The sequence below is a fragment of the Diadema antillarum genome, unplaced genomic scaffold (assembly GCF_040938485.1).
Source record: "Diadema antillarum isolate AM-2024a unplaced genomic scaffold, OU_Dant_1.0 seq00001432_RagTag, whole genome shotgun sequence".
In the NCBI taxonomy this organism is placed as follows: domain Eukaryota; kingdom Metazoa; phylum Echinodermata; class Echinoidea; order Diadematoida; family Diadematidae; genus Diadema; species Diadema antillarum.
The window spans coordinates 51,238-123,326 of NW_027272183.1; the positions used below are offsets into that span (position 1 = coordinate 51,238).

The 72,089-nt window shown below is 38.5% G+C and overlaps 2 protein-coding genes across 2 annotated transcripts; one reads left to right on the plus strand and one right to left on the minus strand.

The window, feature by feature from the left end:
- Positions 1 to 8,519: 8,519 nt before the first annotated feature.
- LOC139709411 (ATP-dependent RNA helicase DDX1-like) lies at positions 8,520 to 55,870 on the minus strand. The gene is made up of 31 exons (XM_071621379.1): positions 55,778 to 55,870; positions 50,110 to 50,161; positions 48,984 to 49,047; positions 48,390 to 48,419; positions 47,324 to 47,417; positions 45,893 to 45,940; positions 44,185 to 44,271; positions 43,197 to 43,280; positions 42,443 to 42,519; positions 41,892 to 41,964; positions 41,135 to 41,211; positions 39,904 to 39,957; positions 39,375 to 39,435; positions 38,948 to 39,009; positions 38,254 to 38,277; positions 37,536 to 37,588; positions 35,410 to 35,470; positions 34,405 to 34,476; positions 30,957 to 30,983; positions 30,592 to 30,681; positions 29,264 to 29,314; positions 28,666 to 28,740; positions 23,652 to 23,711; positions 22,466 to 22,517; positions 21,082 to 21,228; positions 19,136 to 19,230; positions 16,592 to 16,664; positions 15,800 to 15,872; positions 13,433 to 13,475; positions 12,216 to 12,432; positions 8,520 to 10,035 (listed from the first exon to the last, which is right to left on the minus strand). The coding sequence occupies exons 1-31, from the start codon at positions 55,791 to 55,793 to the stop codon at positions 9,908 to 9,910; spliced, it is 2,220 nt and encodes a 739-aa protein (XP_071477480.1). The 5' UTR covers positions 55,794 to 55,870; the 3' UTR covers positions 8,520 to 9,907.
- Positions 55,871 to 62,972: 7,102 nt separating this feature from the next.
- Positions 62,973 to 71,698, plus strand: LOC139709412 (cytochrome b-245 light chain-like). The gene is made up of 5 exons (XM_071621380.1): positions 62,973 to 63,298; positions 65,677 to 65,743; positions 68,814 to 68,888; positions 69,623 to 69,706; positions 70,571 to 71,698. The coding sequence occupies exons 1-5, from the start codon at positions 63,202 to 63,204 to the stop codon at positions 70,815 to 70,817; spliced, it is 570 nt and encodes a 189-aa protein (XP_071477481.1). The 5' UTR covers positions 62,973 to 63,201; the 3' UTR covers positions 70,818 to 71,698.
- The last annotated feature ends 391 nt before the right edge of the window (positions 71,699 to 72,089 follow it).

The window sequence follows — 72,089 nt, forward strand, 5'->3', positions numbered from 1 at the left end:
CTTTGGATCTGAAAATAAACAAGTGTATTTATTCTGAGGCTGTTGTGATATATTTTTGAATCCAAAGTCTGTCAGTCGTGCGACTGAAAAGTCGTATAGTGTGCAGTGGCCCCTATCTAGATCTCTTCTCTCTCAGGCGTGGACAAGGGGACTGTGGTTTAAGTCTTGTTTTGATGGTTAATCTTTGAGGACAGGAGGGGACTGCTCTACACCCATCCCTCGCTTTTTCTCTCTCATGCCCACCCCCCCCCCCCAAAAAAAAAAAAAAACAAACAACAACAACAAGAAACCCACCAAAACAAAACAAACAAACCAGACCAATGAAAACACAAAAACAAAACTAAACAGGAAAACTTAATCACGCTGTTTTTTGTATGATGTATGTCCCATCTTGTCTCTCTTGTACACACCTCCACTTCACGATGTTTTCAAACATCACAAGTCGCGCGTGAGAATGCTGTGGTAAATTATCTCTCCATTTTTCTTCTGCTCACGTTACAAATCTCACAGTCCACTGCAATCACACAATCAAAAGATTAGCAGTTGGTGTAAGCACTGCACAAGTGTTTATTGTCTCTGTTTTTTATCGTTCTGAGCTCTTTGTGAGCATATTGGTGGTTTTATTTCTAGAAACAGAAAACAATGTGACTGTAAGTCTTCCCTTGTAGAATGAAAAATGATGTGTGTGGAACTCAGTTTGTATCTAAAGCTCAGAAAAAAAAACAACAAACAGTATGAAAATGTAAAAAATGCTGTTTTTTTTGTCGATGTATACAGGTCCAATATATATATACATCTATATATATTTTCAACCCCTCAACATGGTCAACCAAAAGAGATATTTTATATTTTTGGAGAAAAACTTGGATGGATCATAATGTGTTACAGTGTGTCGGTAGTTGGCTTGTACATGTTGACATATCTCAGTGTTTATTAATGTTACTGGTTTTTCTGAATCTTCATCTCTTTAGTATATCTTTTGTTCACAAGGTTTTCATTGATATGTTGTTTGTTTTTTCTCTTTCTGAATTTCAGCTTAACTTACTTTTTTTTTTTGGGGGGGGGTGAGGTTTGGGGTTGTTCAGGTTTTTGCTAAAAAAAAAAATATCCATCTAGCAAGATACAGAATGAGTAGATTGGATGGCAGTGCTTAATTTTGTCTTTAGCTCAAATGCAATTACTTAATTATTGTGATTCAAGTTGAATATTTTTATTATATTTTAGGAAGAAAATTTGTCTGCAAGGACACCTAGCAATGTCCTGAAAAAAGGAAACTCCATTAACAGCTTGTGAAATTGTTTTGCTGTGATCGAAGCAATGTCGATGTCATAGGATCAAGGAAAAAGTTTTGTAAGCAAATTGTTTTTGTGTTTTTGTTTTTTACGTATTAGCAATGATCAGCTGTGTTTTTCTGTTGTTTTTTTTTTAGGGGGGGTGAGATTAAGGGAGGGTGGGAAAAGTTTTATCATACTTGCATAGCAGTGTGCTCCATCAACTTTTGACAGTGGTTGTCCGTATGGATTCTGCAGCACAAAACTTTGTACATGGAAGTAGAATCAGGAGATTGTATTGGAGGGTGAAGCAATTCAGGGGTATTGTCTCTGAGTGCACTGGGTCATGACTATTCTCCGATGAAGTGATTTAGCTGCATGGACTATCATTCATATGGCACAAAATGTAACAGGGCACTTCCCTAGCCTCTGACAAGTTGTTTACAACAGTTTTTAAACTCTTGTGGACTTGCCTTAGTCGGTGAAACCTAATATTAATTGAGATAACTAGAAGACGGAAGTGTGTTATCATCTTGCAATATGTCAATAGGAATTGAAGGGGATTTTTTTTTTTCTTTTTCTTTTGTTTCATTTTTTCTTTTTCTTTTTTTCTTTTTTTTTTTCAGATTAATTAGTGATGTTTGCTGAAAATATGGCATTCGGTTTATCACTTCTTTTTTTTTGTTAGTTATTTTCTTTTTGCCTCGACTTTTCTCAGGGCAAAAACTACATTTTCAGAGCTTTGTGCTGATGGCTAGGTATTGCCGATGTATTTCAGTCGATTCCATCCAACTCGTGAAGTATGTAATGTTTGTTTCTCGGCAGAGGGTGTGCATGGGACAATGTGTGAAGACATGTTCCATCAGCTAAAAAAGCGGCATTGCTGTGTGAGCTGTTCAACTTTTGAATGCATTATCTATGCTGGCATGTGTCATTCAGGCTGCTAGAAATGATACATGCACAATCCCTCCACTCTAGCTGAGATGGGTCTCTGCGTAGGATATGGGGGGGGGGGGGGGGGGGGTGAGATGAAAATTCATGAGGGATTGTGCCATCCACTGTATTGGTTTTCACCATTTGTTTATTTTGATATCCATTTTTTTTTTTAATGTACCATTATGTACAGGATATACATGTATGTACTTTTTTTCTCCATAGCCACCAAAAATTTTTAGTGTTTTCTACCTACTCATATTATAGCATTAAAACAATTCTTATAATCCCCCCACCTAAATTTCCATTGTGAAGAAATGCATGGTATAAACTGATTGCCACATTCCAAAATTTTGATGCAAAAGTTCCTGCTATGTATGTTTGTGTTTTCCAAGTTACAAAAGTTCTTTTTTCTTTGCTGACAGGTGTACATTTTTCTGTCATTTAAAAAAAAAAAAAAAATTATGCTGGTGTTACATGATGCTACAGGCAAAATAATCTCATGATTTTATTTTGTTTGACGGTGAGCAGCAAGGAAAGTTATTTATGTATATTCATCAGCTCATGATTGGAAATATACGAGAATTGCAATGGAGCTTCACTAACCATATCTTCAGATATTTTTACATAGTGTTATGGTGTTTATTAGAGGGCCTGGAATGAATGCTGGGAAGACCTCACAAAATGCAGGGTTTTAGATATTACATGGTTATGAAATATATTGTCAGTGCTATGTAATCATTTTAAGTAATGAATTTTTATGTCTGTGCCATCTATGGCCTGAGAGACTAATACTGGATATCATTACAATAAATTCTTCTGTATTGAGAAATACATAGTTTTTTTATTTGAGTCAGAACTTTTTTCTCTCTCTAATCACATCAACTGTAAAAGCTACAAAAAGCTTTTGCATGTCTTGATAGGTGCGAACGCGTTTTGTAGCAGGTCAGTCTAATACTAGTACGTAATAAGGTCGTAGTGCATTGCGTTTAGGTGATGTTGAAGTTTTGTGGCTCTACCTTTACCTTATAGAGCGACGAGTGGGTGAGAAGAAACAAAGTGTCCAATGCTTTGCAGCTGGTGTGAGGTTTGAAATGGCCATTTTTTAGATGTGCAGTGAAATACGGGTCATTATTTACAAGCGTTGTGGTCCTTTTCTAGCAGCGTCATATCTACCTGTAATGGAGTCTCACCATGCCAAGCTGTAATGAGCTACTGCGCTACTTTTTGGAGTAGGGCAATGGTATGGGGCTCACTGATTAATTACAGAAGAAAAAAACAAGTGAAGCCAATGAAGATGTTGCAAGGTTTTGGTACATGTGAATATTATATATTCTTTTTATCGATAATATTTACCTCCCTCCAAGTCTTTAAAGAAGGAAAAAAAAAAGAGAAAGAATTTCCACTTTTGTATGCATATTCGGTGTAAATTCATGAACCTAATTAACTTATTATTCGCAGTCTGTCCTGTAGCTGGATAGACTTGGTCGTTGATGTGAATTGAATGTCTATTTATGTTCTGTGTAGGACAAAAAAAAATTACTAATTAAACAGGACAATTTGTACTATATTATGTGTGCTGTGTATATGTGATCAACCCGATGTGAAAAATTGTACAAAAGATGACCAGATGTTAATGATGAAGATGAGCAATTTATCGTTTGAAAACTTGTACCATTCATGTCACTAGCAAGTCATATTGTATTGAGATGCCATATGGAGTAAACGTGACGGCCCAAAAAAGAGAAATAATAATGAATTGAATCATTGAAAAAAAAACAATTCCTCTATTGTTCAAGGTGTTTTTGTATGTTGTGAAAAGAACGGTCATTGTGCTGCTTTATTTTCGGGTAGTTGCTTACATACTCGTTACGCCAAATGTCATAGGATGTGTTTCTAAAGTTGATGTGTGTGTGCGTGTGTGTGTGTGTGTGTGTGTGTGTGTGTGTGTGTGTTTCCATAAACGGCTTCAATTGGGAATATTGTAGTGTTTCACTCCAGACAACCAGAGATACATTTCCCACCAGGCATATGCCCATTTGTACATAGTAAATTAAAAAGTGCCCTCCTAAGGCCCAGGAGATACCCTAGGAGTATGTTATGCCCGTTCTGCATATTTAGCACCTGCATGTAGGGGAATACTGTATAAGCTGTTATTTTCGCGTACAGATATTTTCGCGAATGCGGAGGTCACAGCCATTTTTGCGCGATGTTGTTTTCGCGTATTGATACCGATGCTATCATTAATGCATTATTAACCTAGCGCATGGCAACATTTTCGCGTGTTGCTAAATTTGCGATCAAACCGTGATTCGCGAAATTCGCGCAAATTAAACCCTCGCAAAAATACTGTAAAACAAGGAATTTTCGCGTGCACTTTAATTTCGCGAATTTCGCGAGCGCCAAGATTCGCGAAATTAAAATGCGCGCGAAAGTTCTTGTTTACACTGTATGCATTGAATGCCAGTGGCAGTTCACGAAAATTTCATGCCGCAAAAAAGGCCGTCGGCTCCAATTCGCGAAAAATTCATGCCGCGAATATATCATGTTTTACAGTAGCAGCTTATACAGTAGTTTTCACACTATTCAAATGGGGAAATTTGAACATGTTTTACATATGTCGATTGTTATGTTTGCACCTACACACTACATGAGGCCTGATCATTTTTAATACTCTTTTTTTTTTTCAATTTCAATAATTCAATTTTTCGGAAAGAAGAAAAATCAATTTTTCAGAAACAAAACATGCCCAGTTACCTTCAGCAAATTATCATATCCCCAGTTGAAGCATCTTATGAGAATGTGTGTGTGTGTATATACATACACAGGAGGGTCACTTCGGAGTGATTAAGTGTTCTCAGAATTAAATGCTACTCAAAATGACAATAGTTAATGAAAGTCATAATACTGGAAATTCTGTGGAAAGAATGAAAGTGGAAATAAGAGAAGAGGAGAGATTTTACATTGTACGTTGTGAGTTTTGGATTTTCTTAAAGTGAAAAAGTGCTCCGGGAAAATTTCTAGTGCATGACCAAAGGAATGGAAAAATACAACACACTGTGTGGGAAGTGAAATACAAAACTTATATAAGAAGAATTAGGAGAGAACTGTCTTCCAATAGTTCTCAACTTGATGATATGATAGCCAATAAGTTGAAGATAGAAATAGATATGTAAAATATTCCCTTGGAAAGTTTGAAAGCAACATCTTATGCTGCATGGTATGAAGAGAGGGAGCAAAATAGAGAATATTTTGAGCAGTGGCTACCGATTGATTAGAAGAGGATAATAATCAGGAAATGAAGTGATGGAATAGGTTAAATACAGATTAGTATGAAGGAAATACACGTGTATTGCAAATAATTTCATCATGAAAAACTATGTAGGTGTTTCGAGGAGTGGGATAAGTGCACATATTTTCGATTAATGTTGCTATATGATCTATATTGAAATTGTAGGAATTTTGATAATGGGAAAATATTTGTTTCTTTCAACAACAAACCTTACTTGATTTTCAATAAAGAGTTATATAAGCACTATACATATCATGCAAGCAGACCTTCAGATTGAGTTCATTTCCCACTTTTGAGAGATAAATTTTTGTTGTAATGATAGAGAAGATATTTGGGAGATAAGTGAGATGATATCAAAAAGTAGGAAATATAAGAGAATTGGGATATATTGGTCCCCACAAACATATGTCTTTATATACACTCTTAGTCATGACAAGAAGTTGACGATTAAATCAAATATTCACACAACACATGTATCTCACGCTCAATGCCACACCCTGTAAGCTGCTCCTAGAAAGTAATACAGTACAAGTACACTGTACTCACCAAATCAAGCCACTCTACCTGGGTTATCCATAAACAATACTAAGACTCATAACATGAATTTCTCAGTAAATCAAATAAAAAGGCAAATCTGCCACAAAATGTAGGCCCTACTGCCTAAACTGAATTATAGATTTCTCTGACAGGGAAGAATAAAGGCATTTTATGCTAGGTGTATAGAAGTTAAATGAAGTGGAATTAATATTCTTTGAATGTTTGTTATGCTATTCTGAGAATTTCAAGAAAATATTGTGTCCTGTTGTTTTCAGGAATCCGTTGCAAGTGCTCCCAAGAGTGATCTATATATAACAAGAGATCACTTTCAAAAATGGTAACCCAAGAACATTCAATGTAGGTGTCCCAGTTGTGTTGCTTTTCCACTAAATCATTCTCATTTCTTGTGGGAAAGACAAGATAGAATAAGATTTTTTTTTAAAATCAGGTAAGTTGTACGACTTCACAACTCCCTTGGAACGTAATGGATTTCTATTTCCAAGATGAGAAGAATATGGTTTCATTAATCTTACTGTTTTTGTGCTTAAGGATTTTCAAATATAGAGCTATTATGAAACTGTATAATGCCTATGCTACATTAAAGTTATGTTGTGTACTGTAGTGCATAGTGGTTTGCACCGAAATTGGAATTTATATATGACTTCTAGATCAGAAAGAATGTCTTCTTCTTTTTCTTTCCATTTATTTTGAAGGAATGAAAGATGTTGATCCATTCTGCACAATGCGCTGGTTGGATGTGGAAAGTATTTCATTTGAAAGACTTGCAAGATTTGTAAAATTCTATTTAACTCTATCGACCCCCGATCGGGAGTATGAGTCTCGATAAGAACATATCCTACAATTATGAACAAGTGCATAAATATGAACATATTTCCAAAAATAAATATGTGAATAAAATGAATATATTTACAATAATGAATACAAATGTTTGCATTGTGAATTCATTCTTTTAAAACCATTATAAAATAATATGATGTTGTGTTACATAGTATAATGCACTGGTAGTTCATGCCTTTCATCATTTGAAAGTTAGTGTCAATCTCTAGAATACCAACTGCAGTACTAAAATCAAAGTAGAGACAAGAATGTTATATGGGCATGCTTGTCACCTCTTGCAAGTAAGACGAATGGAAAACCTCCCCCCTCCCCTCACACTCACTATGACACACACACACACACAAACACACACACTGTTTGCACTCAGTTTACAAATGGCAACCATCCATACACTCCTTCTCCATCCTACAGAGAAATGCATCACTCCAACATGATACGAATGACCCAATAAAGGATTGCCCTCCAAGAAAAGCAGAAACAAAAACACACACAAAACTCAACGCAAAACGGAAATGGACGTTCTCTCAGAGCTTCTTGGAAGAATTAATTCCATTTTATTTTACTTCATTTTTTTTTTTTTTTTTTTTTTCAAGCAAAGAGGGCACTAACCCCATGGTAGTCCCACTGGCTTTTTCTTTACACGATATCACTGATTTTGTTTTTGCTTTTCCCCACCAACATATGCAAGAAGGCTACTGGCCAAAGTAAGGTGAAAAAAAAAGAGGCTTTTATGCCTTGTTCAGTACATCAAGCCCAATGGATTCCTGGCAGAGTTGATGACCATTCACCTTCTAGAGCCAGAAAAAAAAAAAGGTCAACAGATGAATGTAAGATTCCGTCTTAAAGACAAAAGAATGATCGTATCACCATGTCATTTTCATTGGGAACGTCAAGACCATATGATCCTCTCTTTTATCATATATATGATCTCATTTAACAATACTGTCTCAAGCATCCTTTGGGACAGAGGCATAAAATAAACAAAAAACAAAACAAAACAAAACAAAGCTGGCAATTTAAATTCATACTGTATAATCACTTCTAAGAATACTAGTTGCAAAGTAGCAAAGTGTTCATTGAGTGTAAAGCCTTCAGATTTGAGACCCATTCTCTTCTCAAATTATGAAAAGATAAGAAAGGGAGGAGGCAACATTTTGTCCTCCTTTAATCAGGACATGACACAAGCATTCACAATGCTCATATCATAATCTATTCCTGTAAAAGTGGACATTTTCATGCATTTCACACAACCAGAAGCTAGTGTGAAAATAAAAGCACACAAATACTTTTGCATGCCATATGTTCCAGTAGGTACTTGTAATGTCTTGATTCCTCGGAATTAAAAACACGCTAACTTCATCTTACCTGGCTGAGCACAAAAAATTACTCGCATGAAATTATCTACTTCTACAGTATGTAGGCAAACACTCTGTGGGCACTGCCATTCAAAAACAGGAAAATGGCTTCCCCTGTGGCTATACATTGTATGTCGGTACTGACCAAAAACTTGGAGGGATAGGTGAAGCAAATGGAGAGAAAAAGAGCAGGAACAATACTTCCCTGCCAATGAATACAGATTATATCTGAGGTTCCATTTGCATGCATGAAACTCCACTCACTCTCTAGTGTTTTGCCTTTACATTGCTTGATCTTTCCTGACCAGTCAGCGTAATCCTCACTGTAAAACTCGACATCTGACATAAAATGAGAGTACCACCTACATCTCACATGTCTTCTAATTATCAACAGAGACTCCAACCCCAAGCACCTCCTGATCGGGAGATTTTCCCGCCTGAAACCTCTAGCAAATGGGAGACTCCATCTTGATGTGCGTGAAGCGCAAAGTTCCTAGTGGCCGGGGTCCAGCTCTAGGGTTCTAGATGTTATATTGTGCTATCTAAGGCTTACTTTTCAACATACGATGATACTAAGTAAGAAATCATTTTAAGCGGGAGAAATTAAATCTCAAGCGGGAGAACAGGAGATTTTGCAAAAACGGGCTTTTGGCGGGAGATCTGCCGTTGAAAGCGGGAGAGTTGTAGTCTCTGTATCAATACAAAAAATACAATGCACAGAGAAGCCATTGGTATCTCAAGTGTGAATCAGACTGGATGGTTGATCAGCTGACTCAAAATTGTACATGGCGGTAATGAAACAACAAATGGGGACAAATATCAATTCAATATAGGATACGCTACTACACTGTAAATTACTTGTTTAGCACAAGCGTTATGATAATAATAAATATACTATCTGCATTTCAAAAGAAAACATCGGTGACATTATGGCCAATGGCACTACACCATGTGAACAATCGTCTCGCATGATGCAATTTTCACCATACAGATTGTTCATTTGTGGATCAACCTCAATGGGTACCACCTAGTACATGAACTTCTGTGACACAAGGCAGTAAATAACTATTTGACAAGTGAGTGGGAGAATGGAACATGGAAAATAAACAAAGAATTCATGATTCAACAGGCTAAGACAGCTACATCATGTCTTACGGGTATTTACTTTTTGTTTATTACAAAAGGTGGTGTGGCAAGTTGGTTTTGTTTTATCATTGATATGCTGTCATATTGCTGTCAGTCTTTTAGAACTGGGGTAGAGGTCAAAACAACACTCCAAGAAATTCTGAAGGGAGCGCTGAAAAATTTGTCATGCTTGACAATCTGACGCAGGATAGAATAAGTACTGAAAAGTCATTGTCTAAGTGTGATACACAGTTTAGGTCCCTTTCAGTTATAATTGCAACTGGCTGATAAATGTGTGAAATAAATCATCAAACACTCATGAGTATCCTTCCACCTTGTGAAAAGGTATTGAGTTGGCCTTCCATGAAATGCTCGAACAACTCTCAACAATCCAGTGCTATCTACAACAGTTTTTTCATCACACGCAAAGAACGAAAGTGGAGAGTCATTCGGTAGAACTCTGTCAGCCGACGGTGTTTGTCTGCGGGGAAAGCAAAGGGCGGGTGGACCCCTGTCAAGATTCCATCAATCTATCCTCAGGAGGCGGTGAAGAAGTCTTGTTTGAGGGACAGCTCCAGGAAGGAAAGCTGGGCTCTGCGCTCCAGATTGGTGAGCTCAGAGACAGCTGGGGCTAGGTCATCGGCGTGTCCCTTGTAGCCGGATCCTGCAGAAGAGGGATATGGGAGCCAGGAAGTATACATTTCATGAGTTTTCATTTTCACAAATTTCATGATTTCAGGACTATTCACAAGCTTGACAACATGATAGAATACAAACTATCATCCCGATAAGGACTTTTTTGGTGGCTGCGTACGGCTGGTGTCTGTGTACGGCTGGTGGCTGCTTTAGACAGGTGGCCGCTATTCAAAGGCAGGTTTGACTGTATACAAGTATAGCATGTAAACATGATCATGCATGTGTCTAAATCCTGTTTGAGTGTGTACCTTGTAACTGATACCTTTCATCAAGATTGGTATAATTATGATAACCAACTGGATCTGAGACTCAACTATCCATTGCATAAAAAAAAAGATCCCCAATATGCCAATACTAAGTACTATAGGATGCCATTCACATTCCCCCTTTTTTTTCTGGTATTTTGATGGCATTGGTTGATTTATATATTCTGTGGAGTATTGCCTTTACAGACAGAGAAGCTTTAGAGCAAGATTCAATAATGACACCATAAAAAAGTGAAACAAGGAAAAGTAGAAATTACGCGGTGCGTAATATATGTCCCCGCCGGAAGTAGCATTTTGTAGCAAAATGTACAATACAGGTCAAAAATCAAGGTCAAAGGTCAAAGAAGTCAAAGGTCAAAATTCTGTGTACAAGTTTTGAAGCCCTCACCTAGTGCCATCACATAAAGCAAACGGAATCGAAATCGGGTTAGAAATGGCGAAGGAGTAGCATTTTGTAGCCAATGTATAATATAAGTCAAAAATCAAGGTCAAAGGTCAAAGAAGTCAAAGGTCAAAATCCTGTGTAGAAGTTTTGAAGCCCTCACCTAGTGCCATCACATAAAGCAAACGGAATCGAAATCGGGTTAGAAATGGCGAAGGAGTAGCATTTTGTAGCAAAATGTACAATACAGGTCAAATATCAAGGTCAAAGGTCAAAGAAGTCAAAGGTCAAAATCCTGTGTAAAAGTTTTGAAGCCCTCACCTAGTGCCATCACAGAAAGCAAACGGAATCGAAATCGGGTTAGAAATGGCGAAGGAGTAGCATTTTGTCGCCATGCAATGTACAATATAGGTCAAAAATCAAGGTCAAAGGTCAAAGAAGTCAAAGGTCAAAATTCTGTGAAGAAGTTTTGAAGCCCTCACCTAGTGCCATCACATAAAGCAAACAGAATGGAAATCGGGTAAGAAATGGCGAAGGAGTAGCATTTTGTAGCTAATGTACAATATCTATAGGTCAAAAATCAAGGTCAAAGGTCAAAGAAGTCAACGGTCAAAATTCTGTGTACAAGTTTTGAAGCCCTCACCTAGTGCCATCACATAAAGCAAACGGAATCGAAATCGGGTTAGAAATGGCGAAGGAGTAGCATTTTGTAGCTAATGTACAATATAGGTCAAAAATCAAGGTCAAAGGTCAAAAAATCAACGGTCAAAATTCTGTGCAGAAGTTTTGAAGCCCTCACCTAGTGCCATCACATAAAGCAAACGGAATCAAAATCGGGCTAGAAATGACGAAGGAGTAGCATTTTGTAGCAAAATGTACAATACAGGTCAAAAAATCAAGGTCAAAGGTCAAAGAAGTCAAAGGTCAAAATTCTGTGAAGAAGTTTTGAAGCCCTCAAATAGTGCCATCACATGAAGCAAACGGAATCGAAATCGGGTTAGAAATGGCGAAGGAGTAGCATTTGGTAGCAAAATGTACAATATAGGTCAAAGGTCAAGGTCAAAGGTCACAACTGAAATTCTGTGTAGAAGTTTCAAAGCTCCCATGTAGTGCTCTCATATAAAGCAAACAGAATCAAAATCGGCTCATAAATGACAGAGAAGTAGCAAATTGAACATTTTGATCACACACGGACGCACACACGGATGGACACACGGACACACACACGTACGGAGCCCGTTTCATAGTCCCCTGCTCGAACTCGTTCGGCGGGGACAACAAAAAATCAACCTCTGTAATCTTAGTAGTTACAGTCTCCTTGTTGTCATTCTGACAGCATCTTTGTGAATTTGCAATACAAGAAATATCTGTTACACCAAAGGGCGCTGTTGGCCGGTTAGGAAGCAATTTTCATATCAAAGCAATTTTCTTATCAAAGTCCCGACAACCTCAAGGCACATACATCGGCTAGAGTACAAAGGCACTCATCTTAATACTGACCCATGTTTTTGCGCTTCTGCCCATAAGTGACCTTCCCGTCGAATTCGTCGGCCTTGACCTTCATGGACTTGTCGACCTGGTCGATGGTGACCCCGAGGTGGTCCTCGATGTCGCCCAGGTATTGCATCTCGTTGTACCAGATGCAGCAGCCGCCGTGCTCCTTCAGGGTAGTGTTGTAGCAGCCCCGGCCGCGGTTGGGGCATGTGTGGTACCACACCTACAGGCACGGCGCGGATGACAGAAGAGATTCTTTTTTTTTTTTTGCACAAGTTGGCATGGAGGAGAGAGGTGTGCAACATACTAGCAAATGGTGGGCAAGATCAAGTACAACTACAAATATCAGCATCCACAGCAGTGCATAAATTAAAGTAACACTGTAGCAGCCTCAAGTGAAGGATATGCCCTGTAGACATAAATAGAGTAAAACCTGTCTATAGCAGCCACCCTAGGGAGACAGAAAAAATGGCCATTACAGACATGTGGCCACTAGAGACAGGGTCTCTAACACGGCTTTTCTCTTGGGAAGATTTCTTTTAAGTGGTCATATATGGCAGATGGCTGCTATAGACAGGTGGTCAGTAAGGCAGGGCTGACTGTACCTTACTTGCACTGGCAATGGCACTTGGATACCACAACAGCAGCAAACCTCACACTACTGTAAAGTTGAAATTTTCGCAGTGTTGAAATTTTAGCGTATTTCGCACAACCAGAAACTAGCACGAAAATAAAAGAAGTAAATATTTTTGCATGCTTTATGTACCACCATGTAATGTCTTGATTCCGCAGAATTAAAAGCATGCAAAATTCAACTTACTCGCGCAAGCACAAAAAATCACTGACACGAAAACATCCACTTTTACAGTGACTCTTCCAGTCCTGTTTGGCACATTTCTGTGTACAATGTCTGTGGCATTTTAAGATACAGGTTCTGATAGAGGCCCTAAGGGGGAAGTTTCCCCCACCACACAAATATTTGGATCCAGCCAATGCAGAATGACAGACCCAGTACTCACTGGATGTTTGAGGAAAGTGAGACCATAAATTCAAAATTTAATTTTCTGTAGCATGGAAGGAGCCACTTGACCTAATTCCTCCACAAAGTCTGGAGAATGATATCTGCCCTTGAAATATCTCCCAAGCAGGTTAAGGGGGTTCAGCAAAAGATAGACTTTGATCAATTTCCCTCTAGACCTGGAAGTAGAAAGTGTAGAACAAACCTTTTCAGGAATCACTGACACCAGTGAGATGGCTAGACCCATCCTGCGGGGGTGAGGTGGAGCAGAGTGGAGGCGTAGGATGCAGGGGAGTGGGTCGGGTGGAGAGGTGTGTTAGGGTATGGTGGGGGTGGTGCGGTGTGGATTGGAATGGAGTGGTGGAAGGGTGTGTTAGGGTGCAGTGGAGTGGAGTGGAGGGGTAGAGTGGAAGGGAGGTGCAATGAAGTGAAGGGAGGTGCAATGAAGTGGAGGGAGTAAGGTGTCAGGTTAGAATGAATACATAGAATATGGTAGGATGGAGTGGTAGGGTAGGATGGAGTGGTAGGGTGAAACAGAGGGAGGGTAGAGGGTGGAGTGCAAAGGGTGGGTGTAATGAAGGGGTGGAAAATGTAGATAGAGGCATGTGGTGGATAGAGGTGGAGATGATGAGTGGAATGGGAGGGGTGGGTGGAAGGGATGTGCAATGAAGTAGGGGGAGTAAGGGATCAGGTTAGAATGGGCACATAGGGTAAAGTGGAGGGAATAAGGTAGATGAGTAGTAGGGTGAAATGGAGGGTATAGGGTGGTGTGTAAAGAGTGGGTGCAATGAAGGGGTGGGAAATGTAGACAGAGGCACGTGGTAGAAAGGGGTGGAGATGATGAGTGGAATGGGATGGGTGGAAGGGATGTGCAATGAAGTAGGGGGAGTAAGGGATCAGGTTAGAATGGGCACATGGGGTAAAGTGGAGGGAATAAGGTAGATGAGTAGTAGGGTGAAATGGAGGGCATAGGGTGGTGTGTAAAGAGTGGGTGCAATGAAGGGGTGGGAAATGTAGACAGAGGCATGTGGAAGTAGGGGGAGTAAGGGATCAGGTTAGAATGGGCACATGGGGTAAAGTGGAGGGGTAGATGAGTAGTAGGGTGAAATGGAGGGTATAGGGTGGTGTGTAAAGAGTGGGTGCAATGAAGGGGTGGGAAATGTAGACAGAGGCATGTGGTAGAAAGGGGTGGAGATGATGAGTGGAATGGGAAGGGTGGGTGGTTGCAGTGGAGAAATGGCATGTGGAATTTTGGGATTGGTAGTACAGAGGGGATATTTACAGATGGGATTGGTTGGGGTGGAGGGTAGGGGTACAGGAGTTGCAGTGGAAGGTGTAATGGAGAATAAATGTGGGTTATAGTGAAGGGGGAGGTAAGAATGGAGGTTTTGGGTACAGACGAGATTAAACGTGGGAGGAAAAAAAGACATTATAATAAATGCATGAAGCTGCAGCACAAGACAGTAGTTTTCTCAGTAGACAGCAGTTTGACATTCTGCCTAAAAATTGTACTGATTTCTTAATATGATTTCTTATAATTGATCTATTTACATCATAATCCATTCAGTCATACATTTTCAGTCCATCGTGCCAGCAACTACAACTAGATGCAAAGTAAAACATGAAGAAGCTCCTGCTTACATTTCTTTGGCTATATTTTATTGATTCCCAAAATACAATGATTTGACAAGGAAGTTACACTATACCACAATGACGCCTTGAGCTTCAATGACCAGTTTAAGAAAATTGAAATACATGCTGTATTGTTGTGGCCTTTCACCTACTAAGTTCCATTGAATTCTACTTTTATTATAAATCTCTATTTCTCAACTTTCTTTTCTTTTCAAAGCTGAGATAGCTTTGAAAAGAAGATCCCATTGGTTGAGAAGCTTAAAGCAAGGTTTTAAACTATACGTCAAAATAGATTTCACACTTGCAGAAGAATTCATTTCCAGACATTGTCTGCCTCTTCATACGGTACATGTATTGCGCACCAGTGATGGAACAACACTCTCAAATATCAAATATCAAGAATGCATGCTGTATATCGTCGCTGGGGTGACAAGACCTTGTATCTGCAATTTTGGTGAAAATTACTTTTTTTTTATTAATGGTCAAATAATCGGTTAAGTGATGTCCTGTCCAAATCCTAAGTGTCTTAACCCAAAAATGAAGCCACCCCGGCGTTTCTAAGGAAAGGCTATCCCATTTGCTGTAGTGCTTTGGCCGCCATGTTTTTTGGCTCTCCTGAACATTTGACATTTTGTAGATACGAGGTCTTGTCGCCCCAGCGACGATATACTTTGTACAAGATATGAATGACAGCAGGGTGTCGAAGGCAGAGAAATACTGAAAATATAAAAGAATTAGATATCTAATGAAAATTCACACTGTTCAGGTAACAAAGATATAGAAAAAGAGAAATAAGAGTGAGATGAAGAAAAAGAGAGAGAGAAAGAAAGAGTGACAGAGAAGCTGAATTGAATCTGTCGCACAAATAATGCCCTGAGGACATTCGTAGACTGGGGATGACGTACAAATCAAGAGTAGAAACAAGTTGAGAGCGGCATACCTCTCAGCTCGGCCAACACGTCCGATGCGGTGAACATAATTCTGCTTCTCGTCCGGCATTGTCACATTGATAACTGCATTATGACATCATAACAGATGAGAGAATAGTCATAGACTTTGGAGACATTACGAGACAACAACAGCTGATGGACGTATTAACCTTCATGGACGTAAATAAGCACTGCCTCCCTACAGCTAGTCCTGGTAATTATCCCTCATTGCGGTGGGTACTGCATTCAATAATTTGAATAAGAGACAAGAACAGTTGGAGATATGAATTTCCAGTTTCTCTTACCATCAAAATAACCTTTCTTTACCTTAAAATCTACTGAAACATAATTAGACAATTAAAAATAAAACAAGTGTAGCAAAAAAAAGCTGCTGAAAAATAAAACAACGATACTACTAATTGATTGCTAATATGTCTATCCCATCGAGGATTTCTTTTTTTCAAGTGTGATGTCATCTTTCAAACACTGAAGAAAAAGCCTGGTATATGTATGCCTGGGACTTGAGCTGACATGCAAGAGCATTACACTTGGGGGCAAAGAAAACACTGAACAAACAAAGATCAAAGAAATTCATAGGGCAAACTTTGGTGCCTCACTGCAGGATATGGTGACAATTCGATCTGAACAACGATACAGGCTAGTGCTTTGATAACTAGTCCTTGTTAAAATCTATTTCAACGGCGTCATGTAAGCCGACAGCATAAGTATGCCTCACACACACATGACAGTTAGATTTGTCTGTGGGGTAAGATGGGTGCATGGGGCTACCTTTAGAGACTTACCAAAGGGAATTCCCTTAACGTCGATACCACGAGCCGCAACGTCTGTACAAATCAAGAAACGCACCCGTTTGTCCTAAAGGGAGATAACGTAACAAAATACACAATTTTCTCATTAGGTACTTAACCCTAACTAGGCCGGGCTATTTAGGTAGTTGATAGAGCCGGGGGGGGGGGGGGGGGGGGGGGGGGGGGGCTCCCAGGCCCCCCCCCTCTAGATTTATGCTAAATTATGCTAACTTATGCATGATGATGCATAAAATCAGACTATTTGGTATAAATCACAAAATAAAGCTCAAAACAGGCACATTTTTTTTGTAAATATTCTTTTTAGTGTCCTTAGCAAATGTAATGAAAAAAAATTGTGATATCAGAAAAAATTCGTAAGTATTTTATTGTTTTTTTGAATTTCTTATGTATTTCTCTGTTTTTTCGACTTTATGTTTTTCATTGTTTTTTCGATGAACTTTGTCCGCGACATCGCTCCGAACAAGAAAATATGTTATTCATTGATTTTAATCAATAAAACACCAAAATAATCATGCTTTTATGAAATTTGCCAGTAAGCACAGTTTGCATTGAAATTGTACACGAATTAACGTTTTTGAGCAATTTTTGGTCTGACATGCATGTACATATTTATGCGTAACTTTGGAACCGCGCGCCCGGGCGTCGCAAATTTGGTGTCAAAAGATGCGGGAGACTCAAAAGAAAAAAGTCATGAAACGTCGCGGCGATAGCTTTTTGCGATTGCGATACATCGCGCGGAACGTCGAGGGGGGGTTGGGGGGCCTCGGAGGCCCCCCCCCCCCCCCGGCCTAGTTAGGGTTAAGACATTATGAGATTCATTAGCAGAGTACTAATGCATCTACCTAATCAACAGTGGCATAAAATACACACAGGCAAATGTTGGATTGTGATGTCACTTGTGGATTGTGATGTCACTTGCTGTTCGAGCTGAATTCAATGAAGAGAGGAAGATTCAACAATCACAATGGAAGACGTTTCATCAGCATCTGACATGCAGTACATAAAAGTTGTGGAGTCTTGAATAATTTCACATACTTTCAAAGATATGTGATATCATTCAAATCCACTTGTACCAGCCGATAAGTAATAAGTCTATCAACTAAAAACTCTCCCAATGGTTTGTACAAAAACAAACTTTCATACCTTGCTTTTACTTGATAAATTTAGTGCTATTATTCTTTCCCATCATTCCTCTTTTCTTTTTATCAGTAAAAAAAGTTGTAACAGCTGTCAAATCATTTTGTGACAAGGATACAATCAATTTGATTTCATTTCAAGAGGGAAAATTCAATGATTGAAGAAACATGGGCAGACTCATAGGAGACTACTATGGGATAGGTTGTTCAGAGGTTCTGAGAATAACAGGCTTAACAAATGCGTACTGACAAAAGAAAGGGTCTACAAAAGAGCTGGGAATGAAAGGATTATAGAAACTGTTCTCCAAAATGAAAGGGTGTACAGAGGTATTGAGAATAAAAGATTTAACAAATGGGTACTACCAACTGAAAGGGTCTACAAAAGAGCTGGGAATAAAAGGGATATAGAAATTGATATACAAACTGAAAGGGTGTACAGAGGTCCTGAGAATTAAAGGTTTAACAAATGGGTACTGCCAAACGAAAGGGTCTACAAAAGAGCTGGGAATGAAAGGGTTATAGAAATTGATATACAAAATGAAAAGGTGTACAGAGGTCCTGAGAATGAAAAGTTAATGTTTCTTAGGAACATTTGCCAAATTTGTCTGTAGCAAATGAGTGTCTTTCAGTGACAGTTCAGGGTAGAGAAGGGTTATTGTTGCACACAAACACCTACTTTTCTGATTTCAAGCCAATCATTTTAAATTAGGTTTGGCCAGCTTCAAGATTCTTTAAAAAAAGGGAAATTCTCAAAACACTCCTATCCTCACTGTTGAGCCACATTAAGGGGCCTTATTTGGAACAAATACGGCTAATCTACAATGGTTGACATCACCCAAACATAGGAACGAAAACCAAATAGACTACAGAATATGAACAGCTTTCCTCTTGTTACTGTGAAGAAACACGTCTTCTCTATGACAATCGCACATTAATTTTTTTTTCTCATTTTTAAGTTTTTGATCAGTGGTTGTGCGAATACTTTAAGGCTTTAAATGCCATGCCATGCACAGCATTTTCTAAAACTCCATCCCTTCATTTGGCGGCCCACGGGGGAGTTCTTGATTACGGCTCATCATGACGACAAAAAAATACAGTGCAACTGATTGACAAATTGCTCGACATCAACGTAATGAGTATGTACGCCCATGATTTTTTTTACCATGATTACTACTAAACACTGATCAATTCAGTGCTTATTTACGTCGATGTAGGGTTATTTGTCAAACAGTTACAATGAAAACATCTCGACGGAAGAATTTCATGAATTGAAAAAAATACAGATAAGCAACAGAGACACATTTTCACTGATCCATCGAGAGAAACTTGGTATCTAACAGTTCATGAAGCTCCTACCATGGACATCCACAGCTTCCCTCACCTTAAATTTTTGCAGGTTTTCCCTGCGCTCCTGTGGCTTCCTGTCACCATGGAGACAGACGCAAGAGAGCTGGTGGTCCGGCTTAGCTCGTGGACCTATCAGACACAGATTGAAATCAGTGTCAACAGGGTCACTTAATGACATTTTCATTCTGGCTGCAATGTGCATACAATAATCACTGTAGAACATGCCGTAATATGGAATCTAGTCTAAACTCACTCGGCTGTGCTGTGTGTGTTTAGCAATGCCACAGCTACCTTATGCATACTATTCTTACTAACGCACACAGACCCGTGTATCATTTGTATACTGTGACACATGTGGCCATTTCAAGTAATCTTTCGAGATTACTTTGTAATCTATAACAACCTTAAAAGTTGCAAATTGCATGTTCTTCAAAATACTGAACATTTTTTATGGAAAGTCTGCAAGACCAATCAAATTACTTTCATGATTATGTTCATACCAGTCTGCTACATTGCAAAACAGGCCTGGGGCATGCACATGACACTGTTGCATTCTTGGACTGCGAGTGGTTTCATCCACATCTCACATATTCTTTGAAGCCAGAGTAGATGCTTTCGGTGTACTGTATAAGCTGTTGTTTTTGCGTACAGATATTTTTGCAGATGAGGAGCTCACAGACAATTTTGTTAGACGTTTTCGCGAATTGACATTGAGGCTATCGTAAATACACTTTTATCATGCCGCATGGGGATATTTTTACATGCTGCTAAATTCGAAGTCAAACTATGATTCGCGAAATTCGTGAAAATTAAACCCTGCAGAAAATAACAGCTTATACAGTACTACTTAAGCCCGCCGCACACTATACGATCTGACTGGTCGTACGACCTTAAGACCGGAAGTGTGACGTCACCAGTCTTGCCAGTTTCCAGTCGTATGACTGGGTCTTAGCACCAGTCGTAGATATTTGACATGTTAAAGTACCACATCCAGTCGTGGGCTTTCAGCCAATCAAGATACAATAAAATGCAGGCCCACGCAGTGCGCACTGCGTGCACTTTAATACTCATTGGTAAAATGTACTGACGACAGGACAGTCATAGGCCTACTCGTAAGGTGAGGTCGTATAGTGTGCGTTGGCAGGTCGTACGACTGGGTCTTTAGTCTTAAGGTCATATAGTTGTGAGTCATATCGTGTGCGACGGGCTTAAAACTATCATCCCTTCCTGATACAGGTGATCCCCATTGTAATGAAGTCCTCAGGGACTGGCAGTTTTCTTTCGTTACATCAGAATTTCAGTCCAACCTCTCTTATCTGGACATGTTGGGACCAGTGTTTGTCCAGATAAGGGATTTGGCTGAATATGGGAGATTCAATGTTTATTACACGCAGCTGCCTACCCAATGGTAGCCACATGTAACCTATTACAGGAAGCGTACACTGAAGTTCTTTCTTTGCTATCAGCGCAAAATTATAGGCGGGTTTACTGAAAAGTTTCTGTCTACGTTCTTGCAATGATTTGGTGGTAGTGAATGTCTAATTTAGATGAAAATTTGATGTGAATGTATGTAAATTATGTTGGGAAAAATATGTAATTCATGTGAGTTTGTATAGGAATTGTGTTTGAATTTGAAATCCCCCTTTCCCCTGTAATTAAACTGTTGAGGACAAGCTGATTTTGCTACAACACACATTTCCCGTAGACCTTGCCCGAGTACACTCGGTACTAGGCCTCAACGGGTTAATAGATTTTTCTTTAAAAAATCTCGGCAAGATCACGTCCGAATAATAGAGAGATCCAGATAAAGGGAGGCCGCATAAGAGAGGTCGGACTGTAGTAAGACAGATAAAGTGTAATAAGATAAATAGATGATAATTTGGGGACCTGACTTCTTACTTCATGGCATCTTGCGTTTTTCTAAAAACCGTGTTTGTTATAACTAGAGTACACTGTACACAAGGTGGAAAAGGTACTCACCACCTCCCATAGTCTGCAGGTACCGCTCGCAGTTGTCGCAGTCGATCTTGGTTCGGCAGAAGATGATGGCTTGGTCCATGCAATGCTCCTTGATGGCTTGGACCATGTAGTCTATCTTCAGGATCTTCACTCCCTCAGACAGTGTCTCTGCATGGACGGGAAGGCAGGGAGAGACGTTCTACAGTTAGTCAGTTGCAGCAGCTTCAGGATAGGGAGTGAGCTAGCTCAGTCAGTGGTGTGTGTATGCAGAGACTCCAACTCTCCCGCCGAAAGCCCATTTTTGCAAAATCTCCCGTTTTCCCGCATGAGATTTCATTTCTCCCGCCCTGGCTTGACGTCTCCTGCTTGAAATGATTTCTTACTCATGGCCATTGTATGTTGAAAAATAAGCCTTAGATAGCACGAGAGAGCATCTAGAACCTTAGAACTTAGGACCCCGGCCGCAAGGAACTTCGCGTTTCGCGTACATCAAGTTGGAGCCTCCTGCTTGCTGGTGTTTTCAGGTGAGAGAATCTCCAGATCAGAAGGTGCTTGGGGTTGGAGTCTCTGTGTATGTGTGTGTGTCTCTCTATCTACACACACAAACACATGTACACATACTCTCTGATTTAAGTTCTAGTAAGATGAGTTGGTACAAATGTCATGTTATACTGGAAGCAGGACACATTTTGCAGTGTTTTTATTAATGTGCAGTGTGAACAATATTGTGTGTAAGCATTCCGTCCCCTACACTCTGTCCCTTGGATAGGACATTAAACGGAGGTCCCGTGTGTGTGTGAGCCATGACACATGCACATTAAAAGATCCCACTTAATTCATTCATCGCAAAGAGCAGCGTGCCAACCCGGTGAAGTGGTCCCCCTACCCACCCACACAAGGAAACAGGCGAATGATGTGGATCCCTCGTGGTTTGCCCCCAGGTGACTAGCAATAGTCAGCAAACGATATCAACCAGGCACACTGTGCCATACGCTTGAATGAATGAATGTCAGCCCCTTAGGCAGACATTCTGACATTCAGACATCACACACAAATACAGATCTCAACATGTGGAAGTGTTATCCTCCCAGTGAAAACCCAGTGAGGAGAGGTCTCTAACAAACACACAAATACTCTTGATATTGATTGCTTTACCCCATGTGACAAGAAACTGTGAATGGTATTAAATCAGGCAAACTAGGCCACTTGATCAACTAGAACAAGGACAGCAAATTTATTGTAACTTCACCATCAGTATGCTGTGCAATGCTAGACTGAGCCTCCACAAACTTTTCAACATTACTACATTCATACAAGTTTTGAGCAGACACATGTATCTAGTGGGCAGTTTGGGTAAACAAAGAAGAATTACGGCAACTGAAGTAAGGGAGGATGAATGACTCACCTCTGTCATGGCTTCCCCAGCGGACTGAATCTTGTTCATGAACACGATCAGTCTGCATAGAGAAAACACAAACCATTGTGTCATTTCACAACCTTAAAAAGGCTTGATCTACATAAAGACATTAATATTTGAGCCAAATCTTACTTTTACTTGCAAATTTATCTATCATTTCAAAATGGTATTTTGAATAAACTTGGAACAGCATTTTATTCATGCAACTGTATTGAGAGGAACATCACATTCTGGGTATAAAAGTAACAACTATTATTCTTTTAATGTAATGATTATGGCAAACAGACTACTTTTCACAGAGGGTTTAAAGATGACAGTTTTTCTTGCCCACAAATTATATCAGTCACTAGGTGATTTCAAATTTGGTACTAGTGCTAGTGCTATCTCAACACAAGCACCCACAATAAAACTGAACTTGAAGTCAGCCAATGTTGGGACGTTGACCTAAAAATTATGACAAATTTCCTGTACTTTGTGTTGGGCCCAATGTTGAATGTTGTCTGCTGAGCTGAGCTCCACCATTTGTACTGGCAATTGATATGCTTTCTCTCCATTTGCCAATGCTAGCCCCTTGGGATTATCATCTTTGTTGTTTCAAGTTTGGTGTTAATGTTAGCACTGCTGTGCGAGATCCACATCCATGCCCACTGTAGATGCACATTGTACATGCAAAGTCTATGCTGACGCAATGGTCGCCTGCATAACGCAAATTATACAAAAAATTATCCCTTTTGTTTTGGAGAAGGGAAAAAATTGTGGTATTCAATGCATCTTCCCCATTATGTGTCTAAAACTAAGCAGTTATGACTATGTTTCTTCATATTTGACTTGAACCACTCACTATCGTTTTTTTTCATCGTGCAACTCTCAGGGACTTTGCAGTGGTTTGATCCCAACACCTACAGTGTAGTGTTGAGATCGGTGATTATGATCGGTATTACTTGTGTTACTCTGACTGTCTGTGTTTGAGCTCAATTTAAGGAAGTTTCTTTTTTTTTTCTTTTTTTTTCCAGATACATGTAGCACTAGCACAAAATTTGCACCCCCCCCCCCCCCCCACTGAATCATCGAATAGATAGAATCATTGCTTGAAAAATCAATAAAGCCTTTATTCTTTTTGCCTGGACATATAAGAGATCCATTCATTTTTTACCTACTGAGGCAATGAACTCACCTGAACCTTACCACCATTCCTCTGCCATGTTGTATCCTCTCTGGGATCCACCCTACACACCTACAATCAACACAGAAAATAATGAAATGAGACACATATATACATGTTTGCACTGGACACCTACAACCAACACAGAAAATAATGAAAATGAAACACATATAGACATGTTTGTACTGGACACCTACAATCAACACAGAAAACACTGAAAATGAGACACATATATTCATGTATATATACAGTAAACTTGCATACAATGTAAGCCTACATTGAGTAAGTTCATGTAACAAAAAATATTGATTATTTGCTGTGATATTTCCTATAGAATTATTCTGTCAGGTGTTATTACAAGTTGACAATATGTCTGTGTTGATATGATTCTTTCGTGCCAACTGGGGAAACCCTGTCTTCATTATCACTTGCCATGTGTAAGTCAGCAAGTATTTTCCTTTTCTGTTACTCAACACAAATGACAAGACAAGAATGCTCAATGTGGTTTATTAGGTGATACGCTATCAGCGTATCACCTATTGTGATTGTCAAAATCTCTCTTTATTTCTTTTTATTCTTCTTTCTTTCTGGACAATTTTGTGTCATCAATATCTCAAGAATGACATTACGGAATAACATGACATTTTCAGGGAACATGTCTCATGACAATATCTAGCCACAATAAGGTTTTCATGACAGTAACATATCTATGACGTCGTCTAGGCGCCATTTTGTGATTTTTGGACCATGTTACATGATCGATCATAACTTCATAACTAAAGGTCATTTCTGTATCATTTTTTGTGGACATAAAGTTCAGGTCACGTTCTATCTTACTTCTTTTGATGCTAATTACCTAGGACATCATTAAGTGCGCGTAAGCGCGCGTCAAAATTTTAAAAGGCTCAAAACAACTTTCCAATGGGAAATCTCGAAGTTTCAGACAATTTTATGCGTTTCAAACAATTTTGCGCGTGCGCGTCCGTCCGCGCATTTTCGCGCGCACAGCGTGTCAGCAACATGAAAATACACTTTTTTTGACAGATTTGGATTCCTGATACTTTGAGCAACAATATCCATTGATTTCTAATCGATTCCTACAAATAACAAAGCAATGCACTTGCGTCAAAGTTCAAATTTCGCGTGCGCGTCTATGTGCAAATATAGTGAAAAAACATGTCTTTGTTTATTTCGCCATAGCTCTTTAAAACGTCAGGTGACCCTATGTTTTTATTGCATATTACAAAAGCATATAAATTGGACATGACGTTTCAAGTATCATTATTTCCATAATTACATTATGACGTCATCATATCGTCATCTGAAATCAAAAAAGTGGAATTAATTTTTTTGAGGTACTGTTTCTGACATTCATTTGCTCGTATCTCTGTTGTTTAAGCTCAATATTATCCCAAATTCAGATATGTTGTACTTTGAACATTTGCCTTTCAAGTCCATGTCATGGTTTTGAAATTTGATGACGTCATCATGCTTTAAATTGTGTTTAAAGGTAAAGACGCAAAATCGGACAAGTTTACGTGTTATGTCTATGGGAGGTGATTTTTTTAGAAACCATGCATTGACTTGACAACGTTTAAGCACCTTTATCTCAGCTGATTTTGCTTCATTTCCTCTGAAACTTATTTATGTTGTAGCTGTGACAATAAGCTGCAGTAATCATGCATTTTATTCTTTGAAATCTCCTCATGAGGTTGACAATTTTGCAATTTAAAACTGAAAATGAGAATGGAATGCGGACCAAACGATTCCTGATTCATCTTTCACGTACATAAGCTTACGTTCCTCTAATTTTCTCGTCGAGACGTATGGTCGAGTGGTTAGAGGCGTCGTCTTAGAAACGTGAGGTTGCACACGTACGGGTTCGATCCTCACAAGAGCACGAAAGAAAATAATATATTTTTTTTACTTTTTTTCTTCAATAGAGTACTACACCTTCGTCCATGTAGAAATCACGTTTGCATGTAAACACACCTATACGCACACACTCACACAGTATACCTTTGTTTTGCGTTGGAGACTGCATTACTTCGACTGCTGCAAAATTATAGTTTTGCAGGTTGGGCTTTTCAAACTGATATAGTATACTGTCACAACATGAAATTTGTTCATATTAATTCAGTAACACAATGTAGTCGTGGTTACTTTGTGCTGATTTATACATGTAACAAGCTATACATTGTAAAAAAGGTATTCAGTCTTCTGTATTGATGATTATTTGTCAATTAGTGGTTTTTGTGGAGTTTCAGATAGTGATAAAAAGTATGGATGATAAGTGCAGCGATAATTCCTATAGTTAGTTCAAAGCTGTGTTACAGATGTTTGATACATACATTTAGCATTGTGTGTGTGTATATACGTGTGTATACAGGTTGGCCATATGACACATGCTAGACAATTACTCTTAATTGATTAGCAAACGTGATCAGCTATGGAACTGAATATGGTACTAATGTATGATGTTAATGATTCTGATTAAACTGTGACGAGTTTAAAGGGATAGCGTAACTGTGTGTAAAAATAAGGCAATTATAAGGATATTTTAGGGCAATTTGATAACCATGCCTATAATAATTTCATACAGGTACTAATGCCTGCCTCATATTCAAATGATAGATCGTCATGTCAATAGCAAACTGACAACGTACGATGAATGTGTTATATATTGAACAACTGTCTTTCAAGTCCATAACGTTCCCCATATTTTCCCGTCGAGACGTGTCGCCGAGTGGTTAAAGGCGACGTCTCAGAGACGTGAGGTTGCGGGTTCGAACCCCACAAGATCACGAAACAAAATAATTAGCTACTTTACTGTTTTTTTTTCTTCAATTTTGTATTACATATTCGTCCATGTAGAAATCACGTTCGTATATAAACGCACCTATACACACACACAGACACACACACACGCCATATCCCTCTTTTTTGTGTGTTGGAGACCACATTGCTTCGACTGCAGCAACATTTTGCAGGTTGACTTTGTCAAACCGATCATAGTATGTAATGACGACGACTGAGGTGTTGTACTTTGAACAATTTTCTTTCAAGACCATGTCATTGTTTTGTAATTTGATGACGTCATTACACTGAAAATTGTGATTAAAGGCAAGGTATCAAAACCAGCCGATTATAGGTTTTATGTCTGCGGGACGTATTTTTCCCAAGTTGCCAGAAATGGCATAGCGACCTCAGTCGTTACAAGGCCGCTTTTCCGTCTAGCAATGCAATAGATGTTCACACGGCCACGTTAGTTGAGTGGGCATTGACTTTCCCCCCGTTATATCTATACATTGTTGTTGTTTTTTTGTCTTACCATTTCCGTGGATGACCCGTGGTCGAGTGGTTACAGATATGGTTTCGCATGCACGCTCAATATAACTTCAAGGTGCCTATATCACATTCTTTTCTTTGTCGATCACAGATGACTGTCATCTCATGACCACAAGCGTATCACCTAACTCGTCCTCAATGTGACGAGTTTTCATGTCTCGTTTCTCTGCAGTGTTGTCTTATAGCTATGAATCAGCATGTGGCATGCAGATGCTTTAGATGTGTGTGATAGTATCAAAAGCATATAGTCTGTATTTGTGCGTATGTGTGTGCTTGTGTTCATCATGCTCCTCAACATATTCTGCCTGGTCAGCCGTTTCTGACTGTACAAAGCCTGCAGTCAAACTGAATTGTGGAGGACATTTTATAAAATCCCCTGATATTTTTTTTTTTTCATCTCTGCTTATAGCAGTACAAGTGACAATGATAATGTTAATATGACCGTGATTGTGACCGTTAACCCCTGAAGAGCATTTATGGTAAAAGTAATTCAATTTCATTTTTATCAAGATATTACACCTAGATCCCACTAAAATTTTTCTTTACGACATCAGAAGTTTAAAGATAATATAAAGTTTTGGTACCTCAAAGTTTCCCTGAATTTCCTTGTCTTAGTTTGTGTTTCAGGTTAAAGTACCTTTCATATAACTAACACTGTGAGACTTACTCGCCCCAAAGTGCTCTCATGTCTTAGTAATCATGCAATAATGGTTTCGCACCAGAGCCGCCGCCATACGCCGGCGAGGTAGTACACGTATTGTACGAGACCATTCATGATTGCATGATAACTACGACCAGCAGCGTGCAGCCCCATACGCATAGCTAGGTAACTGCGACCAACAGCCCCATATGCATAGCGTATTGGGGCTTCGCATTGTAGCATTCAGGATCATGACAGATTTAGTATCGCGGGTAAATATCAACTTAAAATCCAAAAATTTCTTCAATTTGAAGACTTACCAATTAAGCTGAAGTATTGAAAACAGGCTTCGGGCAACGTTTGGTTCTGCCAATAGTCCCTTTCTGTTCGAATTGATGACTGAATGTGACTCGGTCGAGAGGACCTTGGGAGAGCTACATACACTGAATACTACGGCCAGCGCATGCGCACACAAACATCTTATCCGTTCATGGATTTGAAATTTGTGCGCATGGGGCTGCTGGTCGCAGTTAATTGCATGATTACTAAGACATGAGAGCACTTTGGGGCGAGTAAGTCTCACAGTGTTAGTTATATGAAAGGTACTTGAACCTGAAACACAAACTAAGACAAGGAAATTCAGGGAAACTTTTGAGGTACCAAAACTGTATATTATCTTTAAATGGTAACTTCAGGAGACAGAGATATAACCAGATATGTGCTTGGGTCTTTTCCCTGGCCATGCTTGACTGGCCAAAACTAAGATATCATAATAAATGTGTTGTCCTTGCAGGATGCATATAGCCTGATGTTGATGAAATATTAAAGCCATCTCACGTTATGAAATTGATATAACTGATATCATATTGCCTCACGTGACGATGGCACGATTTAGATGTACACATGTGATGTAGGTGTGGCATGGGTGTGGCATGGGTGTGGCATGGGTGTGGGCAATGGTGTGGTGTGTAATGTTGTAGTGTGGTGGAGAAGTAGCATGGGTGTTGCAAGGTTAAAATGTAAGACTGGAACACTGACCACATGGTGTACAGTTTCAGGAACACTGTCCTGGCCCTTCAAGTCAATCCAAGTTGGGAAGTGCATGATTTTCTCCTGTAAGAAATGAAAGAACAAGATAAATAGAAAGGTGGGAAAAGCTTTTCTTACTGTATAGGAGGTAATGCAGAAGCACACAAGGGTTGAACAGGAGCTGAAGACAACAAATTTAGCTCATATTTACAACTTTTGGGCACTGACAACAAGATACTGCAACAAACTGCTAGACATAACACTGCATATCAACAATAAATTGATTAAGTGACATTTTGGCCTAATATTTGCAAATTAGGCTTGATTACCATTTTTAAAAAGCATGAATAAATTACAGAGAGTCTTACTAATGACAGACAATTATTAGTCGGTCTGACAGGTGCACATCCAGTACTACTTGTCATGGTTACATTGATTACATATCTTCATGTATGACCAGCAAACAGCTCAGGCTCAACCACCATTCTGTTAAAGATGCTCTGACACATATCATCAAATTGGAGCACAATTTAATAGCAGACAGGCAATTTTTGCTGAATTCATATACAGTGTAGGTATAATTGTTAGAAGATTGTTGACCACTTACTGCTAGCTTCTTGACATCAAATGAATGGAGAGTGGCTGAACAGATCACCATCTTTAATGGAAAGCAAAGGGGAAAGGACGTTAAATTTCTTTCAGCCTTCTTTCCATCGCACAAACAAGTATTTTGTTCTCTGACATTAAAGGACAAGTTCACCTTAATAAACATAAGGTTTGAGAGAAAGTAGCAATATTAGTAGAACACATCATTGAAAGTTTGAGGAAAATCAGACAATCCGTTCTAAAGTTATGAATTTTTGAAGTTTTTGTGCAGTAACCGCTGGATGAGAAGACTACTGCAGTGTACGATGTCACCTGCGTACAACAATATAAGGAAAATATAAAGAGAATTTCACAAAATTCCATCTTTTGAAAAAAGTACACATTCCCCTGACTCGTTACCGACAAATGTTATGGGTAATATTATTCCCCCTGCCTTTAGAAAGAGGCAAGTCAAGTGCTCTTTTATTATGCGAAAAAAGTGAAAATATGTTGAATTTTCTTATACATTTTCTTTATACTGTTGTACGCAAATGACTCACAAGCTGTAATAGTCTCCTCATCCAGCAGTTCAAACACAAAAATTTTAAAAATTCATAACTTTTGCATCGATTGTCCAATTTTCCTCAAACGTTCACTGATGTGTTCTACTAATATTGTTGCATTCTCTCAATCCTTATGTTTATGAAGGTGAACTTGTCCTTTAAAACATAATCATCAACTGTTACATTTACAATGTATGATATATTTTATGGCAAAACTTCTGGTTTCATGACTTAATAGCAGCAAATTTACATAAACTGATGGGGGAGGGAACTCTTTCTTCAGAAACATGTCCAACTATTAATAATGTTCATTTTCTGTCATTGTAATGACATTCTTCACGACATGCTTGAAACAAACATATAGTAAAACTTTAAAAGATATACATAGAAATTTTCGATATAAATATAGGTCCATTACAATATTATACACATCTTTAATAATTCTACTTCTTTTATATTATATTTCATCCCTGTATCTGAGAACACCTAAACATTGCGCATGAGAAAAGAGTATAACAAACAACATACACTTGTGATGCCAGGTCATAGTTGAGGTCAACTACTGTATGAGCTGAAATTTTCGCGGTGGTTTTATTTTCGCGAATTTCGCGAATCGCCTTTGAACCGCGAAAATAACAACACGCGAAAATAACAACGCGCAAATAGTTACGTTCATTTAGACCGTCGCAACCGCGAAATTAACAACACGTGCAAATGGTCTCCAAGTAGCAATTCGCGAAAATATCTGTACGCGAAAATTTCAGCTCGTACAGTAGTTAATTTTTACCTGTAGCCTCTTGCCATCGTTGGTAATCTTAGGAATCTGCTCCCACATGCGATTTATCTGCTGACCATACCCAGCTGATAGCAGACCATCCTGTGAGGTGGATACAAAAAAAAAAAGTGTCATGATAAAATCATAAAAATTAATAAAGAAGAAAACTGGGTGAAAGTTACATCATGCAGGGTTCTGGAACAGTCACTATTCAACAATTTGCCATATACCGAGGTACAGCCTGTATTTGTATTTTTACCATGTCTTGAGAAATATTTCTATAGCCAACAAACATGCAGATGTCAAAAACACATGTCAAAAATGTCTCTCTTTCTCATGCATTTACATGAAGAGTTATAATGACACTCCATACTCACCGCTTCATCCAGGATGAAGAATCGCACCTGCAAAGCAATCATAAATTGTAAAGCTTGAAAACTGAAGTAAGAAAATCTGTAACAATTACATTTGCTCAACTTTTTTTTTTAATGGTCTTGAGCCATGAACACCTGATAATAGCAGAACAGTTTCAAGTAACAAGAAAGAATTTCGAAGGATCAACACAACATGGTGTACAATATTACACTCGGATTGAAAAAATTGAATTAAGATCACAAACTCCAAAGCCATAGAGACCAATATTTGTTCACTTTGTGTTAATTATCATTCCTTCTTTTGTGATGTCTTTTGTGACGTCACTGAAGAGATAATTGACTAACAATGAACTGTTGTGTTGTGAAATGTTTACATATAATCTAATCAAAATATGTAAATCACTTCTAAGAGGCATGAGGCAGAAACATTTATTGGATTTATGGGCCATTCTCAGATTAAGTGTTCAATTCTATGTTCAATTCCATGTTCAATTCCAATTGCACAGGAAACAAATATGAATTGCTTTCCTGGGGAAATAACTATTGAAAAACATCGAATCGCCTTTGCTAACGTATCTGGTAAAATATAAGTGATAATTTTAGTTGTGTATGAATTAATGAATATCGCCTGTTTAATTATTAACCTTATGAATTGATGTAAAAATGAATGATGTAAGCCCTAATTAACCATTTTAAACATTGTACGTAATATTTAAACTATGAAATGTAGTGGTAAAGAGCCCTAAATGTGAAAGCCGAGTTCTTCATTCACAGAATATTCTCATCTTACGTCTGAATGTATTTATCCATCTGACTGTAAATATTCATTAAGTTTTGATGGATAATGCAAACAAGGTTTAAAAAATATATTTTTGCTGGCACTTAGAAGGAAGTAGGTACAGTCTCTATGATCTCGATATACTAACAAGTTGTTTGACCTATGGTAACGTATTTGGCTCACCCCTTTTAATGAAAATGAATAAACAATTGTTCAACTTATCAATGAATCTTGAGTAGTTCTTCATATGTTGAAAAATACTAGAATAAATATGCAACAGAACACTGAAACTTTTCTCGGAAGCTTTTCACACTCTACATTTTACTCTTTCAAAGTTAGGTAACGTATCTAGCGTACAGTAAATGAATCTGTCGGTGAAGTTACAGAGCAATTTCTAGTGAATATTCTTCATTTGAACATAACTTTGATTTTTTTTATGGAAGCGTCATTCTATGCAAAACTGTTTTATAAACAATTCGTTTTACATAACATTATTTGTCACCGTGGGTGCCCTGAATTATACGTAATGTATCTGCTAAATCTGAAAACCAAAAAACTGATATGGGGAATCATAGCTTCGTCTTGTAAAATAAACGTTAAAAGTTGTTGCACAGAATATGAAAATGGCTGGGTTTTATAGAATAGAACTTTGGAGTTTGTGAGCACACAACGATTTGTTTGTCTAAACATTTACATTTTTTGTCAGCATTTTGATTATGTGGTAACGTATCTGTCGGAAAACTTGGTATTAAGTTGTGAGACACTGACGCAGAAAGAAAAATCATGTGGAAGTGTTGCTCTTTTTCACCTCCCTCTCCTTTTGGTGTTAGAATATAATCCTGAGGTCCAATAAAACGAAGCATGTAATGTGTAGGGATGAATTTTGACCAGATTTGATCCCCTGAAAGCACAAGACCAATGAGTAAAATTCGGTCACGTATCTGTGGTAACGTATCTGTGGTAACGTTTATGGTAGATCATGCTATTATGGGAGCGATATCTACCGAATATTTCTCACTTGTACTAAACTTTGATGTTGAATCGATGCGTCATTGCGAGGAGTATTGTATGATATACAATTTGTCTGACATTGCAATATCTGTCGCAGTGGGTGGCGTGAAATGTATGTAACGTATCTGTCCAAATAAAAATGTAGAAAACCGATATTTCAAACATTGTACCGTATTCTAAATAAAAAGCTGTTGCACAAAAAATCTAAGTACTTGCAATGTATGAAGTATATCCTCAGGGTTTTATATACACAGGGTCATTGCATAGTCTTGTTATTTTCGCAATGCTGTAACACTAAAGAAACTGGTTTAACGTATCTGGCGGTGATTTTGGCGACAGGTTTCAAAAGGCTATAAAAAAGAAGTCAATACAAATTTTTGAACTTTTCGTGTATTGTGATTAGCACATATGATGTGCTCATCGTCCATGCAAATGATATTTGGAAAGTGTGTTTGTGGACGGAGAGGAGCGATAAAACATAATTCTAAAATAGCCGGCGACACTGCGTTTTGGGGGTTTTAACGAAGTTTAACGGCAAATTTTATACAAAAAGGCAGACAACCGCATTTGGTCGTGTTTATTTTTAACAAATAAAGTCATCGTGATATATCATAAACATTTAAATAGTATCTAATAGGTTTCAGGGAACCGCAAACTATCATGGAATGTCGGCGACACTAAAGTTCCGTATTTGAACACTTTTACTGAGAATGGGCCATATACGTAAGTACTACGTTATCATATCATACTGTGCAGAGTGGGATTAGAATGGTCTATTTCTAAAGTGCATCCTGATGCATGGGAAGATGTCTCAAATAGTTTTGAGGATCTCAGTAATGCAGTTTTTCCCCCTTTCACTTCCTTTGGTCAGTACAAATCAAACTTCATCCTCGCAAGCTCGTCATTTCCCATTGATCACTGAGTGCACAAACATGCGCGTATGCACTAAAAATTATCACAGAATGCCACTAGACACACATCATGTCCTATTTCCATTCCATCAAATATAAAGGCAACACTGAGTGTTTCCCCTTTATGCTATACTGTATAGATAGTACTTCAATTCAGATTACGACATTCAGAAATGTCAGTACAGAGGGAAGCAAAATCAACAATTGCTTTTTTAAAATCATTTTAGCTACCTGCAATTGAGGTAGAAAGCTGACCTGTAGCAATGAATTATGCATTCATCAGAGCACCGAATCCACTCAATTTAACATACTGTAAAAGTGGAAATTTTCACGGTGTTGAAATTTTTGCACATTTTGCACAACCACAAACTAGCGCGAAATAAAAGCAAGCGAATATTTTTGTTTGCCATATGTTCCAATAGTTTATGTCTTGATTCCGTGGAATTAAAAACATTTGAAACTTGTCTTAACCCGTCGAGTGTGAAAAATTCCTTGCGCAAAAGTATCCACTTTTACGGTATTCTTTTCAATATGTCATCACAGGCACCACAAAGGACAGTAAAAAAAAGTCAGTAAACCTATTATTCCTCATGCTAGATAGAAGGATGTACTGTTCTCTTATAATCAAAAATGCATTATATCTTTTTGATTTCAGTGCAGTCTGCACATGAAAGTTTATGGAAACCAGAGGACTTTACAAAGGCTTTTATCAACTGGAAGAGGAGATAACATATAAACCCAACAGTCATACTTGTGTGAGGAGTAGCTTTCCTGTGCTCATCAGGTCGTCGATACGGCCAGGAGTGGCAACTACGATATCCACCTGGCATGAGAAAAGACAAAATTGGAAATTCAAAACCCACTTCTTATGCAGGCATCACCATAAATAATGTGAGATCATACTTATGTGCTACACAACCATTCTCAGTGATAAAAGTTTTGAGAAGTATTAAAGAGCTCCGCTTTATAGTAGTAAATTACAGTAATGCATGGATACTGGACAAACAAATATCACTTTCTCACTGTATACATGATAGCCTGACATCATGTCTTATGAGTGGAGATATATGAATCAATTCAAAATTTGAATTACAGCAATCAATACGACTGCAGCAGCAATCAAAATCCTTGCTTGTGGTTGGTCATTGCCAAGCTGCTCTCATGGTGATTGTGAGTGCTGTGATATATGATTGTTGTATATTGCTCTACATGAAAAGTGGGCTGTAAGCCAGTTTGGGGTCCCACTTTGCACCATAAGCAGAAAAAAGGGTCATTAGTACCAACAGGGCATTTGGTTTCAGATTCACTGTGATATGCATTTATTCAAGTAAATCTTACAAATGGTGCTTGCCACATGCCCTGACAGCAAAAGTGGTATTCGGCAATATCAATAGAAAAAGATTGTTTATACATTCAATGCAAAATAATGTAATGGATGCGTAGTGTACCTGTAATTGACAGACCATTCTGGTCACATGGTTTATTCAAGTTCATCCTTTCATTGTGAAAACATGATGTGATGAATTCTATAAATTGTTATGTTGGGCAACCTTGCGCATTGTGTCACTTTGAAAATGAGTGAAGTGTCTATACACCAACTGAGAAAAAAGAAGTCATTTGTACCCATGTGCAAATGAGCTATTAACTGGTTGAGGAGTCCCCAGTATACTTGTTTATACTTGTGTTGTAGCAAAATCAGCCCGTCCTCGATGGCTTAAAACTCAGAACTGGCTTACTGGTGTGACTCATCACTTACCCCTCTGTACAGGGCATCCACCTGGTCCTTGGCTGACTGACCTCCCATTATCAACAGATCCCTGGTATGGAAGAGAAAACAGGAGTATTTGTTACATCAATTAAAGGTATTGTTTACCACAGGGAGCAGCGATTAAAAAAATGTTCAAGTTATCACATTTGATGCATATATGCAGGTCAGTTGTATCACAAAATATCCTACCATATAAACATTTTGCAATAAAGCCTGAACTATAAGGAGACATCAGTATTTTTCTCAATAAACCATTACCTGCAGACGTTTTATTCTAGAAACAATTGAATTATAACTGTTTTGTAACATTTTGTACATTCAACAATACTTAATGTTGATTACACTAATTAACATTTTTACAGTGGTTGCTTCTATCCCTAACTCACATTTTAGAACTATTGCAAAGCACTAAAGCTGGGTTTTTGCTTCATCTGTAAATGGTAAATAATGCCTTTAAAGTGAGAGAGGGAATGAAAAAATCAGAGAGAGAGAGGGGGAAGACAAAGAAAGAGAATATGTGACTGCTGCAACAAAAGGATCCGAAAGTCGGGGAGGACAATTTTCTGAAAATGACATGACATTATTCCATTACTCTTCCACATTAATGTCATATATAACATGACTCATAAGTGTACTCAGTTGCGGAGATAACGATAATTTCATTAGCGCACGTCGAGTGGTTTAGGAAATTAGCATTTCGAGAAAACTGCTTTCAAAGTTTTCCTTCCGATGTTCACTCAAGCTTAGCGCCAGCGGTCTACGCACGACCAAGCAGTAATCAGGATGCCACGCACTGACCAATGAGATCACCCCCTCATTGCTAGGGGCGGAGTCTAGCTGCAGCGCTAAATCCAAATCTTCGGACACACCTCTGTTCCGTTGAAAGTCGGAAAATCACGGCCCAGAAAAATGCTATTTTCTTGCCTTTCCTTTGATCATTTAGCTTCGAGATTTCGGCAAATGATAGAAGATACATAGATTACAAAATTACATCAAAAACAGAAATCCGAACGTTTTGACCGATTTTGATGATCCGACTTCAAACTCAATTTTCTCAGCTCACCCGTCAGCGACTTAAGGATCCTTTTGTTGTAGCAGGTCAAATATGATTAAGCCATCTTATACAAATAGTGAATGGTTTACACAGGTGCAAGATTTTGCATGAGGTGAGAGATAAAGGTGCTCTATTCAACTAGGCAAAGCCGAGTTGAATAGTGCGCCTCATCTTTCACCGAGTGCAAAATCTTGTTCCATTGCACGAATAAAGAGCATTCACTATTTGTTTTGGTGACATGTCATTTGCTCCAGCGACGATTGCTCTGACTTATTTTCTACAAGGACTTTAATAGGGTTAAGGCTAGGATTGTGATATGGTTTTAGATTTAGTGTGATGTGAGGATTAGGGTTTTGTTTGTGGGTAGAATTTATGTTTGGCTTTATAGCAGGCAGGTATTTCTTGGGGGCCACTGTCGCAGGAGCAAATGTCATGGAACCATTTGTTTTATACAACAACATAGACATCAACAGATGTGGCCTTGAATTTAGTAGAGAAACATCAACCATTTTTTTTTTTTCATGAAAGGCAAAAGAGTACCATAGCCACAGTCAGTCGTAAAGTTGAAGCTGTTGACAGTAGAATAAGTGACTGAATGGGCACTTGCAAATGATTGAATGTGCTGGGCAAAGGTTTGCTTACTGCGGCAGAACTGTGCATTGGGACAAAAACTATGAGTTGATCATAGTTTAAAACGGGAGTCAATGGGAATTGGTGAAATCAGCTGTGTGCTATCCAGGGCTTGCACACTAACCCATGTTTTTTTTTTTTTTTTTTTTTTCCCCTACTGGTCCGACCCGTCTGTCGGACCAGTACATTGTAGGTGCCCAGGCTTTCCATCTTTTAAGGGTCCATTCCTGAAGAAGCTACTTGTCTGACAGTGATCTTTTACTGGTCAGGGACCGTTGCACCAGTGCCAGGGTGCAGTGTTGCAGCTATCCATTTTTGCTCAGACAAAAATTGAATGGCTCAACAGCAAGATCATGCAATGGTACTTTGAACTGCATGTCATGTGATGAGCCACTGACCAATCAGATGCTATGACCATTGCCTTTCTTACCTTGGACAATGTGTTGTCATGTGTTTCTTGAACAGCTTAATTTGGTTCAGTGTCTATGAAAGAAAACAAGGAAGTGACAATTAATTACAATGTCTACTCAAGTACGTTAACCCGTTGAGGACGGTTTGATTTTGCTACAACACGCATTTCCCATAGACACCTGCCCGAGTATACTCCGGACTCGTCCTCAACGGGCTAAGATAATCTTACATATTGCTACACAGTAGCAACGAAAATAAGAATACACCAAAAACATCCAACCAGTGGTCATACCCAAAAGTAAATCAAAGTGGCTGCTTCCTTCTCTTTTTTTTTTTAATAAGTTTCACAATTTGAAAAAAAAAAAAAGAATGACACAGGCAAATATTATCAGAAATAATTTTTTTTTTTTTGGAAGAAATGACGTCAGTGTCCCTCAATTCAAAACAATGATGTGCTTCAACACTGGGCTTCTCATTCAATAATTTAAACTGTAGCAGTCAATTACAACCATAAGGCAAATAAACAAATAAACGAAGAATGATAGGCGCCCTGGAATGCAACAAACATTGTATAAATCTGCATTCAGCAGGCCCAATGTCATACAGACTGCCATGTATTTGCAGGAAGAATACAGAGCTAGTCAAAATCAAGAAATGAAAGTATAATACACTAAATTGTGTCCTGACACATACAGAACATTCCTCTCAAAAAACAAAAATATCTGCATTTGACATACCTGTTCAGCCAGCTCCCTCGAAGGCTGGAAGAAATGTAGAGAGATAAAAGTTTCAAACACAGAATAAAAGTTCTGATGAATTTCTGTGCAAAGTACATTTAGATACAATAATTTCATTAACAACAATGATACTTCAACCAATACTACCACTATTGCTGCTGCTATCACTATTACTTACTTATATTACTACTACTACTTCTACTACTACTACTACTACTACTACTACTACTACTACTACTACTACTACTACTACTACTTGTACTACTACTACTACTGCTACTACTATTACTACTACTACTGCTACTACTATTACTACTACTACTACTACTACTTCTACTACTACTCCTACTACAACTACATCCATTTCCATCATCTCATTCCTACTGTACAATATTTCGATGCAAAGGTCACAATTTCTACTCTTTGATAAATCTAAATATTTACTTAAGACATGTGTGTCGGTGCATGGGTGGCTAGTGAAGGAATGATTACCTTGTAATCATCTCATGTCACTTGCATACTGTGACTGTGATCTATGTTAATGTTTCATTCTAATTTGTAAAAAAACCTAATAATTTTCTTCATGTCTGATTTTCATAATATTTTCACACTCTGCTTTATCAACATATTTTGACCTCATTTAGCAAAGTCATCTGGAATACAGTGTGAAGTTACACTTGGATTCCAAGCCTACCTCTATGATGATGGCTTTTGGAGCGTTGGGAGCATCCTTAGCACCTCCTTTCTGGACACTACCTGAATGCAGAACCAGAAATACAAAGTTAATAATTGGCAATGTAATGTAATGCATAACTGCGTTTCAATGATGCTGCCCTCATTTGACAAACACGGGTAATTCTTCAGGCACCTGCAAAATAACAAATTTCAACAATTTGACAATGGTCACTAAATATGTTTTTTTATACGTACCATCTCGTTCATAGATAATACTTTCATGAGGTTTCCCCGAGTGCAAAACCAGAAACAGAAGGTTGTATTACTTGTTAAATTACACTTCAAGGAGATTCAATTGTTCATTCAAAAAGCACAAAACTTGGAACAAAATGAGGATAACATATTAGAAACATGAGAATGAGAAATATAGTGCCATATTTGATTACCTTTGTTTGGAGAGGTAATTGTGAAGTTGGTAGGAGCTTCACATAAAGAAATGTAGCCACCCTGTAAGAAGAACAGTGACAGAAATAAATCTATTCAATAGCGTCAGCACAATTCTAACCTTTTGTTTTCTTTCTTTGCTCATTTTTTGAGAGCTATTCATGGTACATAATTGGTATATGTACAACCACTCAACATCCCCCTAGCACAAAACTGCCCACACAAAGAAACACACACTAGAAATTAAAAAAAAAAAAATACAAATTGATTATTGACAAATCATGAAATGACAAGACATCACTCACATCTGGACTGTGAATTTGAACAATGAAATTGAGTTGTAATAACCAGAATCCAGGCTTAACTAAGATATCATCTTGTCTATCTCTTCTCCATCTTCAAATAAAAGAAAACAAAATGGCTATCAGGTCTCTGACATATTGCTAAAAAAAAAGAGTACCAAAGAATAAGATACTGAGTGCAGACTTCAGATAAAGGGACTAGTCCATTCAGCTTGAGATGCCAACTTACGGTGGGTGGATAATCGAATGGGGTTCGTCCAAAGTTGAACTTCATTTCAGCATTCTGTGGATCAAAGGAATTATAAGAAGACATCATGTTAATGTAGCAATATCCAATATGTTCATCCAACTTCTGACACAAATCTATTCAACCTTGACAAGTAGTCAACATGGTGAATTTCCTACAGTAAATTACATACTTCTAGTTCCTACATAAAAGTTTTCAAAACAAACAAAACATAGAAAGAGATCTTAAATTAAAAAAAAAAAATGCAGCATGATTACGACTGAACTGCTTCACTCTCTATACACAAAAGATTTTCTAATGCTTTACAAGTATCTAATGACATTTCATACCAAGTACAATGTAAAAAAATCCTTTGTCTTGTCAGCAAATCACAATTACTTCTTGATAGCTGTGCCACGACATTCAGACAGATAAAGTCTTAGTATCACAAAGATTCACACAAGTTTATGTGTAAGTATGATCAATAAAGCAAACTGTTTCACTCTTTCCTATTAAAGAGCTATTCAGTCATATTCAGGGTAGATAACAAAATAAGATGGACAAGGCCCCCCCCCCCCCCCCAAAAAAAAAAAAAGAAGAAGAAGAAAAGATTGTCTTGTCAGTAAGTCCCATTCACTTTCCTTTATTTGTTAGCTGTGTTATGATATTCGGATATGTGAAATCACAATATCAAACAAGACTGACTAAAAAAAAACCACAGCACTATAAATACCCAGATTTGAACCCAAGAGACTGCTCATAAAGAGATTAACAATCACTATAAGTTGCATCATGTGCAGATACCATGCTAACATACAGATGCACATGAAGCTAGCATGACAATTGTGTTGTTGTACATGTACTTGTTGTAAACTGCTCTGTGAGACAGGACACATAGATATATTAAAAACAATAAGAAACAAGTCTCATTATCGTCTTCAGCATAATTGTCCCTCCATGTACTATCACCGTATCATCAGAATCACTGTTGTCATTATCACTGTCATCATCATCATCACCATCACCACCACTAGATCATCTTCATCATCATTATCATCATCACCATCATTATCTTCAGTCATCATCATCCTTATCATCTTTGCTATCATCACCACCATTGTCACCATCGTCATCTTCATCATCAACTTCATCAATCATCTTCATCATCATCATCATCATCTTCATCATCATCAACATAAAGGAATGGAGGAAACTACTCTTGTTACAGACGTACCTTCAATACCACTGCCGGGTAGAATGTGTATTGTAGCATGTGGCCAGGTATAGTGAAAGCATGTCCGAGGTGCCGTCCTATTACACAGTGGAGAGAGAAAAAAAAAGTCTTATTTCCTCTGGTACGGACTAACATAAAAGAGGGTACTTACTCACAAAATACTACCGTAGAACCACAAATTTTCCTTTACTTTTTTTTTTCCAAAGTAATATTCTTCAGATATGTGTCTCAAGCTGGGCTGGCAAATTCATACATCAAGAAAGGTTCCAAAGAGTCTTTACAGAGGTATTCATATGTTGCATGTATCCCAATAAGCATTTAAAATTTCTATATGGCTGTACACACACAACAAGATCATTGTTAACAAGATGATGTGACCAAACTGATATAGAATCCACTATGAAAACAGATATATCAATCTATCCTCTAAGCCCATTGAGAACAGGCTGATTTTGCTACAACACGCATTTCCCATAGACACTTGGCGAGTATACTTAGGACTCGTCTTCAATCGGTTAAAGACAGAAAGGAGAAGAAATCATGAGAGGTAACAGTGCATACTTATTTTGTTGAAGAAAGGTAATGATTCTGAATGGTTTGTGATTACAATGGAAGGCACTCTGATTCAGTTTAAGTTGTAAAAAAAAACAAAATAGGAAAGAAAGAAATATGTTCTGTGGAGTTAGTTCATTGAACCAAGACAATGAATTCATTGGGAGTATTCTAATGTGACCAAAGAAAGATAAAGAGTGTTTACCATTTTTGGAGAAGGATATTTCTGCTTTGTTTAGATCCAAATAACAGCCAATTGTATCGTCCTTGCCAAATGCCTGTAAAATATAAAAGGAGAAAATAAGAAAGAAAATTGCATAACTTTTAGCATTCACTACCATCATTAATCAAATTCAATTGCAGACCATACGTGGCAAAAATCTTCTAGTTGGTATCATACGATATGGAAAAATGACAATGGATTAAATATTATCAGCTTTCACTTCTGTGACCAACTCCAAATTCTGCTAAAAATAAATTCCCTCATCTCAAATCATTGTCCCATTTGTAATACTTTTTAGCAATGACACTTGTATCTCAACAACACAATTCACGTGTTGTAGCACACTTTCAATGAAATTATGAGGAAATGTAACCACAGATAGAAAAATGGCAAAATAGATGTGCAAACAATTGTGTCGATGTGTGAAGCATGATTCGCTGAGCAATGAAATGTGATTCAAATAATTGATAACGAACTACATGACGTGCATGCCATAAATGTCACAATGAAAGAGAATGAGCTGAGGTGCCTACCTCTCCATAATCATCAAACTGACGACCAAATGATTTCTTGCCGGTGCCTCCAAAGCCAAAGCCAAACTTGTCAGTGCCTGCCAATATTAAGACAGTCAAAAGGGACATGATTAGCAAAAACAAAGACAAAAGAAAAAGGCAATACACTGATTAAACACATTCACACACAAGCAGCAAATACACTAAAAGGCATAGTCCAGGGGCTTGAATGAAGTAAAATGCCCCATTGGCAGTTTTGTTCTTGTGAAATAAATGCAACATTTGTTTTGTAGCTGCAAAATGCAACTTGTCTACAAAGGCTACTTAGAGAGATTGCAAAATTGACTGTGCCTGACAGGTGGTCACAGCAGACAGGTTTACAGCCAATTTTGATATGTTACACGTATAATGCTGGCAGGCTCACTCACTCCCCTGCTGTCAATGACTAAGCAATATAGCAGACATACATTGATGTGCGTCAATTACTGCATGTTTCCATGAAAACTACAAGAGAAGAGTATTCCCCACAAGGAAAAAAAAAACATGATAGGTAATTCTATCGTCTTACGTTCTTTAACGTGATATACTGAAAGAACTGGACACACCATTATCGACCAAGATTTCAAGAGGAACAGTCACTGCTTGTTACCACACTGCAAATTTCGCCAGTTAACACAAATAGCCTTCACACATTTCTGCAGACGCATCTCTTGTGTTGTGGACTGTCTTTCAGTGTGAATAAGAAGACGCATTCCAGAGTGGCCCAGTGACTCACCTAAGTTGAGATCAGCTTTTTCCGTGGCCCAGCCGACCCTGCACAGTCCTTCATCTGTCACAGTAGCCTCGTAGTAGTATTTCCCTGGTCAACAGAAAGATGTCATTGTAGTGAGATTCAATCGTTCCTGGACCACCATATCAAAATGCTGCTGAAATCATATAAAAACATGTTCTTTCTGGGATTGAAAGCAATGTAAGCAGAATACATCAGTGAGGCTTGAGGTAAATCTGACAATACCCTTAAAAGTTATGAATTTGTACAGCTTTAGTGCTGCCATCGCTGAACGAGAAGACTGCTACAATTTATGACGTCACTGCAGGAAAGTGAAAATATGAAAAGAATTCCACAAAAATTCGTTTTCTTTGAAAAATACAGTCCTTTGACTGGTTACTGACATACAATAAGGGTAATATAATTCCCACTGCTTTCTGAAAGCGATAAGTCAATTGCTCTTTCATTACGCTATAAAAATGACATTTTGCATGTTTACATTTTGTAGTTCTGACGTGGTGTCACAAATTGTTGTAGTTTTCTCATCAAGTGATGGCACCACAGAAATTTCAAAAACTGGTAACTTTTGTATGGATTGTCAGATTTTCCACAAACTTCGTTGATGTAGTCTCTACTATTGCTGCATTCACTAAATATCATTCAACCACAAAATGGGAAGATTTCAAACACATTATGAAATGTGTAAACACACACACACACACACACACACACATACACAAAGAACAAGGTTTTGCACACACATGCCTATACATTAGGCACACACTCCCTTGTATCTGCTGAGGTTGACAGTGGTGTGACTTCAGGGCCCCATTTCATAAAAGATGTTAGGATGACAACTCTTGCTGGAATGACAACTTCCCACAGCAAACAGCCAATCAGGAAGCTGGATTTTTGTCGTTACCATGACAATTGTCATTCCAGCAAAGAGTTGTCATCAAATAAACTCTTTATGAAATGGGGCCCAGGACCTTACCTTTCCCAGTGACCCCCTTGTTACACCGCGTCCCATGCCATGACTGCATCTCTCGACTTTGGCACAGTAAACCCTCCTTGTCAATTGCTGGACACAGTAGAAATTGAGAAATACAGAATGAAGATGGTGTACAGTCATCAAACCCAATCTCCCTTCCCATCCCCCCAAAATGTCCCCAATCAAAGAAAATAAACAAATGACTACATCATACTTGTAAATAGACAATTATCTGCATGTACCTCCATACTGGAATTATATCTAGCTCATTTGGATTGGTAGTATTATACAAGCTTGTAGAACATAGCAAGAATTGACAATGGGCCCTGTTTCATGAAGAGCTATAATTGATTATATAGTTGATTTCTATCATAAGTCTATGGCAGCCTGTGTGTAAGGAAATTTAAAATAACATCTTTTGATAATATTGGGCCCTACTCATTATAATGACATGCTATTGACTTTGAAAGACACACCATGAGCTGCCAATGAAGCACATAAAAGGACACATTGATACTTAAAACTCTCCAACAGTTGAGGATGATATACAATAGGAGGTATAAAAGGCTTTTACCAACTTTTAGTAATTGTGCTAGCGAGATTTCATCCACTCCTTATGATGTGGTCTTCCTCAGGCCAAGTGGACAAAAGCTTGCCAGCACAATTACTAATGGTTTGTCTACAAGCCTTAAAACTCATACTGTAAGGGACACACTGCAGAGACTCCAACTCTCCTGTTTTCGACGGGAGATCTCCCGCCGAAATCCCTTTTTTGCAAAATCTCCCGTTCTCCCGCTTGAGATTGAATTTCTCCCGCCCTGGCTCTGTGTCTCCTGCTTGAAATGATTTCTTACTTAATATCATTGTATGTTGAAAAAAGTAAGCCTTAGATAGCACGAGAGAGAGCATCTAGAACCCTACAGCAAGGAACTTCGTGCACATCAAATTGGTGTCTCCCGTTTGCTAGGGGTTTCAGGCGGGAGAATCTCCCGATCAGAAGGTGCTTGGGGTTGGAGTCTCTGACACTGTCACCCAATATTGCTCCACTGAAAGGTGCACCAACTAGCCGTGCAGTTCATCCACACACACTAGATAGTATCATGCTCTTCCTTTGACACTGGGAACTCTTTTATATCTATTCAAAGATTGCAGTAGTAATCCCAAAAGGAACCATTGTAAGGGATGATTACAAAATCAATTTCAGCATGATGTGCCTGTAATTCTTCCTTCAAGAAATTAAAAAATGACAACAATTTTCCATCATACTGTACAAGTGGAAATTTTTGTGGTGTGGAAATTTGTGGACATATTGCAGGACCAGAAGCCAGCCCAAATATGAAAACATGCAAATACTTTTTCACGTCATATGTCCCACTTATAAATGTCTTGATTCCACGGAATTGAAAACATGCAGAATTCATCTTACCCAGCCAAGGGAGAAAAAGAACTTGTACAAAAATAACCACTTTTACAGTACATTAGAAGCCTGTATAGTGTAGCTGGTGTGACAAGACCTTGTATCTCAAATTTTGGTGAAAATAACTTTTTTTGATTAACGGTCAGATAATCAGTTAAGTGATGTTTGCTCTCCTGAACATTTGTCATTTTGTAGATACGAGGTCTTGTCGCCCCAGCAACGATAGGTAGCGCCCCCTTTAACCCTGAGTTTCATGTCCTGATGGCTCTCGTAATTATGGTAAAAATGTCTTACCCATGGCATCCCCCCTGTCGTAGACATTCATCTTCCAGGTTGGGGAATCTGTGTCCAAGGAAGAAGAAATAAACACATGACACATATATGGCATGACACCAGAGGACCTTGCATCACTGATAGCAGAAACAGGTAGACAGATAGACAGACAAACACACAGACAATTATCCAGAATGATAGAGGAAGAGAGAAAAGATTTGAATCAATTCTGATATCATTTCATACGTACCTCTTTCTATGGAAGATAACTAATGCATTCAGAGCAATTCAATGACTCTACAGACTAAAAACAGTATGATATGATAAAGAGGGACTAAATCAATGCAAAAACTCAATTGTGCAAACCATAAATCAAAAAATTTGTATGTAGCCTGACAGAAACCATTCTGCATGCTAGGTTAACTTTTGTCCACACAGTAACTGTTAGGTCCGAGCTTGCAAGCACCACAACATGCGAACAATCTACTGTACATGGCATACATTTCGCAATATTTCTATTTTCGCAAATTTCCCAAATCCGGTGCTGTTCGCAAATTTAAAAATGACAAAAAATCTGCTCTGATCCTGACAAGAATGTGACGTGCCTGTGTACATTTCTCCATTCATCACTGTATTCATGATTGTGAATTCTTAACCACTCCCAAAATTATCTGGAAGTCCCGATTCGAGAAAAATTAGACTCCATAAATATATGGTGTATACAGTACACAAATGATGCACAAATCTGAGTGCATGAGTTGGAATTGTGTGCATTAGGTAATTATGGAATACTTAACCCACAAGGCAAAGTCGAATGGGCATCAGGCTAAATTCTATAGTTAGCGACACTATTCCGACAGATGCATGAAAAGACATGTGCGCCATCTGTGGGTAATTTTCTTGCCAAAAATCCATTTTTCTGTCATGGTACCCATGGCAAATATACTGGAGGCATCTCCTTTTGGCTTGTCATAGTCTAAAGCCCGAAAATCATGCATCCAGTACTTCAAAACCATGCATGGAAAAAAATACTGGATGCATGATTTTCAGAGAATAAGCCTCTTGTACTGGAGTGCGCGAGCGCTTGCTTAGTGTGCGAACCTTTGCTACAAGTCGGTGCACTCTTGCTACGTTTACCACTGTGACTCAGCATGTGGCCAGGAAAAAAATCAACACATAGCTCCCGACAGATGAGATCACAGGATTCTCACTACCAATTCTATAATACTGTATACGCCATATATTTTGCGAGTCTGGTGGAGTCCTGTACTGAACGGAGAAAGGACGTACATGTACATGCGTACGTCACAACCACATAGGGATCAGCGGCAATATTTTTTGTGTGTCTTTAATTTCGCGAATAGTAACTGACTCGCGAAATTCACGAAAATAAAATCCTCACAAAATATTTGGTGTATACAGTACATGCTTGGAGCGTGTATTCAATCTCACCGATGCTGACCGCTGCTGCCGACTCCTCCAACTTGCCCTCTGCCTTGTCTCGCAGCGTCTCATGAACAATCTGGATGACAGGAAGGCAGAAGGCCTACAAGCAGGGGGAAAACAGGAAAATCTCAAGAAATAACTTTGCACAATGTTATTGCCTTTACACATGGGGGGGGGGGGGGTGGGTCTGAACATTAAGTAGCAAATCTTTTCTTTTCCGATGATAGAAAAAATGCATCTTCTTCGGGAAAAAAAAACACATTTTCTGTGAGCCATGGAAACAAAACAAACACTAGAAAAACACTCATAGGGTGCACACCCCCATCAAGCAGCTCATTTCCACCATTACACAGGCATGCTTTAAATCGCCCAATTTCCTAATACAGGCGCCTTTTGTTTACGTCATCTGCTTCAAGTTAAGCGGTGCCTGGCCCAAGCAGAGCAAACATTCTAGAGCTCAGGAACATGCAAACCTCAGATACCCCCAGTCAGAACTCTGAAGTTCATTGACCCTATCTGCAAAAAGACAAAGAAATCCTTCAAAAATCCATAAAAATTCCAAGATCATTACCAAAATTTAATCATTTGTTACTTGTGTAATTATCAACTTTTCCTGTAAGTTTCATTCAAATCTGTTCCTAACTTTTTGAGTTACTCTGAAAACAGACAAACAAACAAACCAATGCCGATGAAAACATAACCTCCTCCTTCCTTGGCAAAGGTAACAAGGAAAAAGCTAAAAACTGTGGCTGGACACATGGATAAACAGACAGACACTAAAACAGAAAAAAAAGGTGGCTTTACATATTTACCCTAGTGTATCTAAATATTCAAATACCGGTATATCTTATTTTCTTGTATTTTGCCTCCTCTGTCACAAATATTAAAGATCAGAAAAAATAGCTACACAAATTGCTGAATCAAGCAAAGAAGATAATGTTTGCCCTATTCAGTTTTGTTTTCAGGAATATCCTTGTGTCTGTTTGGTGAGAGCCGTTCTTACTCAACAAAAATCTATATTCCAAAACACAATCGACATACGGGGGGGGGGGGGGGGGGGGGGATGACTTACCCCAGTCTTTCCACTTCCTGTTTCAGCAGCCTGCATAGAAAGCAAGCATGGGTAAGGTTTCAAGAAATGCTCACAAAAACTTTAACATTGAGAACCACAACATAGTAGGCAACTGAGGGCTATCTTTCTATCAGAATGTTACAATGTTGGTGCAGTGAGCCCACACAGAGATCTAGTTGTGTTTTACCGGGTACTTGCTGGCATCATTGACTACAGGAGACAATAAATTAAGATTTTTTAGTTTCCATTCACAAACAGATATAAAATCTCAGTTCAAGAGTATTAACCCATTGAGGAACGGCTGATTTTGCTACAACACACATTTCCCATAGACGCTTGCTCGAGTATACTCAGGACTCGTCCTCAATGGGTTAACCAGTGCAATGAGTGTGTGGGAATTATTTTAACACTAAATATAGCAATAATCATTCCTTCAGTGACATCACAAAGGGCTAGACAGTATCTAAAATGACCAACATGCGATGCACTCAATTTGTGATTTGTGAATGTTCCAGATCCTAGGGAAACATCTGAATGCCAACACTGAGACGGGTAAATTATTGTCTGTGAATACTTGTAGAGAAATGAACATACCATGAGAACATCACCACCACCAAGAATGAGTGGAATGGCCTCTGCCTGTACATCAGTAGGCAATCTGTCAAATAATGCAATGGGTATCGCCATTAAAGAGATGATATAGTTTTGGTTGAGATGGGGGATTCAGAATTTAACTCTTTGCGAGATAATTAGAAACCAATTATCAAATGATAAAGAACATACAACTCTGAGAGGAATTCAAAGTTTACTTGATTAAAAATCAGTTTTGAAATGGCTAAGATTTCTAAAAACAAAGTAAAACAACAAAGATCTTAATAAAAAAGGTTGGGGTCCTACCTTTTATCAAGACAGGTCTCTCTATTTTTGGACATCTCAGCCGGAAAAAGACCCTTTGCAATCAAATTTTTCAAAACAGGTTACAGCCAATTTGCATAATGTTCATCTAATAACAGGGAGAACTGTAATAAACAAACTCACATACACAAAGGAAAAAATAAACACACTTCATAAAGCCTCATATATAAATTTTCCTTAAAGGACAAGTTCACTGTCATGTACATATGTGAATGCAGCAATATTATTAGAACACATCAGTGAAAATTTGGGGAAAATCGGACAATCCGTTCACAAGTTATGAATTCTTAAAATGTCTGCTCAGTCACTGCTGGATGAGAAGACTAATACAGTGTACACTGTATGATGTCACATGCGTACATCAATATAAGGAAAACATAAAAAGAATTTCACATATCTGTCTTTTTTGAAAAAAAAGTGCACATTTCCTTGACTTGTCAATGGCGTATGTTACGGGTAATATTATTCCCCCTGCCTTCTGAAAGAGACATGCCAAGCGTTCTTTTATTATGCGAGAAAAGTGAAAACATGTTGAATTTTCTTTATGTTTTCATTATATCGCTGTACACATGTGACATCACAAGCTGTAGTAGTCTTCTCATCCAGCAGTGACTGAGGAGAAACGTCAAAAATTTATAACTTTTGAACGGGTTGTCCACTTTTCCTCAAACTCTCACTGATGTGTTCTACTAATATTGCTGCATTCACTCAATCCACATGTCTATGAAGGTGGACTTGTCCTTTAATATACTACAGCTATGATCCCTGCTTCACCAAGAGGAATGTTTGGGAACAAAATACTCACAGCCATCCCATCTCATCCACAGCCTGAGTGATCTCAGGTAGGCATCCAAATTCTACAAAGAAAGAAAGACAAGAAATTGAAATAGAAGACAATCATGGCACAGCCTACATTCTAGTCAAATTTGTGCGAGTACAACGTACATGTACCAACAAAACAAAAAAGTTCAATCCTATAAAATTGATAGTTCCATCCACAAAAATAAATACCCAAACAAATATATCTACATATGAATTCTATAAAAAACTGTTGAAACAAATAACAAAATGAACAAAAGGAAAACAGAAAGATTTACAAAAAAAAAATGATTAAATCATATTTTTGGTTGTTGTTGTGCTGTGTTGTGTTGTGTTTCACTCATCTTCCTTTCTTTATACAGATATGGTACTAAAGTAATGGGCCTACTACCGGACAGCATGGTAATTCTGGACACACACATATCTGCGAAATAATGACATTCAATATGCATGGGACTTCATGAATAGACTAGCCTTACTGAGCATAATTGTTACTGCCAGAAATTGCAAAAATGCAACACAAAAATGTAGAAATATTAAGAAATTCACATTTCACCTCAGATTTAGAAGAAGATGTAGATTCATCACAAGATTTTATAGCACAAATACGTCTATCTTTATTAGAAATATTCATGTAAAACCTTTTATTATCATACTAGATTGTCTAGATGTAAAAAAAATTGAGCCTCATTTGCCACTTAACTCTTTGTCGTCTGCTCAGTACAAAAGTGAACAGTGAATCATGGGTTTGAATGACGATAGATTCTGGTGCATGAATATTCAACTAGTGTATTTTTTGCTCAAAATTTCATCCTCTGAGTATGGAATTCAGAGCAGCACAAAATAAGCGTCCGGTAGTACAAAGTGCACTTTCCTAGAGCTCCTAAATACAAATTCTGGCAGCAACTTCAGCATTATGTTAGTCTTCCTTTTTATTTGGCTTCAATTCCATGAAAATATAGTCTTCTGAATCATCCCACGGCCATGGAATTGGATTCTCCTGGAACACTTCATGTGATAAAGCAAAAGCACCAGCTCAGCAGCTGCTACATGTCATTGACATTGTACACAGAGCTGAAATGTTAAGTTTTAGAGCAGTTTAAACGTATTCCAAGTCAAATAAAGTAGATAACTTAATTCAAGATCCACTAAAATTATGGTATGCCACTGCACTGGCTTCCCTCGGCATATTCGTGAAATAGGCCCCACCACTGCATGTCCGTACTACAATACTACGGCGGCTCGCCTGTTACAGTACTCGTGAATTCAGCCCCAACGTATGGCGTTCATTGGTAGGTAAGCACAGCGGTGGGGCTTTCTTCCACAGTATAATACTTGTGAATGTGGCCCTATCAGACGGCGTTTACGCGAGATTGATACAGCGGTGGGGCTGATTTCCACAGCATAGTATCTTTCGTCCTCCCTTCCTCCCATTTTTTTTCCCTTTGGTCTTCAATTTTTACTCTCAGAAAGGACTCCCTAATTTCCCTTGACTAACTTAACAGGCAATTTAACCATAAACACAACCATACCTAACCCTAACCCTAACCTTACTTGCTAACGCACGCCAGTGCACGCGCACTGCGGTGGGGTCTTTTTCACGATTTTGTTGTTGTTGTTGTTGTTATTTAATTTAAAGGCGTGTGTCATTCAGTTATGAATATTTTGCCCCTTAAATTTCATTAGCCTAATCACCATCCACTTCAAATTATCATTTAATGTTTGTAGAATATTGAAAAATTCCATCGTTACTTAGGGCCTAAAGCAAGTGGCCCTTGATTCGACAGGATTCCATGAATAGCCACTCTTACAAATAAAAATTCACTGAAATTCATGAATAAAAAATGGCGCATATCAAGTGTGAAATTCAAGCAATGCAACTACCTCTACACATGTTCCGAAGAGCACATCAGTGGGCCACGTCGCCAAACCCCCGAAATCATTGTCGCATTTAAGCAATTCAACTGGTAAGTAAAGTTGCATACAATGTAGCAACACATACAATCATGTATAGACTCGTTTCATTCCAAGTTTCGAAGTTACCAGTCCGTTTATCTGCATTGAATCTGTACAGTGTGTATACCTACAGCCATGATGGCAGCCGTATCTGAGATAACTTGAGCGTTTATGCGATATTTACATTTTGCATGCCATCCGTGCAAAAATTTGCAGTATCACCATGGTTCGATTGCAGCGTGTTGTGTATGCGTTGAATGTCTCGCACAGCGTGGAGTACATGGAGTACCGCACTCTCGTAGTGCGATGTACTATGTATACAGTTCCGCCCGCGAGTGGCACGCGTGCTGATACATTCACATACAATTGTATAAGTTTAGGCAGGGCGAGCGCACGGCGCAGTACGTCACGAATGTCGAACCACGGACACCCGGTGTCGAACAATGAGCACAGGCGGTCGAACGATGGTTGCAGCGCAAGCGTTGGGATCATGCATGCTATTTTGCTTCCGCTGCTTAGGATGTCGAACATGGAGTCACTTGCTTTACTTTTTAGTGATGATAGATGTATGTGTGTGTGTGGTGTATTGTTCGTATTGATGATGCAATTATACATGAATCCACAGTAACACCTACTCACTAATTAAAGTTGTAGAGGGAGAAATGAGACATCAGGGTTCGCAAGTAGTACATGAGATATTGCAGCTTTTATTCGAAGAGGTATCACATGGACGAGTCGTTGAGCAAGGAACTCTTTTACAATATTCAGCAACCACTATTTATACACAATCTCAGCAGGGAAATGACTCATCTCTCTGGAATGCGGTGAAACAATATCGTTAAAAAAAGCTACAAATCACTTGTCACTTTTGACAGCGATCTACTGTGTTCGGATATTATCAATGGGTGGCCTTATCTTTACCCATTACGGCGGCCGCCTCAGAAGTCGTGTGCTTATCAAGCAGTGTCCGGGGATGGGCCACGAGAGCAAAATATATCACGTCGAGTGGCTTTCAGTACTAGGAATTGTATCCGTCATCAATAACATTGAAGATAAACACACTGGCGAGCAGAGGTTCGCCGATAATCATGAGAGTTTGTCTACTAATTACATGAAAAGGAAACTGGTCGAGGAGAAAACGAAACAGCGGAGAGGGTCAATGACCCACAGAGAGAGGGAGAGCTAGAGAGTGTGTGCATGTGTTGGAGGTCGGAGCGGAGAGAAGGATATTGTGAAGGAGAGGGAAACCGAGAAAAGTTGAGCTGCTACAACTTTATTTAGAATCTAACATTTGTTAGCTTTACCATCACTGCAGTGGCTGCATGAAGAAAAGTCTCCAAAATGGCAAAATATCCTTTTTTTTTAATCAGAAAGTTGAGCAACATTGAGGGCACACACAGCATACCATAATTTTTAGTCAATCAGAGGACACAGTTCCCGATTTACATGTACTATCCCTCGCCAGGCCTCGAAATAGGATTTTGGAGGGGCAAGGCCATTTAGAAAAGGGCACTTTTTCCAAGAGGCCAGGGCACTTAGGTCAGTCAGAGGGGCACCAAGGCCACATTGGAAAGGGCATGTTGGGTGTTTATGAAAAAAGAAAGAAGAAAAAAACCGAGAAAAACAAACAAACACACACACACACACACACACACAAAGTGCAACACACAAGAAAAACCTCGTCCCTACAGCTGTAACACATTCCCGATTTCCGCGTTTCTATCAGGTAAAACGACATTTTTTAAAACATGAAACAACAGTAGGTATTGATTGAAACTCGACACCCTTTCAGGCCAGCCAGGCCAGGCTGCCATGTAAGTTCAAAGCACATTCCGACAGCTGGCTGGCAAACCACAAGGCAAAGGAATTTGCGCGCGCGTGTAAATTGCTCGACTGGAGGGAGAAAAAAGGGCACATTTTTTTTGGCCGTAACTTTGATCAAAAAACAAAAGGCATTGCGGCCAACGAGAGTATCGGTATCTTGGCGAGCGAATGTGCGCGCGAGCGAGGGTGTGGGAGGGGTTTTTCCCCCCTGTGGCCTCCCACGGTAGGGAGCTTTTTCAACTTTTCGCTCTTAATGATGCGACCAGGTGCATACTTAAATGACTATTTTCTACTTATTTTGAAAGACAAAAGGAAAATATACCTTCAATTGCAACTATCACCTTAATCTTTTGAGCTATGCTCATTATTATAGGCCCAAGTTGCAGACTTCGCCCGATGCTTGAGAAAAATTGGTGCCATGCGTGAGATTGTGAGACGGCCCCTAAATGCTTGAGTCTCACAAAGAATGCGTGAGACTTGGTAGCTCTGCACCAGTACTACCCTACAGTGTATGCCAGCTCATTCTTCCCACACACCATCCAGTTCGGTATGGGAAAAACTTGACCGAAAGATCGGTCTGTATCTGTCCGTCGGGGAATGTTCCGCGGAGACTGCGTCTGGCTTCACGGATCCCCTCCGTATACAGACCGAAGTCAATGATTGCGGCTCCTGTGTGGAGCAGTCGCGCACAGATCAAACGTTACGATAAACCAAATTTCAGACAGCTTTTTTACATTCAAACAAGTATGACATGACATGACACATTATGCAGCAATATTTGGGATAAATTTCTCACATTGTGCCATCGAAATACTCACATAACCTCGGTTATAATGCAGAAATTTTATCGATATCGCAACATCGCCGTTCGCGAGCAGTAAGTCGCCATTTTGAATCTGTAACAATTGCTAAGCCAATCACATGCGAGGTACGTGTTTTAGTAAAACAAACACGTAGAAACTACCTCGCATGTGATTGGCTAATAGATTCATAGTGTATGTTTCTGCAGTTTGAATGTGACGACGCGACAGGCTGTGTTTTACGTTGAAAATTCTCCTACAATGTTGGATTATTCATTAATCTGGTGAGTGTAACGTATTCATAAAAAAATAAATTCACCATACAAGCTTAAATTTGCCGACCTAGGGCCGTGAATTAGACGCAATCGAGAAGGGTGAGGTACCTCACCCAATTTTCCATAGAGACAGTGGTTAAGAACATCCACACAGCAATGGGTACTGCAACCTTCCGTCTGTCTACGGGGGACAGCGTTAATGGCAAAATATAAAAGAGTCCTCCGGACAGACGGATCTTTCTGTCTAGGGAAAAACCTGCCTGTTGATCCCACTGCATACCCATCCCTCATCGCCTTATAATCTGCGTTGAGGGAACTCTGAAGGATGTAACTCTACATCCAGAGATTTTTACTTGCACCTGTAAATATTTTGCACCTGATTTCAATTTCTGTTGCCCCGGTGCGGCATATGACATGCGTATGTTCTCGCACTTCACAGCTGTGGTGCGTTCATCCTCGACCATTTGAGGGCAGCACTCTACCGGAAGAAGAAAAAAGATTTTAAGTTCGACTAAAATTCTTTGTGAAACACCCTCCAGAGAGGTGGGCCACTATCCGCACTAACGTTAAATTTACAGATTTGTTTTGTCTCCCTGCCCTGTATCCTGTCCCGGCACTGTTGTTGTGTGTGTTCATCTCATCCTACCGTACATACCCACATGCATACCTACGCGTCGGACTACACTACACGCAGTCTCGTAGATCTAGGGCCTACTCGCGGTCCCGCAGAGTACCGGGTTCGTAGAATGTTGCAAATATTGGATAACTTGCAGAAATAGTAGCTTTGAAACACGCTTACCCGCAAATGCAGTCATAATTCCGACCTGTCGGGCAGGTGGCCACTGATGTACTAGTACAGAAAGGTCAGACTGGCCTGGTGGTAGTGGTACCAGTGAAATAATGTCCACGTTTTAGAATAGATGGAGCCGAGTGCGTCGAACGTGCCTACGTCTCGCCCATACAGAACTCGTGTTGTTGTTGGTGGTGGTGGTGCTTAAAGGCGCGTCATTCAATATTGAATATTCACGCCTTTTATCTCATATATAAAAGAAATTCACACTCATTTTTTTGACAACGGAAAGAATAATAATTTCATTGTAATATGAATAAGATAATAATCATGATTATAATTTAGCGCGGGGAACAATCTGCACGCATAAAGGTTGAGATAGAGAAAAGCACCTCGTAAAAGGCTCGCAAAATCTGGTCAGCCCGGCTGCGTTTTTTTTTAAGACGGCACAGATTGGGGCATGGCGCGTGTTAAACCTATGGGAAAAACGTTAGGTTAGGGTTTTTGGTTATGGTTATGGTTAGGGTTAGGGTTAGGGTTAGGGTTAGGGTTAGGGTTTGATGGTTAGGGTTAGGATTAGGGTTAGGTTTAGGGATAGGGTCCCCGATAGATTTTTAGTTTCCCCAATCTGTGCGGTAATGTTGAGCAGGCTTCTCGGCCACAGAACTCTTTGTGTTCTCGGCCGATCGCGCATGACCTAGACCACTCATTTGCAACGAGGGCGCTCCACCCAACGCATCATTTTGCGATACAGTTTCCCGATTTGTATATCATATATACACCACGCAATACAAAACATATTACCTAGCTATAATTCTAAACATAAAATACAAACAGACAAGCCCATAATAGCGGGTTGGTGCAGTGCTGTGCTGTGCATCAATGATATTACGTCATATACTATCCCTCCTGATTATCTTCTCATTAGGTAGAAATAAGAAAATAAAAGAAAGGAAAACAGAAGAGATGAAGTGAGACTTGACACAGTCCCCGATAAATATGTTTCTTGAAAGAAAAAAAAAATCACATTCTGGCATATATGCCCGTGGATTTCAAAAAGAATAAAACACATTATTGGCGGAGTTCGTCATTTTGGAGCAAATGTTGTAATGTGAGAGCATAAGATGATATCGTTAGACGTTTGCACAAAAAACTTTCGTTCTTTGGAGTATTTATTACAATACATCAGAACATAAGAGATAGTCTCTTGTTCTTTACAAATATCACATTGTCCATTACCATGTTTTCCTATCTTACACAAATAATAATTAAGCCTACATTTTCCAAGTCTTAATCGATGTTATACACATTCGTCTTTTCTATTTTTACAGGATGATTTAAATTTCGCATATGGTGTAGGCTGAATGGTATAAAGATGCCTTCCATGTTGTGAATTTTCCCATCTCGTACACCAGATCCCGGTGTAAAAATTCAACAAACTGCGTAATTCTGTCACCGTATAAGAGACTTGCAAATCAACTTCTTGGTGTTCGAGTCCTGATTTGGCAAGAGTATCAGCTCTCTCATTACCTGATATTCCACAATGAGAGGGGACCCACTCAAAAAACAAATTTGTGCCTTTTTAATATAAATGTGTAATTTTGCACAGAATTTCAAAAACAACAGAAGAAGAATCTCGATGTTCTATTGCCTGTAATGCAGATAAAGAATCAGTTAAAATCAACACAGGTGTTTGGATTATATGGTTCACTTCTAACCATTCCAGGGCCATTAGGATGGCTATCAGTTCCGATCTGTATACTGAAACGGGAGGGATCCGGAACGCTTTACCTTATTTATATTCTGGTACATAAAAAGCAAAAGAAGATACTTTATTCTCTTGTTTGGAAGAACCATCTGTATAAATCATTAAAAAAATTTTCCTTTCATTATTAATATACTCTAACATCATCTCTCGCAATTCATACTCATTAACATCTTTCTTATTGGCTATTCTTTTCTTAATATAATAAGAAATATGTGGTGCAACCAAGTGCCAAAAAGGAATACCTCTAATACAACTGTTAAAATGTTCAATGCTTTCATCTAAAGTAGTGAATCTCATTGCAACTGGTTCTCTGCCAGCTTTCAAGTGACATGTTTCATATTGCCAGCAAGATAACAGGAGTGATTTCAAAGGATAATTTGCATTTTGCGCTTGAATGTGGAATTTAAATGAATCAGTAGAATATTGCCTTCGTAAATCCAGGGGCATCTCCCCACACTCTATTTGGAGTGCATCAGTTGAGGTAGTTACAGCGGCTCCTGTGATAATCTTCAAACATTGATATTGAATTGATTGTAATCTATCCTTTTGATATTTAGAGGCGTGTTCTGTGGTCTCGCCTCGATCTGTCGCTCAAAGTCGAGTTTCTTCGTCGGGGCAAGTTACCTGTTCTCGATTCTGTCGATCGTAGATGGCGACAAATCGTTATCCAGACTGCTGCATGCTGAACGCAGCCTGGACATCCGAAAAATGAAATGCAACCAAAAGGTTTCAAACCACCAAAAGGTTTACTTTTTTCGGATTCCGCTACGATCATCAAAAAATCGACAAAGCGCGGCTTGATCGCTATAGCTTTAAACTTTTTCCATCGTATCTTGAGCGGTTCAGAAGCGCGAAAGGTCGCCACCATCGCCATGGTCGACACCAAGTTTTGAACATGTCCAAAACTTCCGTAGAGAGATCGCCGTGGTTTTAGAGCGTATCACAATCGCCCCACCAGCGTAATAAAAGCGTCACATTCTTAGCTCTGAGGGGTAGCAAAAGCGTAACTGAAGCGCATCGAAAGGCCCCCATCGCCCATGAAAATTGCCACTTTTACAGTATTATGTAGCAGGAACCAACCATGAATGAAAGACAGTGATGCACCAGGGGGCATTTCATCAACGAGTTCGTCGGAGTTTTCACCGACGAATTTGCCATCAGCCAATCAGACGCAAGAATTTCATTAGCTTTTAACAGTTGTCAGTGTAAATCCTTGCGTCTGATTGGCTGATGGCAAATTTGTCGGTGAAAACCTCCGATGAACTCGTTGATGAAACGCCCCCCTGAGGTGGACATGAAAAAACGTATAAAATTCCTTTGTCCACATACACTCAGTACAAATTTTTACTCTGTTTATCGTTGTTTGTTTGTCATAATCATTGTAAGTCAATGAAAGTGAATTAAGTTGTAATCTTTTCAAATATATCTTCATAAAATTGGCTCACATAAGGATACGATTTGTAGTTTGCTCGTAAGCCGGTTCTTTAATATTTATTTTACCCTTTGATTGAATGGATGACTTAATATATCTCTCTAAATTCCGTGGATTGAAAGTCAATCCATAATAGATTGTAGTCAGGAACCAGTCCAACATTGGATTGAAAGTTTCAATCGAATAAGATTGAATTCTAACTCTATTAGATTGAAAACTTCAATCCAACGTTTGGATTGGTCCCGGACTACAATCTCTTTCAATCTAAGGAATCAGAACAACAGCAGCAACATCAGCAACAACAACTACATTATCATAAGTAAAATGATTAACAAGGGATCTCTGAAAGTCTATCTTTGAATGGTAAATGCCATGGCGAAAAGATACATTTCTTCAAACCACAGCAGCGTGGTTTTGATGGGGACTTCAAGGGAACCAAAGTCCAAATATAAATGGGGATTGAGAAATAATATGTATATAAGCGTGTTGAGAATTCACATTGGCTCCATTGAAGTAAAATGAAGAAATAAACTGGTAATGCATGTTTGCCAATATAGTATGAGTTCATTCGACTTATTTGAGTCAAATAAACTCATTCTATATTGGCAAAAATGCATTACCAGTTAATTTCTTCACACACACACATACACACACACACACACACACACACACTTACATATACATACATACATATATATATATATATATATAATTACATTATATTATATTATATCATATTATATTATATTATATTATATTATATTATATTATATCATATTATTATATTCACGAACTTATGGGAAATATCGTCCAAACATTCCACCAGAAGTGTAAGAAATGTACCATATCGTTGAATTGCAGTCATAAAAATGCAAAACCTCCCTCAACCTTTTCCATATAAGCTTTGTACACTTTGAGGCTGACAAATTTCTGAATATGCCATTAACAAGTGAGCAACGGATCTTTTACTGACAAATGCAAAAGTTCCCTACTTTTGGAGCATGATACCCCCTTCTCTAACGACCCTTCCGCCGCTCGGTTACCCTATATATAGTCATATTTAGTGCAGCTTTGATTATCAATTTCCCAAATATTCCATGAAAATATTTATAGATTATAATCATTTTCATTTCAATTCTAAAAATGCAAAAGCTCTCTAGTGTTTGGAGGGATGGTTGGATGTTTTTCTTTAACAACATTTTTGATAGAAACAAAAATAAAATGAAAAAAAAAACTTTTACAAAAAGTGTGCACTAGATATCTGAATTTCAAGTCTGAAAAAGAAAAAAAAAAATCCCTCGTGTGGGAAAGGGGAAGAAAATTTTCCCTCCCACACTCTACATCCACCCCGCATATTTCCTTGAATGTATAATTATGTTTCTCCCTTTTTTGATAGAGAGAAAAATCGAGTATTTCACAAAAAGGGTGCACCACATCTCTGAATTTTAAGTCTGAAAATGCAAAAATCTTACTCATGTCAGAAGGGACACCCCCTCACACACCATCCCCTCGCACACTTACCTGAATATATACATAAAACTATTTTGGTGTAGAAGCAGAAATCGACTATTTCACCAATACATCATTCCATCAGATCTCTGAATTTATAAAGTCTGCAATGCAAAAATCTCCCTCGTGTGGGAGGTGAGAGATAGGGAATCCCCTCCAACACCCTCCCCTGCCCACTTCCCTGAATACTACTTTATTCTTTTCTTATACTCTGTTTAAACAACAATAAATATCTTACCAAGAGTGTGTACTATATCTGTGAGTTTCAGGTCTAAATAAGCAAAATCTCCCTCGTGTATACCCTATCCCCCTTCCACACCTTCTCCCGGCACATCTGCCTGAATATGAATGTTTTTTACTCTTTTGATAGCAACAAAAATCGAACATTAATTTTCACCATAAGTGTGCACTATGATATCTTTGAATGTCAAGCCTGTAAATGCAAAAATCTATACCTCTTGTGGGAGAGGATATACCCCTCTCCGCGCTTAGCGGTCGCTTTGCTCAATCGTACCTACACAAGTCTTTCCCCCATCTCTACCCCCACAATGAAAACGGTTCAACGCCTCTGGGATTGATTGTTGATTTAATTGAACGACTAAAATTGAATGACTTAATTCAAAGAAATAAAATGGTTATAATTTTATAATATTCATTTCTATTCAAAAAGTATGTAGTAGATGGTTCCTAGTTATTTCTATGGCATTTAGTGATTATTCGTAAATGTCATACAAATAAGTAACCATCTCCTTATTTATGTAGTGAACTAAATATCATGTATGCCGTATTATTCATTTCAGTTCACTTTATTTCTATACTTCCACATCGCGCGCGTGTGCGTATCATTATTGGATTGTACTCGTGCTGTAAGTGTGGATGATGACTATCGCCGATCGCCCCCACTCTCAGACTCTTCAATTCGTAGAAAATAAATGTAGTTTGTAGAAATATGGGCCACTCAATAAAATCGAACTTAGAAAAAAGGAACTGAAACACTCACACACACACACACACACACACACACACACACACACACATGCACACACAGAGGCACAAGACGCTCACGTTAAACAAGCTGATACACACATAATGCTAATTATTAATGTGAACATTCAAGACACCTTCATCGTCTGAAAGTAGCTACAAACTAGGATTAGGGCCTACAATATTTGGATTCCTGGTCATGGAATACCCTTGAAAAGTCATATTCTGGTTTTCGGGCTTCCTTCGATTAAATTAACCACATACAAGTATTATACATTGGCTGAATAATTAGCTATAATTTGCTGAATATGCCAATTGGGCTAATCAATATGATTGCTTTTAAGGTTGCTGAGGTATGGCAACCAATCTTATTCCACTTCAATATCTATCTGAAATATCAATCAACAAACAATTAATCCTGGTCATATGCAGGTTACACATGGTAGGGTGCCCAGTGTACCATATAGGCCTACTGGCATCGACTGGACCACTCGTACTGTACAGATGCTAATATGCTAATTATGATATTCTAGACACTTGCAATTTGGAAACTGTGTTGTCATGATGAATTCCTAATTGAGAAAACCCTAAAAGTTGTATTTTCTATGTTTACAGTATTGTATTGAAATGAGCAATAAATGAAGAGTTTGTTCGCAAAAACCGATAAGTCCATTTTTGAAGATTTTGAAGTACGGTCTCTGTCATAAAGTACAAAATAATACCTTTTAAATGATATATTGTTCACTATTATAAAGGTACATTTTTGAAGTCATGGTCAAAAGAAGCAAAAAATTTCTTGTTATTCTCTTTATTTTTCTTGACCTTTAATCGCACATATCTCCATTTGGCAAATATGGACTTATCGGTTTTTGCGAACAAACTCTGCAAATGTACATGTGTGTATTACATATCGCCTATGCTAATTAGGTTAAATGTGGAAACCAAGCTAATATTATTTTAACTAATACTAGTAGTCTGCAAGAATCTTCAGCTTATTGAGGTGTAAAACTTAACCAGAAGAAGAAGGAGGAGGAGGAGGAGAGGAAGAAAAATACTCTTTTAGATCACAAATCAACAACAGCAACAACAACAATAACAAACCTTGTACTTTAAATAAACAACTTTTCTTTGGTCATGTACATGGTTTATGGCGTAGTCTTGTACTATCGTACTCGCGACCATGCACTAGTCAGTTCACTAATGGTGATTATGATTTTCTTCGCGTACGGGTACGGGTCCGCTGGATCACAGATAGTTCTGTGGTCTGGATCCGATTTGAAGTGCGCCATCTTGTGATGATAAACTGGATAGGAAATGCGGAAATAGAGTGCCATCCGCTGCACACCCTCTGCCACTTGGTCACATTCATTTGTAAACAATGCTGGCAGACATCTAATCCGGAAGCAAAGGCAGTGGTTGTGCAACTACACTGCATGCATGCAGGCAAAACAATGTGTGGTGTGAATATGTAGCCTAGTAGAGTAGTGCATAGCTTCATTGCATTCACACTGCTACAGCTCAGTAGCTTACGGGTGTCCGACGTGACGGTACCAGCAGCAGTAAGCGGCAAGTAGTGTGCGTTTGGCTTCGTGTCGTGTTGCGTTCCACTTCAAGGGTACACTGTTCGTAGGACATTCAGTAAAAATCAGATTCTTTGAGACTCAGTACTAGCCGATATCCAGCTTATACCGTTTATTGCCTTCAAAGCCAAAGGGAGATCAAAGACTAGAAAGAGAAACCATGGCAGAAACGCAAGCTGCTCCCAAACCGAAAGATAACCCGTATAAAAACGAGTGGGCTATGTGGGCCAATGAACACTCGTTTGTCAGTGCAGTTGGTGAGTAAAAATGTTCCAAATCCTCCAATTTTGATTTCGTGTTTTTACTTATCGATCTAGAATTCTAACGTTACTTCATATCCCCATATGTAAAACTTACTCAGTGGTTGTTTGCTGAGCTACAACTTTGTAAGGATACTAACGTGGCTAGTTCAGTGATGTGGCTGATACTTAGTGATGGATTATAGATCTAGATCTACAGTAGTTAAAATTTACGGTACATTTGAATGTACAATATTATTGTAAGACAACCTTTCCCTTTCTTCATGATTAGTCTGATATGATGTGTAAAAACAACCAAACCAAACCAAAACAACAACAACAACAACAACAACAACAACAACAACAACAACAAAACAACAGCAACAACAAACAAAACAATTTTAGAAAATGAGGTCACAACCATGCAGAAGGAAAATAAAATTTTCAAAACCGGAAAATAAAATTTTCAAAACCGGACAAAAAAAATCTGTTTGCAGAAGTTTTTTATTATTGATATTTTTCATAACTTTCATGGCTCTAGTCTCCTCTGCTCTTGTATTATAGATAAATTACAGGAGGGGATTCCGTGAAGCCAGATCTTGTCTGCGCGGTACATATCCCCTACCACAAGATACAGTCACTGATACAGACCGATTCTGATCTGTTGATCTTTTGATCAAACGTGCTTTTTTTGAGGACCCTCTCCTTCTCATCCTTTTTCCTGAAAGTCCAACCTTGACGCAACCTCCAGTTCAAACTCCACAGGAGATGACTGGGAGGTCTACTCATCCAAGATCCAAGAAATCAAAACACAAACAACAAATCTTGAATATATTTTTCCTCATGATTTTTTTTTCTCTAGTATAGGCAGATGGTAAATAATGAAAATGATATGATGTCATTACCTTACAAGTCTGTGGTAGACCTTCACACAATCTTCATTTACTATTAAATACCGGTATCCTTTTAGAAGAAAATTTGATGACATCATCATCCCTTCTCGAGGAGAGAAGGGGGGCGGGATGATGAGGATGGGGGCTGCAGCCTCCTCTCTCCCACATTTTTGGCTCTTCAAAAGAGGAACAAAGAAATCATTAGAATTGAAAATCAACTTTAAAGAATTATAAGATTCAGGACTCTCCAATTTGCAGGAGATCCACCTAGAGAGTGTACAGTGTACATTGGCCCTTGATCCCCACTTCCTCCCCCCCCCCCAAAAAAAAAAGAAAAATAATGTTCAGTGAGCCTCGTGTGTGCAACTCATATTGGGGAGGAGGGATCACTGGATGCTGTACAAACCTACTTGGTAGAATCTGTCCATGCAAAATGAATATAATGAGCATGAAATCTGTTTTGTGAGTACATATGTTTACCTTGTGTTGTATTACAGGATGTTTGATATGAATACCTTATGTTGTATTCGATGTCATGATGACTTGCAAAGTTTGCGCAACTTCCTGGATACATGGAATGCCATCCAACTTTGATCTTAATTGAACAGATGCTGTAAATTTGAGACCTTTCATTACCACTGGTACCTCCTTCCTAAAATTTCAGTCAAGAGAAAATGGTTGCACTTGTTTATAACAGGTTGTATTTCACCTTAAACTAGTAAGAATGCATCAAAAGCTTAATCATGATCTTTGACCTTTCAACTATGTAACTTGAACTGAAGTATTGTCTAAGACTTCATGCTCTGCAGAGGTCAGCAGCTTTGAGTGTAGGAAGATTCACAGAGTGGCCAACTGACTGTGATGCATAATTTGATGCATTAATTCTCCCTATCGCATAGCTCTCCAGATCAGAACGCGTTTGGCACTCTAATTTTTTTACCTTTAATTCTTGGGATATAAACTTCCGGTTATGAACGCGCGATGTGTAAATGTACGCTTTTATGCACATTGAACGCCGAAGTACTAGTATTCACAGTTCGTATTAAATTCTGTCTTATAATCTGTCGAATGATAGAGTTATTTTCTAATCTGTAACTTTTTGATGAATAGGATTCTTCTGCAAAGTGGCCCATGAATGCTGGGCCAATGATGCAAAACAACAAAATTATAGAAAATATCGATAGATGACGTGATGTGGGTACACCACAAAACCGGAAGTGTACGTCCCAAGAGCGATCGATCAGATATCGGTATTGCAAGGTGATATCGCTTGATATCGGCTATGTGATAGGGAGAATTGGGGACAAGCTGATTTTACCAATTATAACACACATTCCCACAGATACCAGCTCAAGGTCACTGGTGTTTTTTTTTGTGTGTGTGTGTGTGTGTTTTTTTAAAGACATTTAGGTCTCATGTACATGTACATGTAGATTGCCATACAAAATATATGAGTGTAGCTTTCTCATCATATAGAGTTATTTGATTTGTTTCCCTGTACAGTGATGCTGATGGGAGGTATTACCGGGGCCTTCGGCTTTGATGGAGCGTTCTTCGCCTACTACACAATGTATCCTTTTATTGCTTTCTGAAGTTTGTACCATAAAGCCTCTGAACATAGCAAAATTTATTCAATTTGAATGTATTCTTGACATCAGCTTACAATGTAGATGTCTACATTGTAAGTTACAGTTATGGATGCATTTAGAATCTGTACCACTGGAACCACATACTAGGTAGTATATAATTGTACTCTATAAATAACATTGGGTAAGCTTTGCAATGCACAATAAGTATGTGCAAATCAGTTACTGTCAATGCCTTTCAGTGCTAAAATTATGTTGACACTCTGTATTCTGCATTTGTTTTTGACAATTTTCTCATCATTGAATCTTTCTTTAAAATCCAGTGTATGTAGCCATAATGTCACTTTCCTGTGTGTTTGATTCTGGGATAAATTCCTCATACACATTTTCCATATCAAAAGGTTTAAGTTTGATGTACCGGTACTGATGTGAATTTCAGGACAAAAAAATATACATGAAAATATGCTTTTTTGAAACGCATCTGAGAGGCAATGTGCAACAGACTTGGTGGACATAGTATGACCAAAATTAGACTGATCTACAGACAGATAGTTCAGCAATATATTTCAGGGGTGGCATTCCCTTTTAACATTTGGTTCTGTGTTTGGGAGCACACCATGATAGTTGGTTGCATGATTTCTGGTTGTAAGATTCAGTTCATTCAGTTGGTATAGTGAAAAACATTAAAACAAACAACAACCCCAAACTCTCTTTCTTGTTGTGATGACCCTGCTTCTGTTTAATACCACAAGTTTTGTACTTTTTTATTGTGCAATCAGCCGAAAGACAAATCCCTTCACTGGTATTCAAATTTGTACTTACAAACAGTAACTAATTCAAGCACATTAGAATAACATCTCTGTTCTGTAATGTAATGCTAGAACAGAGAGCAATAAGTTTGGGGAAAAAAAAAACAGAAACAGGATTTAAGAGCAACTCAAAACCCACAGAAGGATGTTTATTCATGGAGCCAGTCTGGTGTTTACTCATCAATGATGGGGAAAAATGCCATAGTTCTGTGTGTGGACACACATTACCTGTTCCTGCTATTCAGCAGATAGTACTGAGTTAAGTCATGTTGAGATATATTTTCTACTCTATCAACAAATAGTACAATCTTTTCTTGAAGGATGGAACCAAACCCTGATAGTTTACCATGATTTAACATCACACACTGGTATGCTGTGGTTATCTACTTTAGACCTGGTTTACTCATCCAGGATTGTTAGTATTGTATGCATGGAATTGGTGTGTAATGGAGGGCAGGCTTTGACAATAGATGGCTTTGGAGAGTGCAGTGGAGCGGGCAGCACTTCCTTGTTCAGGTGTCTGTAATTTGGTTGGTTGTGTATCATTCAATGCAATAACTGTGTGGTTTCTTCTCGAGGCTAATGTGTTGGTATCAGGGAAATGATTTGACAAATTTGTCACGCTTACAGGAAGCAGGATGCTTGGTTTAGACTCAGATGACATGAAATGTGATAACAGTGCAGGTCGTAAAATGACCAGGAAGAAGTAATGCTCATTTTGATGATTTTTGTTTCGTTTTTAAGTACCCAATAATAGAATAGAAATACAACTTAGATGAAACTGTTATAACATGTTGTATGATGCATTTCAAACCTTGAAAAAGTATAGTATTGTAATAAATTGACTCTTTGTTTTCATAATAGAAAAAAAAGACAAAGATATTATGATGAATGGTAAATAGTTCATGTGGAATTAGCAATAAAATCGACATTAAGGTAAAGGTTAGGGAATCACCTGTAAGAAATACTACCAATTTAACTTAATGACTGAATGGTTATTGCTGATTGCAGTATGATAAAATGAAATCTGTTTTGGTAGAGGAAACATTTTTTAAGGCTTAATGTAACACATCTTTCCAAGTGCTGATTGCAGGATGAATTTAATGTCAGCTTGTCATAGATACATGTACAGTTGAACCTCTCGTATCCGGACAAGTAGGGACCGGGGCTCATCCGGATAAGGGATTTGGCCGGATACGGGAGACTCAATGCTTTATACATGTACATATATATACATACACATGTACTGATGTAGCCCATTGTAGTACCACGTGTAGTAATGTGTTTACTGCAACCTTTTCATTGTTACACTCAGTAACAGACCCCAAAATAGAGGTTCGTGTTTGCAAGAATGAAATCATTTTCTTTTATAAATTGTTCAATATAATTCGTTGCTCAGCCAATGACTCGAAACAATGCATGTCTATCTAGTCATATCGACGGCTGTGTATGGACCTATATGTGGCAATGCAATATGAGAGGACTCGAACGCATAATCTGTCCATGTTCTTACGATGATTTGGGGATGTTTGGGGATGTTAAAATGTCTGAAGGTAAGCAATTTGGAAGGAAATTCGATGTAATGTATGTTAATCATATTGGAAGTAATATGTAATTCATGTGTGTTTGTGTAGGAGTTCTCAAGGAGTTGAAAATCCCCCTTTTCTCCCGTAATTATTTAAAAAAAATCACGGGGAGATTGCGTCTGTATAATAGAGAGATCCGGATAAGAGAGGTTCAACTGTATATGCAAAATTGGAGAATTAGGGTTCTATGTAGCTTCTGTAGATGTTTCACAGGAATGTTTGTGCTCCCAGAAAGAGGCACTCTACATTGATCAAAGATCCAGGTTTAAGAACTTATGTTGTCCTATTCTATATCAAACAAAGGGCCCTATCTCATTTAAATAGGATTTATGGATATTGCCCTGTCTGAGCTTTCCATAGATTCACACTGCAACAATTTTAAAGTTAGAAATACAGATACTGTACAACAAATTGTGTCATAGCACAATTGTCACAACATGCCTCACAGGAAGTGATAAGAAAAGAATATGAAAAAAGAACTAGATACTCTAGTCTGCGATTTTCTTGTAATGATTCAGATTGGTATTTGCATGATTGCTGAGCAACTTTCTGTGAAAGAAATGTTATGATAAACTGTGTTTCTAAGTGATTCGTCACTTACATTGTGAGAGGCTCTAAGAGCGTGAGCTCCTTAACCTATAACCACCCCACCCCTACAGTGCAGCCAGTGTGTTGATCCTCATCATTGAGTATCCCAGAGGGATGAGGAAGAAAGGGAGTACTGTGGAGAGAAGGTGAGGAATCTTAAAGTGATATTACAGAAATAATGAAAATACCATTTATATAAAAAATAGTAATATGATATTCACAAAATTTCATTTATCCTAGCATAATGAAAGAGCACTTGACTTACATGTTCCTCTTCCAGAAAGCAGGGAAAATGATATTAACCTTCATATATAGTGTTTGTCGGTAGAAAGTCAAAAGAATGTCCACTGTTCATGAAATATGAAATTTTGTGGAATTCTCTGTATTTCCTTGTTGTTGTTGTTCTGCAATGACATCACAATCTGTAGTAGTCTACTCATCCAGTGATGGCAGCACCAAAACTTCACAATTTCTTATCTTTTGAACTCGATCTTCATATTTGGGAGGAAAAAAAATTCCTGTGTAAGTTTATGTACACTATGCTGCATATAATGGCATACTGTAAAAGTGGTTTCTTTCGCGTACAGAAACTTTCGCGGTTTCCATCGGTGCCGACTTTTTCGCGTGTGTTTGAATTTGCGGTCGGTAATGATAGCGTTGTAACAAGCCACAAGTTCAAAACATTTTCACGTGATGTTAAATTCGCGGTTCAACCTCAAAGGGCGAAAAGCGCAAAAATAAAACCACCGCGAAAGAAACCACTTATACAGTAGCTCAATGACCAGTTTCATTCCGGATGATGACTGTTGAATCAATGTACTGTAGCCTGTAGTTGACAAAAACCTTCAAGCTCATGATTTCTCTCTGATTTGTTCACCAGGTGGCAGAGTGTCCTTCACCCGTTCCTCCTCAAACTGTCGCCCCTCACCACAAACTACTTTGTCCGATTCATCCTCTATCTCCTGTAAGTTGTTTGTCTTCTCAGTTTGCCCCCTTTTCTCTCTCTCTCTCTCTCTCTCTCTCTCTCTCTCTCTCTCTCTCTTTGTCTCTGTATGACCTGACAGTGTACTTGTGCGATTGGAGACAATATTTTTGCCAGTTGCTTTTAATTCATAAATGTCTGTCAGCTTGCAAAATTAGCATAACAAAACACTGTGAAATATATCACATATTCTGTAGATTTGATAACTGTATAGTGTGCAAGGTTTATAGATATGTGTAGTTTATACGTGCTTGTGTACCCTTGTACCCTGTAATGCATTTGTCATTAGCGATAATTGCAAACATCTGCATAAAAAAACAGCAACTACAAAAACACTGGAACCCTGTCTGCAATCATCTAATCCACCAAGTACCCCCCCCCCCCCCCAAAAAAAAAAAAGAAAACAGAAAAAACAAACACATTTCTGTGGTTTTCATGTTGTATCTGTTTTATAATTTCTGATTTTTCTGATTTTCTGATGTTGTTTCACAATGTGGGCCAAAAATATTTCTCATTTTTACCCTTTCATTGTTTCAATTATCAAAAGCCTCTAAAATTTTGCATCTCTAGCTGATTCTCAAATTGGCAGCACTGTTTGGAAGAATGATGGTTTTTACTTCATATCTCTCTCTCAAATGGGCATAAGTATTCATTTTTCATTTTGTGCAGAATGGCTAAACTCAACCAGAACTCTCTAGTCTTTCTCCAATGTGGGATTCCCATGCAGTCAAAGTTAGAGTTGCCAATTTGATGGTGAAAAATAATATTTTTTGCAGTTAATTCTCCCAAAAGGACTTGATGTGCTATGGTTTGACATGTGTGCTCTACCACTCTCTACCATTCTAGGATGAGCATCCCTTGCATCTTCCAGTTCCCCACACTCCTGGGAGGCATCTGCCTCTTCATCGCCGCCATCATCTACTTCATTGCTGCCCTCGGTGGCGAGAGCTGGAAAGTCTCCAAGCGCACTGTCAGGCGGGACAAGACCCTCACCAACAGGCCCCCAGCCAACCCCCCTCCCCGTCCCCCCACTCAGGGCGCGGCCAACGAGGGCTTTACCGAGATCCCGCTGGAGCAGACCAATGGACAATAGTGGACAAGGCTTGAGACCAGATGGGTGGGGGTGGTTATTGGTAGGGATGGAGTGTTGGGCGGGGCATGTGGTAGGAGGATATTGGGGTCATTTGCCAACAATCTGGTATCTCTGTGGATGATTTTTGATCAGGTCAGACCCTCAGAGAAAAGAGCTGACGTGATATTTCTCTGTGAGCTAAATTGGGAGCATTTCTTTTCAATATCTGAAGCTGTACAAGAACAATACAGACTTTGTTATTTTCGTAGGGGGTATGTATTTATTAATTTGTAGTGGCAGTAATAGCTGAAAATGTCAGCAGTCGTTAACTCTTTTGTTATTTATATCTTTGTGCTGGAAGGGAAATGCAGTATAACTGCAAAGGAAGAGACAAGCAGAGAGGTTGACTAGGCAGTATAACTGTATGAAGATTAAGGAATGGTGTCATAGTCAAAATATGAACTGTACACAATGCAGAATTATGATATAAGCAAAAATCATATTATTACATCCAAGATTAGGTAGGGATGTATGCATGGCTGTAGAGCTGAGTTGTACTTCTCCATTGGATAAGCTTTAACAGACAGTTCTCTTGTATCCAAGAATTCATGTTTATGATTGGCAAGAAACATAAGCTTTTATTCTCTGCATAGTTGTTGTGATTTTGTTGTCAGTAACACATCTTATCAAGCTACCCAACAAGCCTGGTTTGTTTCTGCACCGATTTAAGACCCTCACATCATTTGGTTTATTCATGAACTGCTAGGACTCTAGAATGTGGAAGTCAAGGTGGAATATCAATGTGGCCGGTCCATGGAGTAAGCACTTGATTTCAAAAGCCCACAGTGTGCATATTGTCCTAGTTACAAGTTTGTGATGTTTTAGTTTAATACTCAAATAGAATGAGGTGGGAGATTTGAATGAATTGATTTAAGACCTCCCTCACACTGAGCATTGTCTCTTTTTCTGTGATGCTAGAAACAAAAACCAATCACAGCTGCAGAGAAAGCAATAGCATTTAGAATGAAGCTACAAACTCTGGCCAAATACCGTTGATTCAGTTAGCGGTTCGCCTTCTCTCGATATATCCAAAGAACTATGGTTGTGGAAAAGTTTAATCAGGAGTTCATGTGACATTCATGTCATGTAAGTTTATAGTGTCTAGATTTATACCTCTTGCTATATGATATACAAGTGTAAATACTGGTATATTGTTACGTGGGTCATGTTATAAGATTATGTTTGCAAGACTATTTGTTGCATATTTTTCTTTTGTATTTTCAACTAAATGTA

Coding starts and splice junctions, on each gene's coding strand:
- LOC139709411 (XM_071621379.1), bottom strand. Junction 48,420..48,983: donor GTGGTGGTGATGTTCTCATG/GTATGTTCATTT, acceptor CTTTCTATGCAG/GCTGCTGAAACAGGAAGTGG. Junction 39,010..39,374: donor AATTACCTCTCCAAACAAAG/GTAATCAAATAT, acceptor TTCTGCATTCAG/GTAGTGTCCAGAAAGGAGGT.
- LOC139709412 (XM_071621380.1), top strand. CDS start 63,202: ATGGCAGAAACGCAAGCTGCTCCCAAACCGAAAGATAACCCGTATAAA. Junction 65,744..68,813: donor TTCTTCGCCTACTACACAAT/GTATCCTTTTAT, acceptor CCACCCCTACAG/TGCAGCCAGTGTGTTGATCC. Junction 68,889..69,622: donor GGGAGTACTGTGGAGAGAAG/GTGAGGAATCTT, acceptor TTTGTTCACCAG/GTGGCAGAGTGTCCTTCACC.